The following is a 72,089-nucleotide window of genomic DNA, read 5'->3' on the forward strand; positions in this document are numbered from 1 at the left end:
GGACGAGAAAACTATTTGACTTTCCACGTACCATCACAAAAGTTGATGCTAAAGTATCAAATTGGGACAAAGTGTCTTAAAGGGGAATAGAAACGGGTTGTCTTTTTTTTTCCGAGAGAAAGTTGTGTTGCCCTGTACATTTCATGCAATTTGATCATATTTTGGTTCTCAATAAACGGAAAAACGCAGAGCAAAATGTATCGCTTTAAAATATAGAGTATAGATCACCATAATAACCAAATGCAGTTCACTAAAGTGGTGGGATTAAGATTTCTCAAATTACCCAAATCAAAGGCTAATTTAGTCACTTCATTTTGCGCCCTGTCGTCCCTCGCAGTCCTCCCCGTTCCTCAGCGGGTCCCCTCTTCCTCTCAGCAGACCAGACAGAGGCTGCGTTTACTTTCGTTTTCCAGAAAGCGAGCCTTAAGGTTCAGATGATCGTTTAAAACCTCTCTGCCGGCTCCGGGACGGGCAGAGGAGGAAGATCTGCGGACCTGTCCCACACAAGGCGACAATTACCCGGAAATGTGAGTCAGCAAATGGTTATTACTTTTGATTTTGGACTTTGATATATGAGGTCATTTAGTTTTTATTCATGTGAGGTGGAATCAGACTAACTTATTGCTATTTCACTGAATAACTATAGCCTATACACCACTGATGATGTCTGCAGTTTACAGTAGAAGTATGCAGGAAGTGTGCTGTAAGTATCTGTTGTACTGAGCTTACAGCTTTCTTTCTTTCTTTCTTTCTTTCTTTCTTTCTTTCTTTCTTTCTTTCTTTCTTTCTTTCTTTCTTTCTTTCTTTCTTTCTTTCTTTCTTTCTTTCTTTCTTTCTTTCTTTCTTTCTTTCTTTCTTTCTTTCTTTCTTTCTTTCTTTCTTTCTTTCTTTCTTTCTTTCTTTCTTTCTTCAAATTAAATATTAAAGCCACACCGCGTAGAATTTTACCCAATAACTAAAATTGAAATACTAGCATTTATTTTATGACACATTTTTGGCTCACCCCTCCTAAAATATGACTGTTAACTTTACCGGGAGTGGGTGCGTCTCCAGCTCGTTTCCATGGAGATGTTAATCCAAAGCCATTTTTTTTTTTTTATTAAACATTGCAGTAACAGCATTTTCTGTGTTCGAGCTGGTCATTAGGGGCATGTTTTGTTTAGCCTGTAACAGTATAGTTCAAAAGGTTGCACAGTGTACCTTTAATTCGAGTATTTACCCAGAGGTCTTGTTTCAATCACTGATCTTAATGCTCTTTGGCATCAACAACAAAAAAAGGTTCATAGATTATTTACAAAGTTCTAGAACTCTCTTGAAAGGGCCCGCTTTTGGTTCCCAAGCCACCCAGTGCACAAAAGTTCGATGAATAAACAAGTATTTAGTGACGCAACTGGATGAGCCATATTAGACACTCAGTTATAACGTGTGTTCAGTTTCCGTGTGGTCTCTCTTTCACTGTTTATGAATAATTCTTGACTTTGCACTTTCTTGTGTGCAGAAGTATGGCAGAGCTGGAGCTGTACTCGTACCAGGAGGAGGTGGTTCAGAGAGCTCTTCAGGGAGAAAACATCATCGTCTGGTTACCGACTGGAGGAGGCAAAACCAGGGCAGCAGTCTATGTGGCACAAAGACACCTGCAGACAAAACCCAGGGCTAAAGTGGTCGTTCTCGTCAACATGGTAAGCATATATTACACTAATACAACTTTTACAAATGGATCTGTAATGGTGAAACTCAATACTTCTGCATGTATGTTTTGCAGGTTTTTAATATAATAATTTGTGTGTTTTTAGGTGCACCTGGTGGAGCAGCACTGCACTAAGGAGTTCGGCCGGTTCCTGGGGCAACAGTACACGGTGCTGCCGGTCACTGGAGACTCGGCGGAGAAGGACTTCTTTGGGAAAGTGTTGAGGGAGTCTGATGTCATCATCTGCACGGCTCAGATTCTCTACAACTCCATGATCAATGATGAGGAGGACAGACATGTGGAGCTGTCTGGTGAGCTGTCCATTTTATTTTATTTATTGATTTATTTATTTGACAGGGATATTGCAAGTCAACATAGTACAAAACAAGCTTGTTACTGATGTGATGCAAAAAGAGTTTATAGCTAGTGCTAATTTTCAACTCCAGTCCCTGGTTGGGCCTTTCTACACAAAATTAACATTTTCAATTTTATCTTAAAAACTTACCTATATACTCTGTATAAATCATTTACACACACAAACTCAGTGCTATTTACAAATTTACAAATGGGTACAATTCTGTTTCGATTTCAGCCAAGACTGAGCTCGTGGAGCTCTTCTTCCTCTGCATTTTTAACATTGCACTGGTGTGGCGATGTCGGCAGTTACATTTATTTCATATTGTTTTGAGCCTAATTTAAAATATGTTTTTTTAATTCATGAAACCCATAACTGTTAAATAAAATGATTTTAACGAAAGGCATAATTAGTGCATGAACTGAAACACAATTGTTAGATCAAATTTGATTGTCCCTTGCAGGAAATTTGTCTTGCCTCCTGATTTTAACAAACACACAGTACAGCACAAAACTTTATCTTACTGACCTGCCATGTAACGTGGCTGACAAGGCATTGCATATCATTTGTAAAAGTACAGAACCTCGGCTGCACACACTTGTTCAAACGGCTCACAGATGAAGGGAAGTGGTTACTCCTGTATTTAAGAGCCCCTAAAACGCCTGCCTGAGGGAAACCTCATATTCCCCATTCTGTAAATGTTTTTAACTATTTCTCTTTCATTATGTTTTTCATGAAATGAAAGTGAAGTATTTGAGTTGGACAGTGTTTTACATAAGATTAAATGATTTGCCTCCTCCTTTGTGTAATCATGACATATTGTTCACAGGCTGTTCTTCATTTAAATGCTTTGTGGCGTGTATTTGTTTATTGGGTTGGGCAAAGCTAAACAATAACATTACATGAAAGCACAACACATGCAGATACTGTAGGTGACTATTTTTTTAAAACTCTGGTGCAACTCGAGTAGGTACAGTATGTAATACAATAATACATACATAACACAACTCTATTATCTTTATACAAGATTGATACAGATACACGGTTGACCTAGTAGGAAAATTGTTCTTTGCTATACACAGTGCAGCGCCTCTGGGCAGAGTGTCAGCAACAAAACAACATTGAAATACTAATGGTCTAAATGAAATAATAGGGTTTGCATCCTAATTTAGCTACTTTTACTGTGTTTGTTCCAGACATCACTTTGCTGATCATCGATGAGTGTCACCACACGCACAAGGACTCAGTGTACAGTAAGATCATGAGCTGTTATGTGGAGAAGAAGATGAAGAACCAGGGTCCACTGCCACAGATCCTGGGCCTCACAGCCTCTCCTGGGACGGGCGGCAAGAGGACCCTAGATACCGCTGTGGAGCACGTTCTCACGGTTAGATTTATATACTGCAGTTTATGTCTGAAACAACATTATGTGGAAGAGTTAGCTCTTCTGTCTCATTCAATTATCTATTTTTATATAAATTACATAAATTACATATGATAAATGAGAAATTATTGTATTAATTTAACATTCTATTATTGTATTATTGCTTATAAAACATCACCTTACAATGCATAATAAAGCATTTATTATTTTGTAATTACATTATTTTCATCATGCTGTAGTGGGAAGATATGAGTGTAATAATTATGATAGAGCCAGACAAAACAAAAATCAAGTGCTAGTGATTAATGAGGTGCAAAATAAAGGTTGTAGCTATGGTAGAAATTTTGTTACAAAAAGTGCAAGAAATGTAGATGTTCATTTCATGCTTGTTGTCAAAAGTCTGCAAGTTTTCAATATTAGTTTTGGACCAGCATTTGACTCTAATAATATGTTATTCTTTAAATAACAGTGTTGTTTTTTATTAAATAGCATTGCACATTTAAAACATTTGAATAATATAGACCCCAAAGAAGAACTCACTGCTCAGCACTGATGAAATGCAATGTTCGGAGAAACCAGCAGGGGGCAGCACATGATAGTTATTTTTCTGTCACTCACTAAATGCCTACCCTTCTAGATTTGCGCCAACATGGATTCCGCCATAGTCTCCACTCAGAACTACCTCCCAGAGCTGAAGCAGAAAGTGCCCAGGCCTCGCAAAGAGTTTGAAATCACTGAAAAGAGACCTGTGGTACAGTCATTCTCATTCATTCGTTTCAAATAAATATTAATCTAATTAAGCTCCATTCTTCATAATTTTACTTATGTTCATTTTCCTCTAACTTATTGCTTAGGACCCTCTGGGAGATCACATAAAGTGGATGATGCGTCAAATCCATGAGTTTATGGACCTGCCGCGGGGCCTCCGGCTGAGGGAGTGCGGGACACAGGAGTATGAGCAGGATGTGGTCGAACTCGAAAAAAGGGGTAAGAAGAAGAATGTGGCATTGATAGGGCGACCGACGGATCAAAACCAGAACTAAACAATGACCAACCCAACAAGGGGAGGCTTGTTAGCGGGGCAACATCTTTAAATCCTCTTTTCTTCCAGGAGTGAGTGAGGACAACAGAGTGATGGCCCGGTGCGCTCTTCATCTGAGGCAGTATAACGACGCCCTCCTCATCAACGACACGCTCCGAATGATCGACGCTTACAACTCCCTCAGAGCCTTCTACGCCAAAACCACGGCCATAGACGGCACTGACTTCTTTTTGGTGGGATTATTTGAAGGTAAATAATAATCAAAGAAGCATTTGCTTGCATTTGGTTATTGTCTTCCATATATTAGAATAATAAGAAAATGTATGTTTCAAATATTATTTATAAGAAATATTTAGTTTTGCTTTGTTAATTGTTATGGCGCATCCCAATTTTGCCTCACTTGAGACCCATGTAACGATCAGTTTTCTTTGCCCGTCTCTCACAGAGAATCAGGTGGAGCTGAGCACGTTGGCGATTGATCCCAGCTGCGAGAATCCCAAAATGGGTAAACTGGAGAGCACTCTTCTGGAGCAGTTTGTGCCCAAAAAGGACTCGAGAGGCATTCTCTTCACTAAGACTCGTAAGAGTGCGTACTGTCTGTACGAGTGGATCCTGGAGAACACGGCGCTGCAGGGAGCTGGCATCAAAGCGGCCAAACTGATCGGAGCCGGAAACGGCAACATGACGCAGGTACTGGGCATTTGAGAATAGATTACAATCATTTTATTGTCTATTAAATCTACTTCCTAAATATATGATCATTTACTCGCGGTCATACATAACTGTAGCTTAGTTTATCAGGTGTGAGTATGTGTGTATTCTTACCAGAGAAGTCTGGTCTGCGAGCCACTTACCGGCTTCTCCACACAAGTCTGATAAAACGCTGCCATGAACAAGCTGCTCTGCGGAGGAGATAAAGCACAGTTAATTTCACTCCATGAAATGAACATGACTTCTAAAAGTCTGTGTGGAAAAAAAAGCACCAAATTAGGTTCAGTAGTAGAGAAATGAGACTGATGGACAGAGGGCTGAAGGAGCACGGAGCAGGCGCTTCGCTGTGAAGTTAGACCCGCAGAGTGAGAGGCAGCCGGGGTGTCAGACACAGCAGCCCCTGTGGAAGATCTGGACGTCACAATGCACAAATAGTCACAGTGGTGAACTGATTTTGTTTGATTTTGCGTTAGTATTGCGAAATACTGTCCTTTTCTCTTTACCTGCACCCCTTGCGGTCGACTTGGGATCAGTTTGCAGTCTACCATTACCATTAGACTGCAATCGACTGGTGGGGCACTCCTGCGACCGCAGTGGTGCGCCCCGGGACCCATCTCCAGAGGTGTAGCCAGGCTCTTGGGAATCACCTGGCTGGAGGATTAACCTAGTGCATGTTTACGGTTGTTATTGAAATCTATAATAACCTTCAAGTCTTCTTAAGTTTGGAAACGAGTCAGATCTTTTTGCTAGGCTGTTGCTGAATGATTTCATGTGTTGACTTGTGTTGCAGAACGAACAGGGAGAAACCATTCGTTACTTCCGCCGTGGCTCTCTTAACCTCCTCATCGCCACTTCCATCGCTGAAGAAGGCCTGGATATCCCAGAATGCAACTTTGTTGTGCGCTACGGTCTCCTGACCAATGACATCGCGCAGCTGCAGGCGAGTGGGCGGGCCCGCGCCGAGGGCAGCGTGTACTCAGTGGTGGCTCAGAGAGGGTCTCGGGAGCTACACAGAGAACGGATCAATGAGCATCTGGAGGAGCTGACCAAGAAGGCTGTGGCTAAAGTGCAGGAGATGAGCAACTATGACTTCAGACAAAAGGTTAGTGCATTTTCATATATCAGATCAATTAGGTTAAAGCATTGGCCTTGTGACTTGACTTTGCGCAAAGTCTGGGGTTTCAGAATATGTCTTCTTATGCTCTGCAGATAAGTCAGGTGCAAAGGGAGGAGGTGATTCGCCGCAGATTGGCCGTGCAAAGGAACGACGCGAGGAGGCACCGCTTTGCTGCAGCTGACGTTCAGCTGAAGTGTCGTAACTGCCTCAAGTGTGTGACCTTTGGGAGTGACATCCAACTGGTGGAAGGAGCGCACTATGTCAACATCAACCCTGACTTCAAGTAAGTTCTGAGATGGACCGGAGAATTTATTAAACAACATAATGATGTTTTTTTTTCCTTTTATAGAAGGGAGTACAAAGTGGGAGGAGTTATTGTTTTGCCAAGACAGTTTGAAGACTGGGAACCAGGCTGTAAGATTCTCTGCAACAATGGCAACTGCAACAAGGTACGTTTTTACTTTTAATTCTATCAAAGTTGTTTACAAAAAGTGCATTTATTGATTCAATACTGAATATTTAGAAATGCACAATATTAATGTTACTACCACTGACATGCAACATTAACAGTTTTGAGCCCTGTGACATAACTGGCTCCAACATTATCCAGGACGTACGTAGTTCCAACACCCATAGTTGAGGGGAAAAGCACCAGCCAAACTTTTAATTCAATCCACTTTACCATCAGATGTTCATCATGTAAAGCCCGTGCATAAAACAATCCTTTTGTGCACAAAGATATCAATATCAAATACATGTACACAATAAGGGGCAGCTGAGGGACAAGAAGTTCAGCTTTCCTGAAAGCTTGGTGGTTGAAGTTGTCCTTCAGCCAGTTGGACCTGTCCCTAATTGAGACTCCACAGTCTTCTCTCTGAGGCACAACTGAGGAGGCTGTGAAATGGATGTGGAGATCACCCTTTCTGCTCTGCTCCAGGAAAACCAATCAGGCCCGTCCAGATCATTGTTGAGCCAAAAACACAACAGTCTCAGACAGTCGACTGAGAACAGCCTCGTTCAGCTACGATGGTCTTTACAGTAGGGACAGGCGACTCTTCTGGAATAGCCTGGTCTGAAAGAGTTATTTTTAGCTTGTCATCGTTGCGTTATACTCATTAAAAAAAGGTTCGTCAACAAAATGATTATCTTCCTTGTCAAAAACAACACTGCCCTGAACATAAATGATATTGATGTGAACACTGTTGTAAAATTCCTCTCTTTTAGGACTGGGGGTTTGAGATGAAGTACAAGGGCGTTGCTGTTTTGGCGACGCTTAAAATCGACAACTTCGCTCTGCTGACTCCAGATGGACAGATCACGGTGAAGAAGTGGAAAGATGCTCCGTTTCCTGTTGAGGACTTTGACTTCATCACATATTGTGAAGACCACTTTCCCGACATCCTAGACCTAGACTGAAATATCCTCTGTAACAGGTTGTGTTCACATTTTTTTAATCCACAAAAGTTCTTATGTTGGCTCCTCTTGATGTGGAAGAGGAGCAGCGACTCTACTTTGAGCTCCCCCTGGATAAGTCATTCAATAATGTCTATTCTTTTTAATCATTATTAATTTACTGACAGCTGAGTCATTAGCTATGTACTAGTTTTTGTGTCATATAAAAAGACCAAGTTTACACCTACACCATTTATAAACCAGGTTTAGCAGATTCTATTATGGATTTCTCACCTTCATCTTAATTTTAAACTATAGGCTCCCATTTAAACACAGCCTATTAATGCTACAGCTTTCTCTCTACCTGCACTGGTCACTTTTGAGCAACTTTTTAAGCTTTGCCTTTGCTAAACCACTGTAAAAATAGGAATATTGTTATTGGTACTATTATGATCTATAGCCTTTGCACTTGCACTTTTTGTCAATGGGAAACAGGTTTTTACGTTGATGCTTAAACATGTGAAATCATGTATGAAATGAGTGGATGAGAATAACCTAAGAAATAGCACTTATTTATATCTAATGCAGGGTTTTCCAATGTGGTGCTTGGGACTAACAATAAGTATGTTTTGACCCTTTAACTGTGTACAAGCTCATTATGTTTTGTTGTGGTTGTCGGCAGTTGTTTGTGTTGATAATTTGAGGGTCGCGAAGTGAAACCTTGGGAACCCCTGCTCTAATATACTGTACTGGTGAACTTCTGCAGTTTGGACCTGAATTGGCGTAAAATGAACAGTGTCTTTGTTTCTTCTGTCTTCGGATTTTTAAGTCATTCCACACTATGAATTAACTTTTGATTTTAAATAAATCTTTTAAATGCTTTTGAGTCAAGTATTTCATGTTTTTTTTCTTTTTTCTTTCATGTTGTATATTTTTTGCCACTAGATGTCAGTGCTCCCATAATCTGCTCTGTGAGAGTTGGCCTTTTAGTTTGGTTGTTTCACAGGAGATTAGAGAAATAGATCTGTATGTAAAGCAGTGTCTCAATACACCATGTAGGCTTGGGCTGTGCTCATTATGTCACATCAGCAATTATTGTTGTACATGATGCATACATATCGTATCAAAGCACCTGTATCTTACTTGTTTGACAGAATTCACACACTAATCTGCAACATAAAGCTTGAATTGCTGATCATATTCAGTCTAATAATATCCATAACACAAGGGCACTCTTTATGTTGGACTAACATCAAAATTGCCATAACCTGTGGAGTCCCCCAGGGGTCAATCTTGGGACCCCTCTTATTCAACTTGTACATGCTTCCATTGGGTCAGCTAATAAACAGCAACAATGTGTCGTACCACAACTATGGTGCAGATGACACTCAGATGTACGTGTCACTGACGGCTGGTGAACATGGGCCTGTAGATTCACTCGGTCACTGCATCAAACAGACCTGTTTGTGGATGCAAAACAACTTTCTTCAACTAAACTCAGACAAAAAACTGAGCTGAGATCATTGTTTTTGGCCCCAGACACAAAGACAAAGTGTCATCAGTCACCTTGAGTCTCCCTCTCTCTTTCTCATAGTTGCTTTGTCCATAGGGCGTGCAATGCATCCTCAACTCAATCCACAGATATGCTGCATTTCTTTTAAAAGTCAGTAAGATTTAACTCCAAAAACACACGTTTTGGGCGAAACCTGTCTTTACTTGCAGTGTCATTTACTGTAATAATGTTCATGACAATAAAGTTGTTTTTGATATGATTTACAGTGATTGTAATCTTGGGTGCAATCAATGTACCGATGGGGCCCTGTGAGGGGGGATCCTGACGTCCTACTTAAAGGGACTACACGGAGTTTAAATATCTTAAAATTATGTAATTTCCTTCCCCAACATGTTCCAGCCATGTCCTAATGTGTAGAATGAGCTCAGACCTGTTCACCACAACTGCCTCTAAAATCCTGCATTGTCACTCAAAAAGGTGTTAATTCGGTCCGAAGTGCCGTCATGCACGAGCTTAATATAGGAGGTGCAGTTACACGTATGACCTGAGGTGGCAGTAGTGAGTACAAAATGGCCAACTTGCATCGAGTCTCTTTAAAGACATTAGACTTTGAACTTGAAAATGTGTGGTAAGAAGATAATGGACACTTAAGAGACTCCACCCTCTTTTCTGACCTGACTCCGTTATTTTAAGAGGGGAAAAGTCATTTATTATTCTCATAGTTTTCTAGTCCCATTTTGAAAACTATTTGACCTTCCAAGTACCACCAGGTCGTGTATCCCATTTGAAACCAAAACTACTTAACATTTTTCAAACTACTCAATCAAAGCATTGAATCAAAGGCTAATGTAGTGTCACTTCCGCTTGCGCACAGTCGTCCCTCGCAGTCCTCCCTGTCCCTTAGCGGCCCCCTCTTACAGCACACAGAGGCGTTTACTTTCGTTTTCCAGAAAGCCAGCCTCACGGCTCAGCTGAAAGTTTAATAACTCTCTGCCGGCTCCGGGACGGGCACAGGAGGGAGATCTGCGGACCTGTCCCACATAAGACGATAATTACCCGGAAATGTGAGTCAGCAAATGGTTATTACTATTGATTTTTACTATTTGACTTTTATTGCTATTTCCGTTCATTACTAGCATAAACTGCTGTTGATGCAGTTTACAGTAAAAGTATGCAGAAAGTATGCTGTGTTGTACTTGAGTATCTGTTGAACTGAGCCGACAGGTGGTTTCCATCCTTTGGTTCCCAAGCCACCCATAGACCCTCACTACAGTGCACAAAAGTTAGATTAATACTGAATAGACACATATTTAGTGATACAATTGGATGAGCCATATTAGATACTCAGTTATAACATGTTTTCATGACTTTCTGCCTGAAAGTTGTAAAACAAGTTTATCAACTCATCCCTGTGGGAAACTTTGATGCTATAAATGGCTTTTGATATTGGGAGTGAGTTTGTGCCACAACTAACAATTCAGTTTCCATGTGGTCTCTCTTTCACTGGCTATAAATAAATCTTGACTTTGCACTTTCTTGTGTGCAGAAGTATGGCAGAGCTGGAGCTGTACTCGTACCAGGAGGAGGTGGTTCAGAGAGCTCTTCAGGGAGAAAACATCATCATCTGGTTACCGACTGGAGGAGGCAAAACCAGGGCAGCGGTCTATGTGGCACAAAGACACCTGCAGACAAAACCCAGGGCTAAAGTGGTCGTTCTTGTCAACATGGTCAGCATATATTACACTAATACAACTTTTACAAATGGATCTGTAATGGTGAAACTCAATACTTATAACCTGCTGCATGCACAGTGGGAAGAAATAGTAAGTACACGATATTTTGAAGAAAAACCTGGGAAATTCACAACAGCGTGGAATAAGTGACCCCTGTATTATAAAGAGCTGGCTGACCCTTCTTTTGCAGCTGTAACTGCTTTTCTGTAGTTGCAGATTAGACGCTCACAATGATCAGGATGAATCTCGGACCATTCCTCTTTGCAAAACTGCTGCACTTCAGCGAGATTCAGGCGGTGTACTTACTTATTCCACGTTCTCCTGTGAATGTTTACATGAAATAGCCAAAATAAATATATATTAAAATTAAAATCAGACACTGTTTAATCATTCCTGTGATTTTGATGAAGATTAGACCACATTTAGTGACCAATTTAGGCAGAAATATGAGAAATTCCAAACTTACTTTTTCTTCACACTGTATGTTTGGCAGGTTTTTAATATAATAACGTGTGTGTTTTGTAGGTGCACCTGGTGGAGCAGCACTGCTCTAAGGAGTTCGGCCGGTTCCTGGGGAAACAGTACAAGGTGCTGCCGGTCACTGGGGACTCCAAAGAGAAGGACTTCTTTGGGAACGTGTTGAAGGAGTCTGACGTCATCATCTGCACGGCTCAGATTCTCTACAACTCCATGATCAATGATGAGGAGGACAAACACGTGGAGCTGTCCGGTGAGCCCTCAAAACGCACCTGCTGATGTCATGAGGTGGTGGAGCTCTTCTTCTATACGGGTGTGCTGTGAGCTGCGTCCTGATTTGAACTTATAGTACAATACAAAAAAAAGAACAGTCTATGCATCTTGGAGACCTGCCATGTAATGTGACTGACAAGGCATTGCCATTTTGTTCGTAAAAGTACAGTCAAACTTTCATTAGAGAAAGTTAAAGGTGACTTCCTCGGCTACACACAGTTTCTATCAAAAGTAGGATCAATGCCCAACTTATATTATTTGCCTCCTCCTTTGTGTAATGATTGTTCACATGCTGTTCTTCATTTAAATGCTTTGTGGCATGTACTGTATTTGTTTATTGGATGGGGCAAATCCAAACAAATACATTACATGAAAGCACAACACATACACATGCAGTAGGTAGCTTTTGAAAACTCTGGTGCAACTCAAGTGTTTACTATGTAATACAATATTGCACACATAATACAACTCTTTATACAAAGACAGACCCTGTAGGAAAATGGTCCTTTGCCAAACACCCTTCAGCGCCTCTGGGCAGAGTGTCACCAACAAAACAGCATTTAAGTACTAATGGTCTAAATCTGAAACAGGGTTTGCGTCCTAGTTTAGTTACTTTTACTGTGTTTGTTCCAGACATCACTTTGCTGATCATCGATGAGTGTCACCACACGCACAAGGACTCGGTGTACAGTAAGATCATGAGCTGTTACGTGGAGAAGAAGATGAAGAACCAGGGTCCACTGCCACAGATCCTGGGCCTCACAGCCTCTCCTGGGACGGGCGGCAAGAGGACCCCAGAAACCGCTGTGGAGCACGTTCTCACGGTTAGATCGTTTTATTCCGTTTTATAGTTTTGTCCTAAACAATGTTATGTAGCAGAGTAGTTGGCTCTTCTGTCTTTATTGGGCAGGTTCCAAATGTGCATTATCTATGAGGCCAAAGATAAAACAAAGAATGCGTCCTAGCCCGGCAGCAGTCGCCGGCCCGGTGGTTGGGGACCTCTGATATAGATACCAAAAAAGAACTCACTGCTCAGCACTAATGAAATGCAATCTGTGGTCAGACCAGCAGAGGGCAGCACAGGATGAATATGTTTCTATGTTTCTGCCACTCACTAAATGCTTACCCTTCTAGATTTGCGCCAACATGGATTCCGCCATAGTCTCCACGAAGAACTTCCTCCCAGAGCTGCAGCAGAAAGTGCCCAGGCCTCGCAAAGAGTTTAAAATCACTGAAAGGAGACCTGTGGTACAGTCATTCTCATTCATTAATTTCAAATAAATATGAACCTAACCTTCTTCATAATTTTACTTATATTTTTCCTGTAACTTATTGAGGCTTGACTGTTTGTTTGCTCAGGACCCTCTGGGAGATCACATAAAGGGGATGATGCTTAAAATCCATGAGTTTCTGGACTTGCCGCGGGACATCCAGCTAAGGGAGTGCGGGACACAGGAGTATGAGCAGGATGTGATCGAACTCGAAAAAAGGGGTGAGAAGAAGAATGTGGCATTGATAGGGCGACCAGATGTCCCAGTTTTCCAGTTCTGATCCCTCTGTACCATGTTCTGTAGATTTTCAACCTCTGCCCCAGGTGGCCCAGTTTTTTTAACCAGCACCTCTCACATGCCTTTTCAGAGACTTGTATTTCTGCAGAAGTTAGTAGGCATCCTTATGCAAAAAATATATATCACGGACAGATACAGAGCCTTGTCTACAGGTCCCACTCAGCTACAATTACAGAAACAGGATCCCTAGTTACACACACCTCTCTCTGCTTTTGGATGGACAATGACGCCTGTTCACTTCTCTTTCAACTCATTGACTGCCAATGACGTCTATAGACATCAATTGAAATCTGAACGTTGACTGCCAATGACGTCTATAGATGTCAATTAGGTTTTTCAATGGGAAAGGCTGAAGCAAAGCCTTGAGCATGTCTGGTGTTAAAATTTTAGTTGTGCTGCCTAATGCTGCCACCTAGTGACTCAATAAAAGAACTACAAGTTATTTTATTGAGTCACTAGGTGGCAGCATTGCTCTTTCGTTTTCTCAGCCTTTTGGTCAGAAAACAGCATTTTGGGTGATTTCACCTATTTTCTACGGACAATTACTAAAGAATGGAAACTTTTTTTTAGATGAAAAAAGAGAATCTAATCTTGTGGTGAGTTTCGTGTTGACATAGACCTAGACCTATATTTTCTGTAGGTCTTGAAAAAACAGTAAAAATCCTGAAAAACCTCTGGCAGTGGGGAGCTCTCTGATTTGAAAATTTAAGTATTTAAGTCTCGGTGAAAAGAAGTATAGAGTGTGGCAGATGGAACTAAACCAGAACCATAGGTGTTAAAAAGAATAGACAACTCCCCCTCACTCCTAAAATGGGCATAAGGGCAGGACCTTCGCTGTAGACTCGGGCCTCCAGGGGTGCATAGTTTGGTCGTATACGAAATTGTGAATGCCAGCCTGGTCCCTTTAATTCTAACTAACCCAGCGTTTTCACAGGAGCAATATCTAGCTGTAGAAAGTTTAGGAAAATTAAAAACCAGGCATTGAAGTTGTTTTTAATGTACCTAAAGTGCAGTGCTTTCCAATGGGGACCTTGCGGCTATACGGAGGTACTACAGCAATGGTGACCCTTAGTGTCGCCTGCAGCCATTGACCAGAACATAACAATGACCAGCCGATCTTTAAAACCTCTTTTCCTTCAGGAGTGAGTCAGGACAACAGAGTGATGGTCGTGTGCGCTCTTCATCTGAGGCAGTATAACGACGCTCTCCTCATTAACGACACGCTCCGAATGATCGATGCCTACAACTCCCTCAGAGACTTTTACGCGGACACCACGCCCATGGACGGAAACAGAACTGACCTCTTTTTGGTGGGATTATTTGAAGGTAAATAATAATCTAAGAACCATTTGCTTGAAGAGATTCTGCATTTGGCTATTTTCTTCCATATATTAGAAAAATAATAAAATGTATGTGTCAAATAATATTTAGTTTTGAATTGTTAATTGCTATGGAATTCATACCAATTTTTCATCACTTGAAACCTATTGAACTATCCTTAAGTCAGTTTTAATTTACCGTTTCTCTCACAGAGAATCAGGAGGAGCTGAGCAGGTTGGCAAATGATCTCAGCTGTGAGAACCCCAAAATGGGCAAACTGGAGAGCACTCTTCTGGAGCAGTTTGTGCCCAAAAAGGACTCGAGAGGCATTCTCTTCACTGAGATGCGTAAGAGTGTGCACTGTCTGTATGAGTGGATCCTGGAGAATGCAGCGCTGCAGGGAGCTGGCATCAAAGCGGCCAAACTGATCGGAGCCGGCAACATGACGCTGGTACTGGGCATTTGAGAATAGATTACAATAACTTAGTTGTCTAACATGCACAATGATGGCAGAAATGTGTCTTTGACTTGTACAGTAATAATCCTTTAACCTGCTACTTGCCGTCCCCTTTGATCAGGGGATTAGGGTTATGATTAGGGTTAGGAACAGCAAATGTCATGTAAGTTGCGGTTCACTCACACAGATCTTACACCCTAATGCCTAATGTGGCAGATGACAGGTTTGATTGTTAGGATTAGGTTTTGGGAGTTAAAGGAACAGGCCACCGTTTTTCCACACTCAGATATGTTCTTCCCTGAGAGGAGTTGACACGTACCTGTCTCGTCTTAGGAAGAGCTTGGTCGCTTCTAACTTCACCCCGTTTGGAGCCATAGGAATATGCTGGGACAGGTCAAATGCTAGCAACATCTTTGGTTGTTTTGTGTGACTGAGGGCGCGCACAAAAGACAGGTATGTATCAACTCGTCTAAGCTCAGGTAAGAACATATCTCAGTATGTAAAACTGTGGCCTGTTCCTTTAAGGATAGTAGTCGTGCATATCCAAATCTCGAGGCGTATTGGCAGAACTGACAGCTTTTAACACCTTGAGTGCTGTTTTGGGGATTTAGCTGTGTGCCAACCCTGACCATTTTTCATGATATTTGTAGCACCACAGCGTATTCTATGTTATAGCTATGGACACATGCTATGGCTTGTTTGAAAGGTGAGACTCTAAGCTCTCAGGGTGAAAATCGTTTAATTCTACATGTCTCGGTTCCGGAGAAATCCGGAAGCTTAGCAGAGGCTAGTCTTGATCAAAATCCCAGTTTTTTTTTAGATATCACGTGTTTTATGAAACGTGCGCCGTTTGAGCCTTTTACAGTTGGGTAAAGCCAAACTGGAGAAAATGTGCTGGGTTCAGGTGGGGCTTAAAGGCATAGGCCACCGTTTTTACTTACCTTAGCTTAGACGAGTTCATTTGTACCTGTCTGGTCTTCACCCGTGCCTTCAATCACGTAAACACAGCATTTAGCCTCTCCCCCTCTCCTCTATAGCTCCAAACGAGGTCAAGATAGAAGCTACCAAGGTCTTCCACGTTTTCCCTAGTTAAATATGGTTACATGAAGTGGTACACTGCAAAAGCATAATTACACAAAATTAAACAATGTGGATTTTCTAAGCGGATAAAAAGGGGAGCTATATTGTAATAATACCAGGGGTAGTTCGGCGTCCGCACAGTAAAGTGAAGATATTACTGCGCAAATTTACATTTACATATTTGTTTTCATTGTACAGCAATGGATTTGGGAAATATGAAAAGAACAAAAATAGGAGTTGTTTTTAAGTAGTGTCATCAGTTAAACAGATTTGTATCTTCTGTCTCCACTCAGTGGGGAAAAGTGGGCTGAACAGACAGGAACTGTAGTACAGCACTCAGAGACTACAGCGGCTGTAGCGCCTCTGAGTTCACACAAGTTTGATCAAACACTGCCCAGAACGAGCTGCTCTGCGGGAATGAGCTTCAGCTCCTGGTTCAGCAATGTGACTCCTAAAAGTCTCCTTGGAAAAGAAAGCACCTCACGAACCACCACATCACCAGAGAAAAGAAGCCATCTAAATGCACACACAGTTCATCAGATATAAGTCAAATAAGGTTCAGTAGCAGAAAGAGAGAAATGAGGCTGATGGACAGAGGGCTGAAGGAGGACAGAGCAGGCGCTCCGAACTGAAGTCAGATCCGGGGTTGAGTGAGAGGCCGGTGTTGATTCTGTGGCGCACCGCCACAAATTAGTAGATGAAATCAGATGAAATGTCCAGGGCAGGGCTGCCCAACCTTTTTTGACCCAAAACTTTTGTGTTGCAGAAGGAACAGGCAGAAACCATTCGTAATTTCCGCAGTGGCTCTCTTAACCTCCTCATCGCCACTTCCATCGCTGAAGAAGGCCTCGATATCACAGAATGCAATTTTGTGGTGCGCTACGGTCTGCTGACCAATGAAATTGCACAGCAGCAGGCGAGTGGGCGGGCCCGAGCGCCGGACAGTGTGTACTCACTGGTGGCTCAGAGAGGGGGCCGGGAGCTGGTTAGAGAACGGATCAATGAGTATCTGGAGGAGCTGACCAAGAAGGCTGTGGCTAAAGTGCAGGAGATGAACAACCATGACTTCAGACAAAAGGTTAGTACATATTAGAGTGTGGATCGAGACGATTTTTTCTGTACGAGACCGACAGAGCAGTGATCGAATCCGAACCAAGCCCGATAGGCATTCAAATAATTGCACAATTGCAGGGATAGGCAAGTTTGCGTCATGGTGGGCCGATTTTCATCATTGTCAAAACACCCATGGGCCGAACCTCAACAATGTAGCCTAAAGTTAAGGATTATTTTCTGCAAATGCCAATGTTTTAGATCAATGGTTCCCAAGTGGCAGGGCTTTGGGACCCACCATTAACCTCGGATGAAAGCCGAGGACCCAAATAAAGCTGTAATTTGTCATATATTGTATAAAATATCGTATTTTCCACACAAGTTATTGTTGAACAAGCAGTAGATCTACTGTACTATATCCCTTTAAGACTGCCAGTCAGAGGTTCTGTGCTGGAAAGCCGGATTTGGAATGAACGGAGAATTCATGCGCTTCCCGAGTCCGGCCAAGCCCGTCAGGTTCCAATGGGTCCTGTCGGACTTCGGTCGGGTTTCCACAATCTAGTATATGTCAACTAAGATAAAACTGACAAAACATTTGGACTTGTGACTTGACTTGACTGAGAATACGTTTGCACCTGTGCAGATAAGTCAGGTGCAAAGGCAGAAGACAGCTCTCCGCAAATTGGCCGAGCAAAAGAATGAGGACAGGAGGCACCGCTTTGATGCAGCTGACGTTCAGCTCAAATGTCGCAACTGCTTCAAGTGTGTGACCTCTGGGAGTGACATCCGACTGGTGGAGGGAATGCACCATGTCAACATCAACCCTGAGTTCATGTAAGTTCTGAGATGGACCGAAGAATTTATTAAACAACATAATAATGTTTTGTTTTTTGTTTTTTTCTTTGCAGAAATGAGTACAAAGTGGGAGAAGATATTGTTTTGCAAAAGCAATTTGAAGAATGGGAACCAGGCCGTAAGATTCTCTGCAACAATGGCAACTGCAACAAGGTACGTTTTGACTTAAAATTCTATCAAAGTTGTTTGCATGCATTTATAGATAAAATCATGAATTTTCAGTATGTTTATAAATGCGTTTTAATGTTCTTACCACTGACTTGTGACATTAATAGGTTTGAGCCCTGTGACTGACTCAACATTGTTCAGTGCAAACTTTGTTCAAACACCCATAGTTGAGGGGAAAAGCACCAGCCAAACTTTGAATTCAATCTGCTTTATTATCAATTGTTCTTCATGCCCATGTAGAGAAACAAAATAGTTTTCTCTCAATCCATTTGTGCACAAAGATAACAGAGCAATATCAAACACATGCACACAATAGGGGGCGGCAGAGGGACAAGAAGTTCAGCTTTCCTGAAAGCTTGGTAGTTGAAGTTGTCCTTCAGCCAGTTGCACCAGTCCCTACTTGAGACTCCACAGTCTTCTCTCTGAGGCACAACTGAGGAGGCTGTGAAATGGATGTGGAGATCACCCTTTCTGCTCTGCTCCAGGAAAACCAATCATGCCCGTCCAGATCATTGTTGAGCCAAAAACATAACAGTCTCACACAGTCGACTGAGAACAGCCTCGTTCAGCTACGATGGCCTCTACCGTAGGGACAGGCGACTCTTGTGGATTAGCCTGGTCTGAATGACTCTCCTCTGATTTCACTCCACGTGCAGTTGACATCAGCAGTAGATGACATCCCCATAGCTTTTCACTTATCACAACTTTCCTGCTGTGTCAGCTGAGAGGTTTTGAGGTCAATGACCACATCTTCAAAAAAAGAGTGGTGCGCACTGAATGGGTGCTGCTGCCGGATGCTCTCTCATCGAACGCAATTTCTCCATCTGTGAGATCAATAAAGTATCATCTTATCTTATCTTATCTTATCTTATCTTATCTTATCTTATCTTATCTTATCTTATCTTATCTTATCTTATCTTATCTTATCTTATCTTATCTTATCTTATCTTATCTTATCTTATCTTAACAAGGGTTATCAGTGCTTAATTGAGATTGTACTGATTTTTAACTTAGTCTCTTGGTTTGGCCATCTGACTGTCAAAAACAAAGCTAAACTTGGCAGAGTTGTTAAACAGGGCAGTAAAATCACAGGCCAACAACAAACAAATTACAGCAGAGCATCGTGTCTGTCATAAGATCACTGATGACGATAGCCATCCAATGTCCAATTTCTTTGAGCTCCTTCCATCACAACAGAGATACAGACTTCCTTGTGCAAAGAAAAATGTGTGCAGGAATTCTTTTGTGCCCTTTGCCATCAAGTTGTAACCGCTAATGTCATTCAGTCTGTACTGTTCCTTTTCTTTTGATGTAATGAATCAGCTGCTGCTGCATCTGCAATGAACTGATTTGATAATGGATTTTAATGTATTTTGTATTTTTTTTACATTGCTCGGCAAATGTATCGAATGTGTGAGCAAGCCAAAGGCAAATTTCTGCCGTCATTGTGCATGGTAGACAGTAAAGTTTTTCTATTCTATTCTATTGTAACAAACATAACCCCAAACATACATTTTATCGCAATCAACCCTGTTGTATAATTCCTCTGTTGTAGGACTGGGGGTTTGAGATGAAGTACAAGGGCGTTGCTCTTTTGGCGACGCTTAAAATCGCCAGCTTCGCTTTGCTGACTCCAGATGGACAGATCCCGGTGAAGAAGTGGAAAGATGCTCCGTTTCCTGTTAAGGACTTTGACTTCATCACGTATTGTGAAGACCACTTTCCCGACATCCTAGACCTAGACTAGACTTGATCATGAACTTTTGTTAAACTGAAATGTTATGGGTTTATAATGTCAGCTCTGCAATGTTTCAGGAGTTATCTAACAAACAGGATGCAGAAAGTGTTTTTTAATGGGTCATATTCTGATCTCAGGCCTGTGAACTGTGGAGTGCCTCAGGGCAGCTGTCTTGGACCATTGTTGTATACGATTTACACAAATGGTTTACCGACTGTACTCAATGCAGCAAGAATATCCATGTATGCAGATGACTTTACAGTGTACATGTCGGCTACAACAGCTGATGAACTATGTGCAAATTTAGACAAGGAGTTCACGGCAGTTGTCCAGTGGATAATTTCAAACAAATGAGTTCTAAATGTGAAGAAAACAAAAAGTGTGATATTTGGCTCAAAATCCCTAATAAAAACAAATCCAGTGTTAAATCTCACAGTAGGTGCTACTATGGTAGAGCAGGTCGAAGAGGCAAAACTTTTAGGTATCACTTTAGATGACACGTTATCCTGGAAGAAACATGTGGACAACATCATTACTAAAATGGGAAATGGTCTCTCCGTTACAAGAAGATGTACATGACTAATGCACATGACGAACACAAAAAGTAATTGTTTTACATGGAAAGCCACTAAACAAATAAGCCAAGCTCTGGTTCTGTCATATCTTGACTATTGCCCAATAGTGTGGTCAAACGCTTCAGCTGGGGTGTTAAAAGGGCTACAGACCGTACAAAACCGAGCAGCTCGACTGGTGTTACGCTGCGATTATACAACCAAACCAAAGTCATGCTGAATCGACTCAAGTGGTTGTCAGTAAAAGATAGATTATCGTATTCATTATTGTCTTTCTTCAAAAATATAATGGCATCAAAGCGGCCCAAAATTCTTTACGAGAGACTCTTATTTAGCAAAGATAAACACGACTATCCAACTAGACACGCCTTAGTGGGGAAATTTGTTTTACCAAAAGTACATTCAAACTCAGTGCTCAGAAAACATTTATGTACAGAGCAATGCATGCATGGAATATGCAACCTGAAAATCTAACCATGCTCTTAAACATAAAAACATTTAAATCGGCATTGAAAACAATGTTATCTACAACTGAACTGAACTGAAAATATACTAACTATGGCTTGAGATTTGATACATTATTGTTAAATTATGCCAAGAAAGTAGTGATCATGAATTGTGATACAGTAATATATTGTATACATTGTTGCGTGGCTTTTGTATCTTAATGTACTGTTCTTTTTCTTTAATGTATTTCTTTTTGTGTTTATATGTGGACCCCAGGAAGAATAGCGACAGCTTTTCTGTGCTAATGGGGATCCCATCAATAAAATAAAAATAGACTGAAATATCCTCTGTAACAGGTTGTGTTCACATTTTCTGACAAAATCTCTGATGGAGGGCATAAACATTTTGAGTTAGGAAAATCCTCAAAAGATCTTATGCTGGTGCCGCTCGATGTGGAGGAGGAGCAGCTCCCCCTGGATAACTCATTCAAAAGGTATATTTTTTGTAATCATTATTAATTTACTGACAGCGGAGTCGTTAGCTATGTACTAGTTTTTGTGTCATATAAAAAGACCAAGTTTACACCTACACCATTTATAAACCAGATTCAGCAGATTCTATTATGGATTTCTCACTTTCATCTTAATTTTAAACTATAGGCTCCCATTTAAACAGCCTATTACTGCTACAGCTTTCTCTCTACCTGCACTGGTCACTTTAGAGTTACTTTTTTTTAGCTTTGCCTTTGCTAAACCACTGTCAACATAGGAATATTGTTATTGGTACTATTATGATCTATAGCCTTTGCACTTGCACTTTTTGTCAATGGGAAACAGGTTTTTACGTTGATGCTTAAACATGTAAAATCACGTATGAAATGAGTGGATGAGAATAACCTAAGAAATAGCACTTATTTATATCTAATGCAGGGTTTTCCAATGTGGTGCTTGGGACTAACAATAGGTATGTTTTGACCCTTTAACTGTGTACAAGCTCATTATGTTTTGTTGTGGTTGTCGGCAGTTGTTTGTGTTGATAATTTGAGGGTTGTGAAGTGAAACCTTGGGAACCCCTGCTCTAATATACTGTACTGGTGAACTTCTGCAGTTTGGACCTGAAATGGCGTAAAATGAACAGTGTCTTTGTTTCTTCTGTCTTCGGATTTTTAAGTCTTTCCAAACTATGAATTAACTTTTGATTTTAAATAAATCTTTTAAATGCTTTTGAGTCAAGTATTCCATGTTTTTTTTTTCTTTTTTCTTTCATGTTGTATTTTTTTTGGCCACTAGATATCAGTGCTCTTTAGCAAACAAGAGGAGTCTCCCCATAATCTGCTCTGTGAGAGTTGGCCTTTTAGTTTGGTTGTTTCACAGGAGATTAGAGAAATAGATCTGTATGTAAATCAGTGTCTCAATACACCATGTAGGCTTGGGCTGTACTCAGTCACATCAGCAATTATTGTTGTGCATGATGCATACATATCGTATCAAAGCACCTGTATCTTGCTTGTTTGACAGAATTCACACACTAATCTGCAACATAAAGCTTGACTTGCTGATCATATTCAGTCTAATAATATCCATAACACAAGGGCACTCTTTATGTTGGACTAACATCAAAATTGCCATAACCTGTGGAGTCCCCCAGGGGTCAATCTTGGGACCCCATAGGGCGTGCAATGCATCCTCAACTCAATCCACAGATATGCTGCATTTCTTTTAAAAAACGGTCAGTAAGATTTAACTCCAAAAACACACTTTTTGGGGGAAACCTGTCTTTACTTGCAGTGTCATTTACTGTAATAATGTTCATGACAATAAAGTTGTTGATATGATTTACTATGATTGCTATCTTGGGTGCAATCAATGCACTGATGGGGCCCTGTGAGGGGGGATCCTGAAGTCCTACTTAAAGACTTTAGACTTTGAACTTGAAAATGTGTGGTAAGAAGATAATGGACACTTAAGAGACTCCACCCTCTTTTCTGACCTGACTCCATTATTTTAAGTGGGGAAAAGTCATTTATTATTTTCATAGTTTTCTAGTCCCACTTTGAAAACTATTTGACCTTCCAAGTACCACCAGGTCGTGTATCCCATTTGAAACCAAAACTACTAAAGATTTTTTAAATTACTCAATCAAAGCATTGAATCAAAGGCTAATGTAGTGTCACTTCCGCTTGCGCACAGTCGTCCCTTGCAGTCCTCCCTGTCCCTTAGCGGCCCCCTCTTACAGCACACAGAGGCGTTTACTTTCGTTTTCCAGAAAGCCAGCCTCACTGCTCAGCTGAAAGTTTAATAACTCTCTGCCGGCTCCGGGACAGGCAGAGGAGGGAGATCTGCGGACCTGTCCCACATAAGACGATAATTACCCGGAAATGTGAGTCAGCAAATGGTTATTACTATTGATTTTGGACTTTGTTATCATTTTGTTTTTATTTATGTGAGATGGAATCGGACTTTTATTGCTATTTCCGTTCATTACTAGCATAAACCGCTGTTGATGCAGTTTACAGTAAAAGTATGCAGAAAGTATGCTGTGTTGTACTTAAGTATCTGTTTAACTGAGCCGACAGGTGGTTTCCATCCTCTGGTTCCCAAGCCACCCATAGAGCCCCACTACAGTGCACAAAAGTTAGATGAATACTGAATAGACACATATTTAGTGATACAATTGGATGAGCCATATTAGATACTCAGTTATAACATGTTTTCATGACTTTCTGCCTGAAAGTTGTAAAACAAGTTTATCAACTCATCCCTGTGGGAAACTTTGATGCTATAAATGGCTTTTGATATTGGGAATGAGTTTGTGCCACAACTAACAATTCAGTTTCCATGTGGTCCCTCTTTCACTCTCTATAAATAAATCTTGACTTTGCACTTTCTTATATGCAGAAGTATGGCAGAGCTGGAGCTGTACTCGTACCAGGAGGAGGTCGTTCAGAGAGCTCTTCAGGGAGAAAACATCATCATCTGGTTACCGACTGGAGGAGGCAAAACCAGGGCAGCAGTCTATGTGGCACAAAGACACCTGCAGACAAAACCCAGGGCTAAAGTAGTCGTTCTTGTCAACATGGTACGCACATTTCACAATAATACAACTTTTACAAATGGATCTGTAATGGTGAATCTCAATAGTTATAACCTGCTGCATGCACAGTGGGAAGAAATAGTAAGTACACGATATTTTGAAGAAAAACCTGAGATATTCACAACAGCGTGGAATAAGTGACCCCTGTATTATAAAGAGCTGGCTGACCCTTCTTTTGCAGCTGTAACCAGGCCCGCCTTATCCAACGGGCTAGCAGGGGCTGGAGCCCAGGGGCCTACTATTGTCAAGGGCCTATCAGAATTAAAGAAAAAAGGAAAAAGAAAAGATGATTCGTCGATTTCTATGTCAATCACTTCACTTCACGCTGTGTACCTGGAGTAGGCCCGCCCTTCTTGGCCCAGAGGGCCTATCAGATATAATCGAATTCCATAATATTGTAATTTGTTTGTTTTACCTGTCAATCACATACTGCAGCGACAACTGACCAATTGGTTAGAATTTGTCATCGCATCGCATTGATACTATGACAAATTCTAACCAATCCAAGCGCATAGAAAGACGTAACTTATGTAGTAACGCATCTATTCACTTTCACACTTCTTGATGGCGACTCGTAGCGAGGGACAGAAATGTCAGGGAAGGAAAAGATTGAGAGCGGTGCACAGAAAAGAAAGACGCAAAAGGAGAAGGAGCGTCGTGATAAAGAGCTGATGAGCCATATGCCGAAGCTAACGGGCTTTTTAAAATCAACACCCAGAGGTGGAACCAGCGCCGCGGACGCAGGCTCCTCCACAAGCCTCGGCGAACTGGCACTGCAGCCGCTGCAGCCAGCGCCCCTGACACAGGAGGCGCAGGCCGCGCAGCTGACAGCGAGAGCGAAGAGGAGATTGTTGGCTCTCAATCCGGTGAGGAGGAGCTGCTAGAGGAGGTGCCACTGCCTTCCCCGTATAGCCAACCCAGCCTTCAACCAGTAGCTATGCAGCTGCCATTTCACCGCTACGCCCAGACGAGTCGGGGGGGGGGAGAGCGCGGACCAGTTAGGAGCAGAGAAGGAAAAAGGCGCCGCTGAAGCAGACCTCCTCCCGCAGCAGGAGGAGGAGTGGAAGAGGACTCGAACATTGTGGACCCTTTGAACTCAGACCCTGTTCGATGGCTGGGGTCCTTTTCAAAGCTTTCATTGGTAAAATCTCGCCTGAGGTCAGGGATGCACCAAGAGAGACTTAGCCATCTTTCACTGATGTCACTTGAAAATGACATCGTTCGTGACTTGGACTTTACGGACATAATTAAAGACTTCTCAGCCAGAAAGTCAAGAAAAAGACCTTTTTAAGATGTATAGCTATGCTCATTTTTATTATTTCTGCCATATTTTTGAAGCATGTTTTCTGTTTGCAAGAGACAGTCTGTTTTTGTTGAGTTGTAGTTTTTTTTTAAATTTGTATTAAAGATAGAGATTTTGATACACATTGCAAGATGTCATTTAACATTTATTTTTGACACATGTAGGAGTTGCAGGTTGGGTTTTTTATTGGATTTAGGGTTAGGGTTTGCGCTGAGGGGGGGCCTACAATTCTGTTCAAGCCCCGGGGCCTATGGGTAGGTTAAGGCGGGCCTGGCTGTAACTGCTTTTCTGTAGTTGCAGATTAGACGCTCACAATGATCAGGATGAATCTCGGACCATTCCTCTTTGCAAAACTGCTGCACTTCAGCGAGATTCAGGCAGTGTACTTACTTATTCCACGTTCTCCTGTGAATGTTTACATGAAATAGCCAAAATAAATATATAATAAAATTAAAATCAGACACTGTTTAATCATTCCTGTGATTTTGATGAAGATTAGACCACATTTAGTGACCAATTTAGGCAGAAATGTGAGAAATTCCAAACTTACTTTTTCTTCACACTGTATGTTTTGCAGAGTTTTAGTATAATAATTTGTGTGTTTTGTAGGTGCACCTGGTGGAGCAGCACTGCTCTAAGGAGTTCGGCCGGTTCCTGGGGAAACAGTACAAGGTGCTGCCGGTCACTGGGGACTCCAAAGAGAAGGACTTCTTTGGGAACGTGTTGAAGGAGTCTGACGTCATCATCTGCACGGCTCAGATTCTCTACAACTCCATGATCAACGATGAGGAGGATAAACACGTGGAGCTGTCCGGTGAGCCCTCAAAACGCACCTGCTGATGTCATGAGGTGGTGGAGCTCTTCTTCTATACTGGTGTGCTGTGAGCTGCGTCCTGATTTGAACTTATAGTACAATACAAAAAAAAGAACAGTCTATGCATCTTGGAGACCTGCCATGTAATGTGGCTGACAAGGCATTGCCATTTCATTCGTAAAAGTACAGTCAAACTTTCATTAGAGAAAGTTAAAGGTGACTTCCTCGGCTACACACAGTTTCTGTCAAAAGTAGGATCAATGCCCAACTAGTTCAAACGGCTCAGATGAAGGGACAAAAGAAAGTAACGTTTTTAACTTGGAGAGTGATTTGCATTAGATTATATTATTTGCCTCCTCCTTTGTGTAATGATATATTGTTCACATGCTGATCTTCATTTAAATGCTTTGTGGCATGTACTGTATTTGTTTATTGGGTGGGGCAAATCCAAACAAATACATTACATGAAAGCACAACACATGCACATGCAGTAGGTAACTTTGGAAAACTCTGGTGCAACTCAAGTGTTTACTATGTAATACAATATTGCACACATAATACAACTTAATAATTTATACAAAGACAGACCCTGCATGAAAATGGTCCTTTGCCAAACACCCTTCAGCGCCTCTGGGCAGAGTGTCACCAACAAAACGGCATTTAAGTACTAATAGTCTAAATCTGAAACAGGGTTTGCATCCTAATTTAGCTACTTTTACTGTGTTTGTTCCAGACATCACTTTGCTGATCATCGACGAGTGCCACCACACGCACAAGGACTCGGTGTACAGTAAGATCATGAGCTGTTATGTGAAGAAGAAGATGAAGAACCAGGGTCCACTGCCACAGATCCTGGGCCTCACAGCCTCTCCTGGTACGGGCGGCAAGAGGACCCCAGAAACCGCTGTGGAGCACGTTCTCACGGTTAGATTTATATAGTTTTGTCCTAAACTACATTATGTAGCAGAGTAGTTGGCTCTCCTGTCTTTATTGGGCAGGTTCCAAATGTGCATTATCTATGAGGCCAAAGATAAAACAAAGAAAATTCGTTTTTTAAATTATTACTGTTTTTCTGCGGCCCAATGGCAAATGTGTCCTGGCCCGGGAGCAGTCCCCGGCCCGGTGGTTGGGGACCTCTGATATAGATACCAAAAAAGAACTCACTTCTCAGCACTAATGAAATGCAATGTGGGATGAGACCAGCAGAGGGCAGCACATGATGAACATGTTTCTATGTTTCTGCCACTCACTAAATGCTTCTAGATTTGCGCCAACATGGATTCCGCCATAGTCTCCACGAAGAACTTCCTCCCAGAGCTGCAGCAGAAAGTGCCCAGGCCTCGCAAAGAGTTTAAAATCACTGAAAGGAGACCTGTGGTACAGTCATTCTCATTCATTAATTTCAAATAAATATTAACCTAACCTCCATTCTTCATAATTTTACTTATGTTCATTTTCCCTGTAACTTATTGAGGCTTGACTGTTTGTTTGCTCAGGACCCTCTGGGAGATCACATAAAGGGGATGATGCTTAAAATCCATGAGTTTCTGGACTTGCCGCGGGACGTCCAGCTAAGGGAGTGCGGGACACAGGAGTATGAGCAGGATGTGATCGAACTCGAAAAAAGGGGTAAGAAGAATGTGGCATTGATAGGGTGACCAGATGTCTGATCCCTCTGTACCATGTTCTGTAGATTTTCAACCTCTGCCCCAGGTGGCCCAGATTTTTTTTTAACCAGCACCTCTCACATGCCTTTTCAGAGACTTGTATTTCTGCAGAAGTTAGCAGGCCTCCTTATACAAAAATATACGTGTGAGTCATGACGGACAGATACAGAGCCTTGTCTATCCGTCCCACTCAGCTACAATTACAGAAACAGGATCCCTAGTTACACACACCTCTCTCTGCTTCTGGGTGGACACTGACACCTGTTCGCTTCTCTCTTAACTCATTGACTGCCAATGACGTCTATAGACGTCAATTGAAATCCGAACGTTGACTGCCAATGACGTCTATAGATGCCAATTAGGTTTTTCATTGAAACAGCTGCAGCAAAGCCTTGAGCATGTCTGGTGTTAAAATCTTTGTTGTGCTGCCTAATGCTGCCACCGAGTGACTTGAGTGACTAGGTGGCAGCATTGCTCTTTCGTTTTCTCAGCTTTTTGGTCAGAAAACAGCATTTTGGGTGATTTCACCTATTTTCTACGGACGATTACTACAGAATGGAAAGAGGTACAAACAAACTTTTTTGTAGGTGAAAGAAGAGAGTCTAATATTTCTTTTGGTGAGTTTCATGTTGACATAGACCCAGACCTACACTTTCTGTGGGTCTTAAAAAAAAGTCAAAATCCTGAAAAACCTCTTCCAGTGGGGAGCTCTCTGATTTGAAAATGGCTGGCAGTCAATGAGTTAATACACAACCGTTCACACGTATTTAAGTCTTGGGGAGAAGAAGTAGAGAGTTTGGCAGATGGAACTAAACCAGAACCATAGATGTTAAAAAGAATAGACAACTCCCCCTCACTCCTAAAGTGGGCATAAGGCGGGATCTTTACTGTAGACTCGGGCCTCCAGGGGTGCATAGTTTGGTTGTAGCCGCGCCCGCGCCATTAGCTCTAATGCTAGCAGCCTGTCAATCAAAGTCAGGCCTCATTAGTATACAAGTTTATGAAAACCTGCCTGGTCCCTTTATATCTAACTAACCCAGCGTTATCACAGGAGCAATATCTAGCTGTAGAAAGTTTAGGAAAATTAAAAACCAGCCATTGAAGTCATTTTTAACGTGTCTAAAGTGCAGTGCTTTCCAATGGGGGGCTTGCGCCTATACGGAGGTACAACAGCAACGGTGACCCCTAGTGTCGCCTGCAGCCATTGACCAGAACATAACAATGACCAGCCGATCTTTAAAACCTCTTTTCCTTCAGGAGTGAGTGAGGACAACAGAGTGATGGTCGTGTGCGCTCTTCATCTGAGGCAGTATAACGACGCTCTCCTCATTAACGACACGCTCCGAATGATCGATGCCTACAACTCCCTCAGAGACTTTTACGCGGACACCACGCCCATGGACGGAAACAGAACTGACCTCTTTTTGGTGGGATTATTTGAAGGTAAATAATAATCTAAGAAGCATTTGCTTGAAGAGAGAGGCTATTTTCTTCCATATATTAGAAAAATAATAAAATGTATGTGTCAGATAATATTTAGTTTTGAATTGTTAATTGCTATGGAATTCATACCAATTTTTCATCACTTGAGACCTATTGAACTATCCTTAAGTCAGTTTCAATGTACCGTTTCTCTCACAGAGAATCAGGAGGAGCTGAGCAGGTTGGCAAATGATCTCAGCTGTGAGAACCCCAAAATGGGTAAACTGGAGAGCACTCTTCTGGAGCAGTTTGTGTCCAAAAAGGACTCGAGAGGCATTCTCTTCACTGAGATGCGTAAGAGTGTGCACTGTCTGTATGAGTGGATCCTGGAGAATGCAGCGCTGCAGGGAGCTGGCATCAAAGCGGCCAAACTGATCGGAGCCGGCAACATGATGCAGGTACTGGGCATTTGAAAATAGATTGCAATAACTTAGTTGTCTAACATGCACAATGATGGCAGAAATGTGTCTTTGACTTGTACAGTAATAATCCTTTAACCTGCTACTTGCCGTCCCCTTTGATCAGGGAATTAGGGTTAGGAACAGCAAATGTCATGTAAGTTGTGTTTCACTCACACAGATCTTACACAACATGTGGCAGATGACAGGTTTTATTGTTAGGATTAGGTTTTGGGAGTTAAAACCGTTTAATTCTACGTGTCTCGATTCTGGAGAAATCCTAAGCTTAGCAGAGGCTAGTCTTGATCAAAATCCTAGGTTTTTTTTAGATATCGCGTATTTTATGAAACATGCGCCGTTTGAGCCTTTTACTTTTGGGTAAAGCCAAACTGGAGAAAAGGTGCTGGGTTCAGGTGGGGCTTAAAGGCATAGGCCACCGTTTTCACTTACCTTAGCTTAGACGAGTTCATTTGTACCTGTCTGGTCTTCACCTGTGCCTTCAATCACGTAAACACAGCATTTAGCCTCTCCTCCTCTCCTCTATAGCTCCAAACGAGGTCAAGATAGAGGCTACCAAGGTCTTCCACGTTTTCCCTAGTTAAATATGGTTACATGAAGTGGTACACTACAAAAGCATAATTACACAAAATTAAACAATGTGGATTTTCTAAGCGGATAAAAAGGGGAACTATATTGTAAGACGTAATAATACCAGGAGTAGTTGTAAAGTGAAGATATTACTGCACAAATTTACATTTACATATTTGTTTTCATTGTACAGCAATGGATTTGGGAAATATGAAAAGAACAAAAATAGGAGTTGTTTTAAGTAGTGTTATCAGTTAAACAGATTTGTATCTTCTGTCTCCACTCAGTGGGGAAAAGTGGGCTGAACAGACAGGAACTGTAGTACAGCACTCAGAGACTCTGCAGCGGCTGTAGCGCCTCTGAGTTCACACAAGTTTGATCAAACACTGCCCAGAACGAGCTGCTCTGCGGGAATGAGCTTCGGCTCCTGGTTCAGCAACGTGACTCCTAAAAGTCTCCTTGGAAAAGAAAGCACCTCACGAACCACCACATCACCAGAGAAAAGAAGCCATCTAAATGCACACACAGTTCATCAGATATAAGTCAAATAAGGTTCAGTAGCAGAAAGAGCGAAATGAGGCTGATAGACAGAGGGCTGAAGGAGGACAGAGCAGGCGCTCCGAACTGAAGTCAGATCTGGTGTTGAGTGAGAGGCCGGTGTATATTCTGTAGCGCCACAAATTATTAGATGAAATCAGATGAAATGTCCAGGGCAGGGCTGCCCAACCTTTTTTGACCCAAAACTTTTGTGTTGCAGAAGGAACAGGGAGAAACCATTCGTAATTTCCGCTGTGGCTCTCTTAACATCCTCATCGCCACTTCCATCGCTGAAGAAGGCCTCGATATCACAGAATGCAATTTTGTGGTGCGCTACGGTCTGCTGACCAATGAAATTGCTCAGCAGCAGGCGAGTGGGCGGGCCCGAGTGCCGGACAGTGTGTACTCACTGGTGGCTCAGAGAGGGGGCCGGGAGCTGGTTAGAGAACGGATCAATGAGTATCTGGAGGAGCTGACCAAGAAGGCTGTGGCTAAAGTGCAGGAGATGAACAACCATGACTTCAGACAAAAGGTTAGTACATATTAGAGTGTGGATCGAGCCGATTTTTTCTGTACGAGACCGACAGAGCAAATAATTGCACAATTGCAGGGATAGGCAAGTTTGCGTCATGGAGGGCCGATTTTCATCATTGTCAAAACACCCATGGGCCGAACCTCAACATTGTGGCCTAAAGCAAAGGACTATTTTCTGCAAATGTCAATGTTTTACATCAGTGGTTCCCAAGTGGCAGGGCTTTGGGACCCACCATTCACCTCGGATGACAAGCCGAGGACCCAAATAAAACTGTAATTTGTCATATATTGTATAGAATATTGTATTTTCCACACAAGTTATTGTTGAACAAGCAGTAGATCTACTGTACTATATCCCTTTAAGACTGAAATTATGATCAAAACAACCCAATAATATTCATTTTAACTTACACAGTTAGTGTTTCCATGTAGTTTCATATGGAAAACATTGAATCAAATTTCCCTATAGACTCGCAACCCACTGAAAATGGTTCCGTGACCCACTTTTGGGTCCTGACCCACCAGCAGAGAATCACTGTTTAACATTATATGACCAAGCGTGATGTTCTGACTGGACATTTTTGAAATACTGACACTATTTCTCGCATTTTTAGACTACTTTAACAGGTATTTGATCTTTTATTTGCATAATAATGTTTCTCAAAATCATCTTGGGGGCCAGAGGTTCTGTGCTGGAAAGCCGGATTGGGAATGAACAGAGACTTCATGCGCTTCCCGAGTCCGGCCAAGCCCGTCAGGTTCCAATGGGTCCTGTCGGACTTCGGTCGGGTTTCCACAATCTAGTACATGTCAACTAAGATAAAACTGACAAAACATTTGGACTTGTGACTTGACTTGACTGAGAATACGTTTGCACCTGTGCAGATAAGTCAGGTGCAAAGGCAGGAGACGGCTCTCCGCAAATTGGCCGAGCAAAAGAATGACGACAGGAGGCACCGCTTTGCTGCAGCTGACGTTCAGCTGAAGTGTCGCAACTGCTTCAAGTGTGTGGCCTCTGGGAGTGACATCCGACTGGTGGAGGGAATGCACCGTGTCAACATCAACCCTGAGTTCAAGTAAGTTCTGAGATGGACCGAAGAATTTATTAAACAACATAATAATGTTTTTTTTTTCCTTTACAGAAATGAGTACAAAGTGGGAGCAGATTTTGTTTTGCAAAAGCAATTTGAAGACTGGGAACCAGGCCGTAAGATTCTCTGCAACAATGGCAACTGCAACAAGGTACGTTTAGCATTTTTACTTTTATTCTATCAAATAGATTAAATCATAGATTAAATCATGAATGTTCAGTATGTTTATAAATGCATATTTTTAATGTTATTACCACCACCACATTAATAGGTTTGAGCCCTGTGACTGGCTCAACATTGTCCAGTGCATACTTTTTTCCAACACCCATAGTTGAGTTCTTCATGTAAAGCCTGTGCATTGAGTTGCCTTGTGTACGAAATGCGCGGTATAAATAAAGTTGCCTTGCCTTGCATTGCCAGAGAAACAAAGAGTTTTCTCTCAATCCATTTATGCAGACAACAGAGCATTATCAAATACATGTACAGTTGTACCCAGTAGGGGGCAGCAGAGGGACAAGAGGGTTCAGCTTTCCTGAAAGCTTGGTGGATGTTGTCTTTCAGCCAGTTGGACCAGTCTCTTATTGAGACTCCACAGTCTTCTCCCTGAGGCACAACTGAGGAGGCTGTGAAATGAATGTGGCATGTCCATCTGAGATCACCCTTTCTGCTCTGCTCCAGGAAAACCCATCAAACAGGCCCTGTCCAGATCATTGTTGAGCCAAAAACACAACAGTCTCACACAGTCGACTGAGACTTTAATTAGCAAAATTACATTTCACGTCACAAGAAAACAGAAACAAAAGAGAGACGTTTCTGCATGTGAGCATGCGACACCGTTGTAACAAACATAACCCAAAACATAAATGATATCACGGATATAATGTAAAATTCCTCTCTTTTAGGACTGGGGACATGAGATGAAGTACAAGGGCGTTGCTCTTTTGCCGAAGATTAAAATTTACAACTTCGCTCTGCTGACTCCAGATGGACAGATCACGGTGAAGAAGTGGAAAGATGCTCCGTTTCCTGTTGAGGACTTTGACTTCATCACGTATTGTGAAGACCAATTTCCCGACATCCTAGACCTAGACTGAAATATCCTCTGTAACAGGTTGTGTTCACATTTTACAAATGATTTCTGACAAAATCTCTGATGGGCATAAACATTTTGAGTCAGGAAAATCCACAAAAGATCTTATGATGGCTCCTCTTGATGTGGAGGAGGAGCAGTGACTCTACTTTGAGCTTCCCCCTAAATCTTGCATTTTTTTAATCATTATTATTTCACTGACAGCCGAGTCGTTTTTTTGTGCTAGTTTTTGTGTCATATGAAAAGACCATGTACTTACACCTACACCGTTCATAAACCAGGTTCAGATCTTCACATTTTGATTTAGTTCCTGCAAAATCTATTATAGATTTCTCACATTCTCTTCATGTCAATTTTAAACTCCCAAGTAAATCACTTTACTAGACAGGAGTTACTCTTTAAGCTTTGCTTTTTTGTACAATTATAATCTATAGCCTTTGCACTTGCACTTTATGCCAGTGGGAAACAGGTTTTTACATTGTTGCTAAAATATGTAAAATCCTGTATGAAATGAATAGATGAGAATAACCTAAAAAAGGAGGACGCATGATCAATAGGCTTATTCATATCTAAAGAATAAGTGCCAATTTGGTGATTTGGATAAACAATAAATATTACGCCACAACAAATCAAGATTTTATTCACAAGGTTATAGTGTGGAGTGAAACTGGGTGAGACTTTGGATGGGTGCTCCGTCTCAGATCCGTCTCCATCTCTTCGGGATCCCCCCTGGAATCAGAGGAATCAGTGCTGAAAATAAGGGAGGATGGGGGTCGACAGGTTCAGACAAACTGAGATGACAAGGCTTGCTTGGTATATATGGCTCATGGTGTATATGGCTCATGGTGTATATGGCTCATGGTGTATATGGCTCATGGTATATATGGCTCATGGTGTATATGGCTCATGGTGTATATGGCTCATGGTGTATATGGCTCATGTATATATGGTTCATGGTATATATGGCTCATGGTGTATATGGCTCATGGTGTATATGGCTCATGGTGTATATGGCTCATGGTGTATATGGCTCATGTATATATGGTTCATGGTATATATGGCTCATGGTGTATATGGCTCATGGTGTATATGGCTCATGGTGTATATGGCTCATGGTGTATATGGCTCATGGTGTATATGGCTCATGTATATATGGTTCATGGTATATATGGCTCATGGTGTATATGGCTCATGGTATATATGGCTCATGGTGTATATGGCTCATGGTATATATGGCTCGTGGTGTATATGGCTCATGGTGTATATGGCTCATGTATATATGGCTCATGGCGTATATGGCTCATGGTGTATATGGCTCATGGTATATATGGCTCATGGTGTATATGGCTCATGGTGTATATGGCTCATGGTATATATGGCTCATGGTATATATGGCTCATGTTGTATATGGCTCATGGTGTATATGGCTCATGGTATATATGGCTCATGGTGTATATGGTTCATGGTATATATGGCTAATGGTATATATGGCTCATGGTGTATATGGCTAATGGTGTATATGGCTCATGGTATATATGGCTCATGGTGTATATAGCTCATGGTATATATGGCTCATGGTGTATATGGCTCATGGTGTATATGGCTCATGGTATATATGGCTCATGGTGTATATGGCTCATGGTATATATGGCTCATGGTATATATGTCTCATGGTGTATATGGCTCATGGTATATATGGCTCATGGTATATATGGCTCATGGTATATATGGCTCATGGTGTATATGGCTCATAAGTGTGATAGGTTGAAGCATCGTCCTGCTCCTCCTCTTGTGGTTGTCATCAGTTGTTTGTGTTGATAGTTTGAGGGTAGCATGTGAAAACCTTGTGAACCCCTGCTCTAAGACAGTGGTTCCCAAAGTGGGGGTCGCGAGGCCTTGAGGGGGGTCCCCAGATGATTTCAAGATGAAATAAAAATGAAAAATGCTACGTTTTTTAGTAAAAAATTTTAAATGTAAAACAGCATATCATTTGTGAAATCCAGTCAAATATTTAAAACAAACTGTTTAAATACATGTCAAATTGATCTTAAACTGTTTTTCTGACTTAAAGTAGCATAAGATGCAATAACTTTATGCAATGGGAGTCCCAAGTTGTTTACGTGTCAGTTTTTGGGGTCCCAGCCAAAAATGTTTGGGAACCCCGGCTCTAAGATACTGGAGAACTTTGCATACAGTGCATATAAAAGGTCTAGCACTAACATGATAAACGATTTAGTTTTATGTGGTGAAAATGTAAACATTTTAGAAGTAAAATCACCACAAAGACTTTTTCTCGTGCACTTCTTGTCTTTGTCACGTTTTTAAGTCTTTCTAAAGTATGAATGAACTTTCTGATTAATTTAAATAAATCTTTTAAATGCTTTTGAGTCAAGTATTTCATGTTTTTTTCATGCTGTATTTTTTTGGCCACTAGATGTCAGTGCTCTTTAGCAAACAAGAGAAGGCTCCCCTTAACCTGCTCTGTCTGTGATACCTGCAAAGGCCTTTTAGTTTGGTTATTTCACAGGAGATTCGAGAAATAGATCTGTATGTAAATCAGTGTCTCAATACACCATGTAGGCTCGAGCTGTACTCAGTCACATCAGCAATTATTGTAGTACATGATGCATACATATCGTATCAAAGCACCTGTATCTTGCTTATTTGACAGAATTCAGAATGTGTCACAACACACACACTAATCTGCAACATAAAGCGTGACTTGCTGATCATATTCAGCCTAATAAAAACCTTAATAAAGACACTCTGCGTAAAATGTTGGACTAAACTGTTGCCAGTAATACACACAGTCCTAAATCTTAATGACCAGCTAGACACAGGAAATGCAGTGAGTATTCAAGTATGGATCTGGATGAGGACCTAATCTATTTAAGGATCATTTTTGGCTGACTTTAGACACCGTCTCCGTGGAGACGAGCCCGAGACCTGGAGACCTGCTCTAGTAAAATTATAGTCTGGTTTTAGGAGAGGTGAGCCTTGTTTGTTAAGTTTTTAGATATTACTTTAGTATGGGATAATTTATTATAAGTTTAGTCCTGTCTAGACCTGGTTTGGTTCCTATAGTAGTAGCTTTAGTCTTTGTTTAGTCCATTAGACCCAAGTGTAATCCTATTGAGACTTTATCTGGCTGCATTTCTACTGTGATATTTTGTGTATGTCAACTGAGTTTGTTGACTTTACGAACCATTGTCTTTTTAATGATCACTCAAACTTTATTATAATAATACAGGTGCTCATCATATAATTAGAATATAATGAAAAAGTGCATTATTTGTGTAATTCAACTTAAAATGTGAAAGTATTTATGATATAGACTCATTACATACAAAGTGACATATGTCAAGCCTTTCTTTGTTATAATTTTGATGATTATGGTTTAAAGTCCATTTTCAAATTATTCTAATTATATGAGATGAGATTTTTAATTTGGGGTTTTTACAAGCTGAGCCATAATAATCAAAATGATAGCAAATAAAGGCTACATATGTCACTTTGCATTTAATGAGTCTATCATATATTAGTTTCACAGTTGTGAATGCACATTTTCATGATGTTCTAATTACATGACGAGCACCTGTATTATTATTATACTGAATAGATTTAATCTGAGGGTTAGACTTAGGTTTAGGGTCAGATTTAGGGTTAGCAATTATCCAGATCCAAATCTCAAAGTGACTGGAGAATTTGCAGCCTATATGCCAGTGTGATTCCTCATTTGAAACTCAAGACCTTCTAGTTTCTAAAAATCTGTGTGAGTGAAACACAACTTACATGACATTTGCCGTCCCTAACCCTAATCATAGCCAAGTAACAGGTTAAAGGTTAAATTAAATTAAAATTAAATACAAGTTTTGTATTGTATTGCCTTGTATTAAAGCTTACCTGTTTGGTAAAGTGATTTATTTTATCCTGCCCCAAACAGGATTGTTCATTTGTCCTTATTGAAAAGTGCCCTTGAGTATTTGTACAGTTGTTTTGTAACAGCACTCAGGGTAAAGCACTTTGGGCTGTCCTTGTACATGAAAGGTGCTCTATAAAAAGCTTAGGGTTAGGGTTTTAAAAAAAATATATTCATTTTAGAGTACAATGGGACCTTTAGTCTTACATGTGAAGTGTTTCTTGCTCTCTCAGTAACCCTGCGGCGTCATGGCCGTCAGTCCTGGTTTTGTGCTTTTGCCGCTTTCAGCTCAACACTGGGTTAATTGCAATTAGCCGCTTTTGTGAAAGTAGAGCGGCGCTGCTGTGACAGAGAACTGGTGCATGATGGGTGTAGGAGCAGAGCAGCTTTTATTGTTTTGAATCTAGGGCACAAACCTTTTCTTATAATAAATACAACATAAATGCTGCATGAAGCAGGTCCAGATGATCTCATGTACAACAACAACACAGAAGATATTTCAAAGTGATTATTACTAAAATGCAAATCCCTAAGTGGCACAGCGGCAATTTCACCCTCCGACAATAAGGTCCTGGGTTCAAGTCAAGTTCAAGACTTTTACTCAGGTCTGCTCAGTCACATCTGTGGGTGAAGAAAATACATGATTCGTCACAAATTGCAACACAATAAATTGATTAAACTTCAGCAGAAGCCCTTTGTTGCTTTGTGCAATAGAGAAATAATGATGTGTTCAGTAAATGCCATTTTGCAGCTAGATGTTTTTCTTTCTTTTTTTTTTGTCAAATGAACATGTTTTTACGTCCAGGATAAACAAACATATTTTTGACGTGGCCCAGAGGTAATGCTTTTTCACTTTATCTTTCCAATTAATCTGCTTTCTGTGAGTTCATTTGTCTTTGGAGGAAGAGAAATAAATAATTAAACAAGTACTTCCCCCCTTCCTTATCGGTGTCTTGAAAAAAAAAAGCTTAACAAGACTCAAAGGCAAAATTAATTAGCAGGAGTGACAGGATTCACAGGGAAAAACTTACAATCCATGCACTTTTGAGTCCCGATTGAGAACCAGTTCTTTCGACGACCCGTTGTCTGTTCTTATAATATGCAATCTTACATTTGCGTCGTCTTGGGATCGGAAGGTCGTGGGTTCGAATCCCAGCTCCTGCAGATACACATTGTCATTGTGTCCTTGAGCAAGACATTTCTCTCACTTTTCCTCCAGTGTCTGCGTACATTGGTGTATGAATGAGAGTGTGAGTGGGTGACTGGTTCCTTGCTGTAAAGCGCTTTGGGCCTGATGAAGGTTGAAAAGTGCTTTATAAGTTGAGTCCATTTACCATTTTTAAATTATTCTATTTATTATAATAAAGTCTTATACTTAAGTAGTCACCATATACCCTTTGGGGTTGACTGGCGGAAGTGAGGCTGCCAACTTACAACATGCGACCGCCACCAACCACTCACTCATACACTCCCATTCATCCTGACCTATTGTACATGTTTTTCGTGGGAGGGGAAGCCGGAGTACCCTGAGGAAACCTACACAGGACCTTCTGTGAAGCACAAGCACTAACCGCTGCGCCACTGTCCTTCTCCTTACATCACAGGTTATTTTAGTACACGGTTAAATCAACGGCATAATCGTTAGGACGTCTTTTGTGTTGCGTTTTGTTTCACTTAGTTTGGTTTATATTTCATTTTTCATCTTAATGAAGCTTTGGTGCAAATTCAACCTGGAAGACCTACCTGAAGCATTCATTCAGTGCCTCCTCAGTGGCAGCTCTTCACCAAATCACCACAGCAGCTCATTCCTGCTTCAGCCACTCATCGTCCAGGATCCCCTTCTTAAAGGAACAGACCACCGTTTTTCCATACTGAGATATGTTCTTACCAAGACGAGTTGATGCGTACCTGTCTGGTCTTTGTGCGTGCCCGAGGAAGAGTGTGGTAGCTTTCAACTTCACCCCAGTTTGGAGCTATAGGAATATGCTGGGGGAGGCCAAATGCTAGCAACATCTTTGATCGTTTTGCGTGACTGAGGGCACGCACAAAGACCAGACAGGTACGTATTAACTCATCAAAAAAGGGACGGGTAAGAACATATCTCAGTATGGAAAAACGGTGGCCTGTTCCTTTAAGCTTCCTCGTCCATCACTCGGCCGTTTCCCAGCTGTGCTGCGCCCCTCCTCCGCCCCTCCTCCTCCGCCTGGCTCTCCTCGGCTCTGCTCGTCGTTGTCAACTGGCCGCCCCGGGTCTGATCCTCTACCACCACCAGCGTCCAGACTGCATGTAAATCTTCCGTCGGGATCTGAACCCCAATCACGATTCATGTCCAATTGAAAACTTTCCTGAAGCTACTCTGTTTCTGTGAGTCTAAGGTTGAATTTATGTTGTGTTATTATTTGCAAATATTAATTTTTCATTATTTTAACAATCTCCAGTGTTTCCTCTGAGGGAGCGCTCTGTCTTTGTCTGAAAAGCTCTCTAAATAAAGTTTTCATTGATTGATTGTTTTCATTCTTGCCTGTTTTCATTCTGGCCAGTCTTACTATTTTGCCCAAAACATTGGCCACCTATTTGCCGATATCAATATGTGTTTTCAAAGTCCTGACTTCAATGGTCAGAACAAGCTTCATCCGGCTTGTGCTGACCATTCTAGTGCTCAAATTGTCTCAAACTGTTGTAACTTCATATCTTTATGTTTATACTTGCAGGACAGTAATGCAAAGGGAGTGACGACGGTATTTGTTGATGTTGATCCATAATCTTCTCTCTCCAAACCACAGTTACAAGATGAAATACCTTTGGAAGTAAGTGTGAGTAATTATAAGAGCAAGGGCACAAACCTTTATTGAGCTTATAACTGCGTGCACACAGAGGCTTTGGACTCTACTGGAATCTGTAACAATACATCTGAAAAATCACCAAATACACCAGACTGTGCTGAGATCGGTGTGAAGACATTATGAAAAATGTGGAAATCCCAAAAGAAATGTGTCATAGCCTTTGTGATGAAAGAAGAGACAGATTTATAGCTCATTCCAGCGCGCTCATGACTGTCGTAACTTGCCGATCTGTGTGAGAGGTTTTATGGACGGTGATAACTGCAGACACTCAGCCAAGAGCGTTAGACATGTCGGTCTGAGGCCATCGATTTCACCGCGAAACCACACCACTGGAGTTTAGAGACTCGTATGGCACAAGGACTGCACGGAGGGAGAGTGGAGGAGAGTATCCGAGCAGAATATAGCTGTATGCCTCTCCTTTCACTTTGTCCTGCAAAGGCCAAAACATCTGGGAACAAATATATCTTGATTAGTTTGACAAGTGTAGGTTATTAACATATACCTTACTTTGTTCTGATGTGGGGTCTGGCAAAAATGATGTGCCCAAAGCATGAGATCAGCTGACAACCTGAACATCCTGAATGTCCATCTTATTTCGTCAATGGGTTACTTCTTCCCTGATGGCACGGGCATATTCCAAGATGACAATGCCAGGATTTATCAGGCTCACATTGCGAAAGAGTGGTTCAGGGAGCATGAGAAATCATTTTCGCACATGGACCTCATTAAGAGTCTTTGGGATGTGCTGGAGGAGGCTTTGTGCAGTGGTCACACTCCCCCATCATCAATACAAGATGTTGGTGAAATATAAATGCAACACTGGTTCTTTTGACATTACAGAGGCTTATTGAAACAATGCCACAGCAAATGTGTGCTGTAATCAAAGAGGTCCAACAAAATATTGTGTGACTTCTTGACTTGGTTAGGCATAGAGCTCACAAAGGTATAATACATGTCTGGTTTTTAATACACTGAAGGACACAGTTAATGTTACTCCAGTAAAAAAAAAAAAAAAAGTAAAATTTATTTTACTAAGATTCTAAAATAAGCTTTTGTGCTTAGCTGATCTCACTATTCCAATGAATGCCATGTCAACCTGAAAAGACAGAAATTGAGTGGCATTAGGGGAGTTTTATTGGACATGAATCAAAGTTAGCGCTCAGACCCCGGTGGAAGATTGAATTAACGATACGAAATACAGTATATGATAAATGATTGACACAATCTTCCCCCGGAGCCTGGACACTGGTGGTGGTGGAGGATGAGACCCGGGCGGCCATTTGACAACGACGAGGAGAGCCGAGGAGAGGCCAGGTGGAGGAGGGGTGGAGGAGGGTCGCAGCACAGCTGGGAAACGGCCGAGTGATGGACGAGGAAGCTTAAAGGAACAGGCCACCATTTTTGCATACTGAGATATGTTCTTGCCTGAGCTTAGACGAGTTGATGTGTACCTGTCTGGTCTTTGTGTGTGCCCTCAGTCAAGAAAAACGACCAAAAATGTTGTGTTGTTAGCATTTGGCCTCTCCCAGTATATTCCTATAGCTCCAAACGGGGGGGAAGTTGGAAGCTACCACACTCTTCCACGGGCACAAAGACCAGACTGGTACTTATCAACTCGTCTAAGCTCAGGCACGAACATATCTCAGTATGTAAAAACGGTGGCCTGTTCCTTTAAGAAGAGGATCCTGGGCGATGATTGGCTGTTGCGAAGGTGCGGCTTGAGATGGGACTGTGATTGGATGACTGGTGATGAGGCAATGAATGACACCTGCAGGAGGTCTTCCAGGTTAAATTTGCGCTGCAGCTTAATTTCCTTCTTTATTCCTTTTATGTCATAAGGCCAAAGTCTTAAACATCTGAGGCCACAGCACAAACAAAACTGAAAACAATTGTCAAGTAGAAAGAAAAGCCTACTGTGCAACTGAAAACTTTCTAAACATGTTTTAACTTTAAAATCATAGGGAACCCCATGCTCGACGGCAGGCTGGGTTTTGTTGGATTGTCCCTAAATCCAACTTCATTAAACTTTCTGTCAGAAATAAACAGCAACAACAACAACAACCGGTGCTTCATATTCCTGACAGACAGTGCAGGCATCACGGTCTCTATCAGCCTCAACAAAAGCAAAGTCACCTCAAACTCCCCATCCATCAAACGGAGAGGTGCGGGTCACGGCAGCGTTTCCATAATGGAGGCACTACATTAAAACGGAGCAGAGTTTTGACACATCCAATTATAATGAGCCATGACGCTGCCACTGCTCTGCCCTCCCCGGGGTGCCCCTGCTCTCCCCTGTACCTGCTGTACGGGGCTATATCATTTCGCCATTATTATGTGGTAAATATGATGTATCAGCTGTTTGGTGGCACTTTTTGTGTGGGTGGGTACTTGAAACATCGGATATCAAGCAGGATTACGTTCTTCTCAGAGGACTGTGTTGGTTGTTTTTGTTGTTTATGGAGACATGGCTCGACAACAATGATATGGACGGTTCCCTATTGTATATAACTCCTGACATGTCATGAAAAGAGTGAAGTTGTTTTTTGATTTGGCAGAAGATCTCTCTTTGCTGTATTTTCATCTTTGTTTTCGTCGCTGTTTTGACACTTTGTTCAAGAAGCTTTTGGATTTGGGTAAAGCCGAACTGGAGACGATGTGCTCGGTTCAGGTGGGGGTTAAGAGGTTAAAATAACTGTGCAATTTGAATGAAAAGGAGTAGAAAAGATGGTCACTCATGTGCCTCTTGTTACTACACAATCACTTTTTATAGTTAAGTTATTTACCATATTAATGGACAATTTCTCATTGTTAAAGGGACTATACAGAGTTTAAAAATGTTAAAATGAAGTATTTTCCTCCCCCTACATGTTCCAACAATGTCCTAATGTGTAGAATGAGCCCAGACTTTTTCACCACATCTGCCTCTAAAATCCTGCACTGTCACTCAAAAAGGTGTGAAGTGCCGTCATGCACGAGCTTAATATAGAAGCTGCAGTTACACGTGTGACCTGAGGTGGCAGTAGTGAGTATAAAATGGCCAAATTGCATCTAGCCCCTTTATTGTCCAACCCTCAAAATATTTACAGTTTTACATATATTTTTGTGCATTTTATGTCTTTACAATAATGTTGGACAGACCATGCGTTCCTCTGATTGGTTTATACATGTTATTCATGCTACGCTGGGTCCCTTGTAAAGGAGAGGAAAAGTATATAGTCTGGCTGGCAGGCTGGACAGGGTCTCTTTAGAGTGGTCCTCCTCCTTCTCACCGTATCTTTATTCTTTAGGTCCAAACTGACTGACAGAGCTTTATCCTCTTCTGCCTCAGTGAGTTTTCTCCAAATCTTGAGCCAGAATCATGTTTTGGAGGAACGAACAAGCTGTGAGAAAACTTTCTCCGGCTTAACCAGGACAAAACTGAAATGTTCATCAACGGCCCTGAGAGAGAAACTTTTACCCAAACTACAGTCACTGTCTATTAATCCTTCCTCACAGGTGAAAAACCTGGGCGTGATTTTTGACTCTGAGCTGGCGTTTATTCGACACATTAAGAATATCACAAAGATAGGTTTTTACCATCTAAAGAACATAGCCAGAGTCCGCCCCATTCTCTCTCGGGCCAACACGGAGACGCTAATGCATGCTTTTATCACCAGTCACATCGACCACTGTAATGCCCTGCTTTCTGGTCTTCCAAAAAAGACGATCTCAGGTTTACAACTTACAAAATTCAGCAGCTCGTGTCCTAACGAAGACCAGGAGGCGGGACCACATTACACCGGTTTTAGAATCGCTGCATTGGCTCCCCGTGTATTTCAGGATCGATTTTAAAGTTCTTTTAATGGTTTTTAAATGTCTTAATGGTCTTGGTCCTTCTTATCTTTCAGAACTGCTTTTACCTTACAAACCTTCACGGCCCCTTCGCTCCTCCGGCAGGGGTCTCCTAGTTATTCCTAAAGTCAACAAAAAGACTCATCGTGAGGCGTCTTTCCAATATTACGGCCCTCAACTCTGGAACGACCTGAGGAGGAGCTCAGGGCTGCAGAGAACGTTCATGTTTTTAAGAGCAGGCTCAAGACCCACCTTTTTAGTTAGCTTTTAACTGACTAATCTGTTTATTTAATCCTAATATATAAAATATATATGGGAGGTTGTGCCAGGCGTATCGTTTTAAATGTTGTAATCTGTAAAGCATTTTGTGATACCTTTCGGTATGAAAAGCGCTTTATAAATAAAGTTTGCTTGATTGATTGACTGTGGGTCAATTAACCTCTTAACCCCCACCTGAACCGAGCACATTTTTCTCCAGTTTGGCTTTACCCTAATCTAAAAGCTTCTTGAAAAAAGCTTAAAAAAACAAAAAAGTGGCAAAAAGTGAGAAAAAAGTGTCAATAAAGTGACAAAAAAGCGGCAAAAAAAAGTAACAAAAAAGAAGCAAAAAAGTGACCAAAAAGTGACAAAAGAGCAGCAGAAAAGTTACACAAAAGTGACAAAAAAGTAAAAAAAAAAAAAAAAAGCGACAAAAAAGTGAAGCAAAAGTGCAATGGAGAAAAAAACATCAAAAGTGACGTCAACGCGGCAACAAAGCGTTCCGTTTCGATCAGTTTTGTAGGTCTTTAGATTTGGGTAATGCCGAACTGGAGAACAAGCGCTCGGTTAAGGTGGGGGTTAAGAGGTTACCTACTGTGTATGTTTTATGTTGTGTGTGGAAACTCACATATTTAGTGATGAAACCATGAACCATTTTGCTGTGAGTCATGACTATAGGCCATCGAACACTATAAGAATGTTGCATCTTTTTTTGCAATTTTTTTTCCCCGCCAAAAAACTATAAACTATACACTTTACTCTACACTTTATAACCAAAACATTCCTTCTCATTTTTCTCAAAATTATGTGTTGAGATTGCTCAAAAAGACATTTGAAATGAGATTGTAAGTCCATGTTTTGTGGGCTCATTTAGATGGAAAGGAATACATTAACCGCATAATTAGTTCATTCATATTCTTCAGCTGCATGCCAGTTTATGACACTATTTATGGCACAAAAGGGCACAGCCGCTGTTCCACTGAAAAAGATCACCATGTACAGTCTCATGTTGCATGTAGCAGAGGACATTTCCAGAAAACATGTTTTGAGCCGTAACCACAAGTTCATCTATTCCTGTCTTTGGTGAAGCTGCTCTGCGCTGTGCGTCGCCCAAATCATAGGGTTGGCCTGGGGAAAACAACTTTAAATTTCTGTGACAGACTAGAATACAAATTAAAACAATAAATACATAAAAGAGAGACACAAAGTACATTTGGTACATTTTCAGATATTGGCCTAGTTTGTTCCTGCAATCTAAACTTTCACACAGTAACCAATAATTACCTTATTCTCTCCATAATGTTTCACCATGATTTTTTCTGGGAAATTGTAGCTCCAAACCCATCCATCCATCCATCCATCCATCCACCCATCCATCCATCCATCATGTCCTGGGCCTTCTACGAGGCCTCCTCCCAAAAGGACATGCCTGGAGCACCTCCCGAGGGAGGCGGCCAGGAGTCATCCGGAGCAGATGCCCTAGCCACCTCAGCTGGCTCCTTTCGACGTGAAGGAGCAGCAACTCTACTCCAAGCTCCTCCCGGGTGACTGAGCTTCTCACCCGATCTTGAAGGGTGCGCCCAGCCACCCTGCGAAGGAAACTCATTTTGGCCGCTTGTATCCGCGATCTTGTCCTTTCGGTCATTACCCAAATCTCATGACCATAGGTGAGGGTGGGAACGTAGATCGATCGGTAAATCGAGAGCTTTGCCCCCGACTCAGCTCCCTCTTCACCACAACAGTCCGATACAGCGACCGCATCACTGCCTTCGCACGTGGATGAGGTCATCAAGGCACTCGCCTTCGACTGCCACACGGTCCTCTCTGCACCCGACCCTTACGGTCCCTCTGCGGGTGGCGGGTCCACAGGAGGGCGGGCCCACGTCGTCCTTTCAGGCTGAGCCCGGGCCCTGTGGACAAAGGCCCGAGCACCAGGCCTGGCTCCAAACCCATTTTCTTAAAATGTATTTTTCTCATATTGTGACAACGTCACTGGAATAGCACTGACAGACACCACGTCTCGTACTTTTTCAGGACTTTAATCTAATTTTTATCCTAATCCTAACCACCCAAAAAGGCAAACATTTACATTTTTTTCTTTTTTAAGTAATAAATAGTTTCTTAACAAAACAAGATGTAAAAAAAAAAACAGTAATCAAAGCAAAAGGCAGCTTATTTTGAAGAAATTATTTCAACTTTTTTGTTTAAAATACATTCCCGTTCAGACATAAAAATGAGATTGTATATTCTCTGAGAATCTATCATGTAAATGGTCTTGAAATAAAACTTGAATGACTTTTACATGAAAACATCAAATGAATATAAACTTTCTATAATCTTTTCTTATATTTATGCCAGTTAACATTTTTAATTTGATATCTCTTAAAGTGTATTTTTTCCCATATTTAATTGCAGTGCCTCACTTTAATAATATAACAACATCTTCTTTTACATTTACAAATTACTGTATTTTGCTAAGTTTGCGCCATACTACAAAGCTACAGCTGTGATTTGGTCCAAATCAGTTGATGACACAAATCGTTCTGGCTCCAAATTGAACAAAAATGACACACCTTTAACTTTCTTTTTATTCAATTATTCTACACTTGCTCCAAAAATGACTGTTTTATAACACTGTAAGCTTCCACACTGTCAACTGTACAACAAGAAAGAGTTCACAATGTGCAAATGAACTGCCATCCCGCTCTACCTTTCCCTCTCCCAGTATTCAAATGCTTCCAGTGCCGTTTCCTTTGTGGAATGAAGAGAATCTGTCGAGACGATGAGGCGTCGAAATCATATCTTGCATGAACCTCTTTTTTTTTTTTCCGCTGAGGGCTTTGTTGTAGCTTGGTATTGTCTTGAGGAGCTAAGCAGGAAATTGAAAGGCGGACTTGGTGCAGAGGAGGTGAGGAGGACCAAGGGGGTGACGTGAACGGACTGGGGATTTTCCGGGACACGGTTTTCACGGAAATGAACTGGCCCCGTGTGACCCGACGCGGCGCTTCGAGGTGAGGAAAAGGACAGAAGAACAATTTGATCACTGACTTGACTGGGAATATGGATTTTAGTGTAAAAGTTGGTGCATTTGCTAAATATTAGACGCTGGTGGATGATGTTCTGGGCCTGGAGGGTGGAAGGAAGAGGACGAGATGGGAAGGTTGAGGTGGTTTTGCTGCTGCGGCACAAAGACGAGGCAAACGCAGAAGTGGCCAGAGTTGGTTAGTGCTTTTGAACACTTTGAATATTTTCTACTGCAAATACTCAACCTGTTACCTGGATAGCAATGGGGTAACACCTCATTTGAAAGCTAACACCTATATAACAGATCATATACTTTTTTTTGTCACGTTGTCGGTGCGTTTGTGCAATAATAGAAAGCTGCAGGCCCAGAGCCGAGGCAGATCCACGGACGGTGATTCGCGGATTCGTGATAGAGCGCCCTCTGCTGGTCGGGGCATATGCACGACGGTAGTGACTCTGTGTGTAACTTCAAATCATAACAACGCAGCCCCAAAAAGTGACTTCCTGTTTCGATCCAGCACACCAAAAATAAAAGTACCATCTTATTCATTAGCTGAGCAGTTCATTAGTTCAAGACAAAACCAGATAAAACACTTAAAATGTGTGTATTTAATTATATTCTTGTAATGTTGCCTGCTGAACTAATCAATGAGGCAAACTGTGTGCTTTTATTTTGGTGTGCTGGATCGAAACAGGAAGTCAGGAAGTTCTTGGCCGGCGTTTTATTGTGCGTAGTATTTATAGGGTTTGTTTAGGGTCATTGGGGTTGAGTTTAGGGTAGATTTAGGTTAGGATTAGGTCATGGTCATTAGGGTTAGGGTCGTTTAGAGACAATAACAACAAGCAATTCCTAAGCTGTTAGAAGTTATGTTATCCTTATGTCACACTTTCCAAATTTGTTCATAAGATTGTTGTTTTGTTTTGATGAAAACATGTAAATAACTAAGTTACTGACTACTCACGTGTGGTCAGTAGATCAACATATCAACATCAACCTTCCTAGATCTGTTTTATCCAGCAGAGGGCGCACTGTCACGGTGGATTCACTTCATGGTAGATCTGTCTGGCTCTGGGTCTACAGCTTTCCCCTACTCCGTTTTTGCCCTTTTTTTGCGATGTTATTGGCACGTTTTGTTGCATTTTCATCCTTGTTTCTTGTCGCTTTTTTCTTTATCTTTTTTCTTTTTTGTGCTTTTACTTTTGGGTAAAGCCAAACTGGAGAAAATGCTCAGTTCAGACCCGAGCTTCTCGACTGGAGCTTACAGTTTGTAGGCCAGTGTAAGGCTTGAAAGCTATTTCAAATTTTCCTCGCGTATATAATTTTGCCGCTTCTAAGCCATGTTTTTGTCGCCTGTTTTGTTGCTTTGTCATCATTTTTATCGTCTGTTTTGTTGCGTTTTTGTCAATGTTTTAATGCTTTTTTTTGCTGTGTTTTCCTCCTCATTTCCATCACTATGTCGACACCTTTTCCAAGAAGCTTTTAGATTTGTGTAAAGCCGAAATGGAGAAAACATTTGTGGCTCGATACAAAAAAGCATAATGTATTTACCCCATTTGATTACTTTGAAAATTGCTATTGAAAGTAGGTTCCATATCCCCATGATAGCCACAGGAGCACTGGTCTGGTCTCATATTTTGGTGCTCAGACACGTGTAGCCGTTGTCCAGAGGGGCGTGTGGCAGCGTTGGACATGAAGTGGCAGCGTGGCAGGTCATGCAGGTGAAGAAGAAAGAAAAAAAAAAGAAGAAAGTGGGTTTGCTCTGGCGGGAAATGGCTATTTACAAAACCGCAAATGGCCCGAGTCTTTTTGACATGTTCATAGCCCTGCAGGCAGGAGTAACCTTCTGTAGAGGTGGGCAGGGGAGGGGAGCGGAGGGAGGGGTGAAGGACTAAATTTAGAGAGGTAATAGGAAAAGTGGTTTGGGCAAGGAAAACGGAAATGGGAGTGAAAATGTCGTCTGCTTGTGTTCAAAATATCATCACAGTCCGAAAAGGCAGGACAGTCATGTTTTGATGGTGGTGGTTTGCCTTCACAGGGGTCACTGATATTCTTTGGCCACTCCCAAGCCTGGCTAACAAGACTGGATTGCATCTGAAAGGCCTATACACCATACATCACTTTTTGTTTGTTTAAACACTTGATTTATTGGTTTGCTCCCCATGCTTGCTTTATATGAAGCCATTCTATAGCTGATTAAGGTTTAGGGCTTGATCTTGCGTTTCTAAACATGGACCAAAGCGTAACTCTTTACGCTTAGTAGGTGCTCACTTTGAGATCTTGCAGCTTCAGGACAGACTCCCGATGCCAATGGCACTATTATGTAGAAAACAGTCTCTGAGAGGAAGGGAGGGGGTGGTGAGGGAGTGGAGGGAGTACATGTGCTTTTGTTTGGGTCACGTTAACGCTATTACGGCTGAGCGAGCGCCCACACAGCGGGACCGGCCGTACACCGGACAGTGTTTAACTCAATATTTAGTTTGACCGACAGAGATTTTGAAAGCTCTTAATGCTAAAGGAAGAACATGAAACAGCGCGATGTAAACAAGGAAAAGAATGTGAGGAAAAGCAGCGCTCTGTTCTGCTTGTAAACCACACAGTCGACCTGTTTTATATGTGTATATATAGCGTTCAAAACTTTGGGGTCACTTAAAAAATCCTTAATTTTGAAAGAAAAGCACCGCTTTTTTCAATGAGAAAAAAATCGAATTAATCAAAAATACAGTCTAGACATTGTTAATGTTGTCAATGCTCTAGCTGTAAACAGGTGATTTTTAATTAAAAACCTTCATGTGCAGAGGCACATTTCTAGCAACCATTGCTCCAGTGTTCCAATGGTACGTCGTGTTAGCTAATTGTGTTAGAGCGTAATTGATGATTAGAAAACCCTCATGCAATTACTGCTGAAAACTGTTGTCCTTGCGCCAGCACAAGATCTGGCCCTTGGTGTTCTTTCCTCTCTTAGAGATAAGTTTGTTTGTGTGTTGAGTTTAGCTCCCTCTTATATTGTATAGTTTATTTTGTCGGCCTCTTTTCACCAGTGTAAAACATCAAAATGAAAGTGTTAGCACAAACAAAAAAGCCAAACAGTTATGTCTCCTGACTCTTTGTCTCATATGGTTGTTTCAACAACATAACAACATCAGGGGCTCATCTGGGATATTTTTTCACATTCATTTTCAGTGGCTGACATGCTTCTATTAGTAATGATCTTGTTTAAACTTCTTTTTAAAAAATTGCCAAAAACAGCCAACCAAAATATCCCACTTTTTATTGTTTTCAGAGTTGACTGTCTTCAAAAAGCATGAACACGACTGTATTTGTCAACTTTTTTTTTGTTCCCTGGGGGACTTTATCTTTTGACACATCCTTCAGCCAGTGCCTCGGGGCGACCTGTCAGGAGCAGTGGGCGATCACAGCGGCATCACCCGGGGACTCATCTCTGAATATTAAGCCAGAATCAGGAGTGACATCGGTGGAAGATTCACCGAGTAGTTAAAATACAGTATCTGAACTCTTCATTGAACAAAAAAAAATAATTAATAATAACCTTTTCCACTGGGAGTAAATCTTTTAAGCAATTTCATTTCATAGATTTGTGTTTTGTGTGGGATTTTCCTGACAGGTTGCCCCAGTGGAATTGAAGGATGGTTAAAGTGGATTAATTCTCTGTGAAGTACGACTCAATCTAAACACTGAAGTCCTGCAGATCATACACTCCATTTCTCCTGCTTGTTTTCAGGAATATGCTCACTTTGCACAACCTGCCGCATCTCCCACTAAACTGACATTGCTTCTGCTACACCTGTGGGAATAAGCATTTCCCCCCTCATTAATATGTATGGCTTCCCTTCGCTGGCGGTCCCATCGCGGTAGCCGCCTGCTTGTGTGTGTTTGGGGAAAGTGTCCTGTCTGTGAGAAATGCTGCAAAGGTCGTCGGCAGCGCGACGCGGAGGTTAATTGTGCCGTTATAAATCAAAGAAGACAAGTCCGTCTGTGGGCGCTGCTGCTGTGACGCTCAGGGGGGGAAAGAAAGAGACTGCACAGTCGTAGACTTAGGGCATAAAAAGGTACTCCTGGTGAAGCCAAGGCTGATGTTTTATTTACCGTTTCACACTACAGTCCCAAATTAAATATACTTTTTGTTGCTAACTTATAAATTTATAGGAATCGAATACTTAAGCAGTGGGGAGACTACTTTGAAATTTTATTTACTTACAAAATACGGATTATTTGCCTAAAATGTATTATTGTAATGTATTCCGTTACTTTGTCCAGTCAGAGTATTGTATTCTGAATACTTGGAATACTTTCACGTTGATTTGCTTTATATTTATGTATAAAAATGTCCTATGATTACAAACCTGGTGGCTACGTTTGTTATAAACATATTTATCATTAATTAGGAACTCAAAAGTGCTCTTGGTAAATGCAAAGGAGATCACATGACGCACATGTGTTGTTTGTATGAACTGCGGCATAAGGAGTTTTAAATCTTTTTGTTATTCTAGGAAGAAAAACGGGTCATCATTAAAGGTTTTTTCTCAACCTCTTACCCCCCGCCTTAACCGAGCCCATTTTCTCCAGTTTGGCTTTACCCAAAACTAAAAGCTTCTCGACTGGAGCTCAACAGTATAATGGCTCATTTGAAAGCTAAGGCCTACAAAACTGATGGTAAGTTTTTTCACCGGGGTTTTGTCGTGGGTTTTATTCATGCTTTTTTAATGTTTTTGTCAGTTTTTGTTGCTCTTTTTGATCACTTTTTCTGTCATGTTTTCGTGATGTTTTTGTTGCTCTTGTCACTCTTTTCTCACTTTTTTGTTGTGTTATTGAAATATTCTGGGACGCTTTTGGCACCCTGTTGTTGCTTCTTTGTGGCTTTTTCTTCACTTTTTTCGTTGCTTTTCTGCTACGTTTCTGTCACTTTTTTGTTGCCTTATCATCCTTGTTTTTTTCACTCTTTTTTCCAGAAGCTTTTAGATTTGCGTAATGCCAGATGTCCTCGGTTCAGGTGGGGGTTAATAGGTTAATAATGTTGTGCAAAATGGAGCTAAAATGTATAGAGGTATTCCAAATAATAATGTAGCTGTTTAGTCTAGTTTATTACTTTATTTGGTAGGGACAATGCATGTTATTGACCAAGCCCCACACTCTCATTCACCCTGGCCTATTGTACATGTTTTTTGTGGTAGGGGAAACCGGAGTACCTGTAGGAAACCTAAACAGACACGGGGAGAACATGCAACCTCCACACAGAAAAAGCCTGTGCAGGTGGGAATCGAACCCGGACCTTCTAGCTGTGAAGCACGAGTGCGAACCACTGCACTACCACGGCACGTACACAGTTTTTTACTCATTAATTCTTGTAAGTTAGAGAGAATTAGGCCATGTGTCATGAACTGTATAACGCTTTGTTCCTTGAATGTACGAGCAGAATATGTGCCAAGGACAGACTATCTCACTCCACCACCAAGACCTCAAGATTTATTTATTGCATGTTTCTCTTACACGCCATAGTATATAAATACAATCTGTGGACTTTGTAAAGAAGAGGACATGGGAGTTGATAAATGTACATTACAATGCCTCTACTGACTGCCTCTGAATGCCTGTTCTGGTTACCATCCATCCATCCATCCATCCTTCCATCCTTCCATCCTTCCATCCATCCATCCATCCATCCATCCATCCATCCATCCATCCATCCATCCATCCATCCTTCCATCCATCCATCCATCCATCCATCCATCCATCCATCCATCCATCCATCCATCCATCCATCCTTCCATCCTTCCATCCATCCATCCATCCATCCATCCATCCATCCATCCATCCATCCATCCATCCATCCATCCATCCATCCATCCATCCATCCATCCTCTTCCACTTGTCCGTTGCTGCACCAGCCCGTTATGGCTCCTCCTGCAGGTGGTGGGTCCACAGGAGGACGGCCTCACGATTAACCGGGCCTGTTGGTCTCTCATAAGGGGCTTCTTAACTGCTCTGTCTGACCCGTCACTTGGGACCTGTTTGCCATGGCAGACCCTACCAGGGGCACGAAGTTCCCAACAACAGAGCTCCTAGGATCATTGGGTGCTCAAACCCCTCCACCACGGTAAGGTAGCGGTTCCAGGAGGGGTGTTTTGGTTACTGTCATCAATAAATCTGGCTTTAGACCGATCACAGCTGCCCCTCAACTTCGACACTACCCAAGAGCTAGAGCGCTGTGCTTCTGTGCCATCGGAAATGTACTCAGTCTCTTCTTTGATGGAAAATCCCTGGACCACTGAGAGCCCATGCACACAAACATGTTCTTTTGACTATCTGTTTAAAAGCATGTCTTCGTAATTTGATATGCTTATTACCCTACAATTAAACAGTCCAACATTTCATTCCTTTTTCTTTCCTGTTTTTCATTTGCACTTTCATTAACATCAATCAGCCACAAGTCACATGACCGGCCTCCTTCTGTTTCCACTTCTCCTCTCTCCTCCAAACTCCGCACTTAGAGAGCTTTTATTTAATTTAACTTTTTTCATTAATTTCAAGTTCTCTGCAGACCTGGCGCTGCTTGTCGCTGCTGTTACTATGGAAACCGTCTCACCACTTCAAATCTGTCCGTGAAGAACAGGTTTTCGAAGAGAGCGGAGCGAGTGGGCGTCTGAATGGTCCACAAGGAGTTAGACAGGTGGGTTTTCTGATATATGGAGAGGATAATGGATGGGACTATTGCCGTCATATTCGAATGCATTAGATCCAGCTTTATTGAAATGGCCGGTCTTCTCTCCCCATGGGCATCATCTGTGGCTGATGGAACGCCTCGTAAAAACTCACTTCAATCTTTACATTTGTTCATTAGAGCTACTTCCATCATTGAGGACGGAAAGACAAAGTATTCACATTGCCTGATGTGGACAAACTGGTGACACAATGAAGAAACAATATGTGCTAAAACAAAATTAAAAGCTGTTCATGAGCCTAAAACTATGATTATAATGTCCATATATTTTCGTTGACTAAAATATGACAAAAAAAAGAGACTAAAATCATCAAAAGGACATTTTGAAAGAGCCTCATATCATTTAAATGCAGTGCCAAAGGAACAACCCTGTGCTTTGTCCGTGAAGCAGGCGACCTTGATTAAATGATTATACTAAATATTGTAAATGCAAAGTTGACTTCATCTAGATTTAGTCGACTAAATTTATGTAAACTTTAAACTAGTCTAAAATTGAAGAGAATTACTTGACCTGCCATACACTTCCCCTGCCAGTGGTCATAATGTTTTGTATGTCATTTTTATTTGAAACGCATCCATTTACTCAATGGAGATAATTTTTTTGCTAGCCTGCAGTTAGCTTTGCCCGTTAGCCTGCTAGCTTCTTCTTCGTGATTCTATTAGTGTGTATTGCGCCTCTGACCCGGAGCCAGCGAAGTTGCAAGGGTGGTTTTCTGGCCAGAGACACCAGGGGGAGATGAAAGACCCCCCAATCATCCCATTAACACTCTTATTATCCCCACACGGACTATGAAAAGGATTTATTCAGGCAAAAAAGTTAGTACTTCTTTATGGTGCCAGTGCAGAACGATCCAAGTTACACGTTGCTATACGTCAATGAAAACGGTTGTAAAACTCATGCCAGTATCACCAAACATGCTCCAAATGATCATGCACACGAAGCAGGAGGTTATTATAATAAAAAGTTTGTAAGTGATCCTCATGTATAGGGCTGAAACAACGAATCGATTAATCGACTCTTTTAGGTCCACTCTTTTTGTTGCCTGATCTTATCGTTTAAACCTGTTTGCTTTAAACTTAAAAGGACTCTCTTTCACTTCCTCAGTCCTAGCTCCTTGTCCTGATAAAGTCAGTGCCAGTGCAGCCTCCAGTTGTTGCAGGAATGGCCTGTCCACAGAAACTTGTGCTTGTGTGCCTGTGCCTCCCACAACCATTTCCTTTAAGTTTACTCCATCGACATTTCCTCAAACTGTGCCACTGTAGCTTAATGCGGGAAAAACAGTAACATTTTATCTTTCACGGTTTATTTTTGAGGTATTCTTTCACCAATAAAAACACCTGTAAGGAAACAAAGTCTTGCATTTGACTCTATGCGTTGGCTTTAACGTGACGTAGAGTGGTTTTGAAATGAACTAGTGTCATGAAGGGCAAGACCAAACCATTGCCATGACGAAGGTGGATGGCCCCACTTACCTCGGTGCTAATCAGCCCTGTCAGCGCTGAAAGGCTGAGCCGCAGCTCCTCTGACGGCCTCTGCCTGGATCTTGGACATCGACCAATCAGAGGCCTCCTGGGAATTCGAGTTTGACGTAGCGGTAATGTAATATGGTTTGTCGGGGAGCCAAAAATTGTCCTCACGTCAATTTTCCTCATGAGGAGTACGATAACCTGCAGATCTTAATTCAGAGTCTGAGCCAGGGAGAGCATACAAAGTGCAGTCACAAAGCCCCCTGCTGTCAACATGCTATGAGTCAAATGCAAGCACAATTACTCAAGAAGCATCTTAAAGGCCCTATACCTGATTCTTTTTTTTTTATCTCTTGTTCTATTTGACCCATAAAAGTATGTTGTGAAAGTAGTCATTTGTGAAAAAATAATCCTGATGGGTGACGTTTGCATTATATTGTGATTCCTTGATTCCAAAATAGTTACGTAGGTTTTGCAGGTCTTAGCTTTCAAAGAGGTTAAAATAAAAGCAGTTTAAAGGGATATCTGACATAGGGCCTCAGTTATCCAGAGTGCTGTTGATTTCTGGGGATTTTTTTAGTTTTTAACTCATGCAGTCCTTATGTTTGAAGAGTTAAATGGTGCTAGGCTAGCGCATGTCTATGGTAACTAGTAGCCTGCATTAAAAAAACAGTCTGACCCAAGCACAGTGCACCTGAGGCAAATCACTTATGACACCAGACTACCAATAAATGTCTGTGTTGACTGAATATTTGTTTTAATATAACCATTTTGCATTAAAGAGAACTTATATTTCCTGGTTGTAAGCTACGCAGCGGCGGAGTGATCTGCTCGGTTACCGGATCTACAGTAGTTTGTTTACCTGCGGCCGGCATTACTACACGTGGAATTCACAAAGGAGCTTTCTACTTTTTTCTAGTTTCTACTTTTCTAATCAGATATGGCAACATTTGGAGGACAACCCCATGATTTTGAAGAGATTTTTAATCCAGGCTACTAGCTACCATAGACATGCATTAGCCTAGCACTAGTCTAGCACCACTAAACTCTTCAAATATACAGACTGCAAGAATTAAAAAAAAAAAAAAAATCTCCAGAAATCAACAACATTCTGGATAACTAAATGAGGGCCTATGTCAAGAATCTTGAAATTTCCCTTTATGGTCCTTTTTTTGGTCCTTTAAAGGAATAGGACACCGTTTTTACATACTGAAATATCGTACTTTTGCTTTGACGAGTTCTTTAGGACCCGTCTGGCACAGTAAAGTGAAGATATTACTGCACGGATTTCAAACTACTCCTGGTATTATTACGCCTTACAATATAGTCCGCCCTTTTATCCGCTTAGAAAATCCACATTGTTTAATTTTGTGTAATTATACTTTGTAGTGCAACACGCCATCTGTGCTGTGTTTACGTGACTGAAGGCACGGGTGAAGATCAGACAGGTCCTAAAGAACTCGTCAAAGCTAAGGTAAGAACATATCTCAGTATGTAAAAACGGTGGCCTATTCCTTTAAGGGAAATTTGTCCTGCGTTGGATCCATCCTTGAATGTCGATGAAGAACGAGGAGTGCCCTAGCCTGGCATCCAGAATGATACCCCTCTGTGTATTTTTTTTTATCAGCCTGGGCAGGACACCCTCGCTTGCCGCTGCTCACATATGTTTCTTTCCGATCACGTGATGTTCGCGAGCAGCGTCACTCTCAATAACAATCTACAGGCGCGAACAGGCGAATGAGAGCTTCTTTCCAATCTGTGGTAAATAACCAAAAACACATCCTGTTCGAATATTAATGCAGAACACAAAACGCTCTTCGTTGATTGGTTCATTCCGCTTCCTGTTTGCTCGCATATGTTCCGCTCTGGAAATGTAATTGATGTCAACTCTAACCAGACTCAGTCACTGGACCATCTCCTATATTGTGCATCTTTTGGGTTGATGGGAGACACCAGAGCACTCGGAGAAAACCCAGACACGGTTACTACATTTAACTCCACAGAAAATAACATATCCCTTTTCCCTTTTCGCAGTGAGGAGCCGCCACCAATAAATCTCCCTCTTGTTAAGGCCGCTCTGATCTGGGCTCATGTGACCTGGATAACATGGCGGTGTTGCATTACTCTTCACAGGGGTCTATTTTTATTTTTGTCACTTTCTGTATCTGTGTGGACTAAAAGAAGAAGCGTCCGTTCAGCTCCTGGTGACAGCTCGTTCCCCGTGTTTGAGATAGAGACGCGCTGCTGCAGCTAAAGGCCAAGCTTTTCCCGAACACAAACTGCACAAGGTCGGATTAAAGATGACGAGGGAGCTGGCCCGCTGCACGCAAGAACACTCAAAACAAGATCATGTCTAGATAAAAGACACAAGAAACATGGGAAAAATGGGTCAGAGGTTGGACAAAAATGTATGTCGGTCAAATGGAAAAGGTTTAATTTGTGGTCCTCGTGTAGGGAAATTTGTCCTCTGCATTTGAACAATCTGTTCTGATCTGGGGTTACAGCAGTTGGTCAGGTATAGGTTCAGCAACACTACGTGCCCAAAGAATGAGATCAGCTAAACATCCTGAATGATTAGGTTACTTCATTAATGGATTTCTTCCTCCCTAATGGCACGGCCGTATTCCAAGAGGACAAGGCCAAGATTTCTGGCCCCATGCTGTGAAAGAGTGGTTCTCAACAAGCCGGGCACGAGCCAGACTGATCCTCCATGTTAAGAGATACATGGGGATACTGTCTGGTATTGTGCGATTTGAATTTCGCTGGCTCCTGCAAAACTAAGCAGAGCCAATCATTGCACGGGCGGCGTCATCTTCATTTCCCATAAAACACACCAGTGCTCCTCCCGTAAACGAAAACACTGAAGATGGCGACCGCGACGCAGCGATCTTTCACCAGTGCCCTTTCCTCTGTTTTAAATGAGCTGGACTTTCACCGGAACATTTACTCGACTGCATTCCATGATTGTTTGTGGACTACAAACAATCATGGCGGAGGACGTAAGAGCAAAGTGTAGGCAGCTTTGTGTTTGATTGGTTCTTTCTCGTTGAACTCTCGAGTCTAGATTTGGAAATCGTGTCCTGTTACCACAATTCCAGACTATATATGTGTTTATAAATACAGAAATTAAGTCAGTCTGGCTTTATACCAGGCTAAATCTCAAAACCAGCCTGGGAACTGAACCTTTACCTTCTAGCTCACATGTGTCAAGGTCAAGGCCCGTGGGTCTAATGCAGCCCATGCGATGATTTAATGTGGCCTTCTGAGGAGCATGAATTCCTGAGCATGTAAAAAAAAAAAAGGAAGTCTCTAGCCCAGGGATCGCCAACCAGTAGCTCGGGATCTACCAGTAGCTCGCCAGGCCTATCTAGGTAGCTCGCCAAAGACTTTCTGCAGCTCTACACGCCTGAAACTCAAATTTCAGATGCATTTTCTGTTTGTTCTGAACTTGCTGAACACAATCTGCAAACATCCATCCATCCATCCATTTTCTTCCGCTTTATCCGGGGCCGGGTCGCGGGGGCAGCAGTCTCAGCAGAGATGCCCAAACTTCCCAATCCACACACACCTCCTCCAGCTGTTCTGAGGGGACCCCGAGGCGACACCAGGCCAGCTCGGAGACATAGTCCCACCACCGTGTCCTGGGTCTTCCACGAGGCCTTGTCCCACTAGGACATGCCTGGAACACCTCCCGCGGGAGGCGACCAGGAGGCATCCGAAACAGATGCCCGAGCCACCTCAGCTGGCTCCTTTCGACGTGAAGGAGCAGCAACTCTACTGAGCTCCTCACCCGATCTCAGAGGGTGCGCCCAGCCACCCTGCGAAGGAAACTCATTTCGGCCGCTTGTACTCGCGATCTTGTCCTTTCGGTCATGACCCAAATCTCATGACCATAGGTGAGAGTGGGAACGTAGATCGATCGGTAAATCGAGAGCTTTGCCTCCCGACTCAGCTCCCTCTTCACCACGACAGACCGATACAGCGACCGCATCACTGCTGACGCCGCACCGATCCGTCTGTCGATCTCACGCTCCATCCGTCCCTCACTCGTGAACAAGACCCCGAGATACTTGAACTCCTCCACTTGAGGTAAGGACTCCCCACCGACCTGAAGACCTGCAAACAGTTTGGTCAATTTTGTAAAGTATAAGGACTAAACTAGAGTCATTCTCTTTAAAAAAAAAAAAAAAAAATCTCCAGGGTGAAGTCCACATTTTTGAAGAGTAAGTAGCTCTCTGACGTTCTTGTTGTGTAATAGCTCGCCAGGTAAAAAGGTTTGGAGACCCCCGCCCTAGCCCATTCCTGTGCGGAGTTATGGATTTTTAAAGAAATAACCAGTTTGCTCACTCCGGCCACTAGGGGGCAGCTTGAATTTAAAAAAGGAAAGAATTCCACAAGTGTCCAGCAGGGGGCACTGACATAAGGGATCAGGATATAAACAGTATATTATTGCCACGTGGTAAATAGTCAGTCTGCCCCGGGCGGGTGTGGCTACAACAATAGCTTACTGCCATCAAGTTTGAAGTGAATGAATAATGGCTTCATGTAGCACTTTGAGAAACATACAATATGTGTAAGCCGTTATTTATGAGGCCACAGTCCTTTCCAATTTATGCAGCCCTTGACCCAAGTACATGGGGGCTGAATTTTAGCCCTCGACCCAAACGACTTCGACACCCCTGTTCTAGCTGTACAGATCGACAGTGTTGCCTAATGATGAACAATAAGTTAAACCTTTTATAGGATTCTCTAATCTACACATTACATAAACTGCTTTGAGGTCGATGTGTGAGGGATGAATGCTTGGGGTCAAAACAGTGGTGCAAATCCTCCTACCTTACGGATAACAATGACACTTGCAAGTATGAGCATCACTGACCAAGAGAACAATTTACCTTTTTGTCTTCCTGGTTTTCTTTACATTAAACCTATGCGTCTATGTGTCCGGACCAACCTGCTCGAGCTGCGCCCATAGGTGCCATTAGCCGGTGTCTTGTTTAGTATCGAGCTGATAGATGACTCCTGTGTCCAAACAAGTTCTTCCATTCCAAGAAAGTCTTTACAAGATACTCACTGCTACCAACTTAAAGCATAAACACATGATTAGTTAGTCTAGTAGCTGTTTACAAGTGCTATAAACCACAGAGCTCATTACCAAATTGGACGGGTGCTTGTTTTGCCTGGCTGCCTCCTTTATGTTTATCATTCATTCAGTCTCTATTCCAGTGAGGGAGAAACCATAAATCTGCTGGCACCTCGCTCCACGGCAGGTATTTATATGCACTGTACATCTGTGGCTGTCTGCCGCTTGACATTGTTCGAAAAGATTTTGATCAGTCAGCGCTGTATTGTTGGTTAATCTTTGGGAAACACGTTTTTCCACTATTTGTTCTTGGCATCACGCAGAGGCTTAGTGTCAGTCTGCATTGCCTGTTTGTTGTTAAGATCAAGGTAAAATGTGTTGCATGGTCGGCAGTCAGAAGTTGTCTTCATACTGTTTTATGTTTTGCTCTAACAGTTTTGTTTTTTGTGAATGGGAGTCAATGCAGGCCATAGAGAAAACAGTTACCCTTTCACAATAAGAGCACACAGCAGACTCTGCACATGTATTTTCTCTCCTTTTTGGATGGGCTTATTTGATCCATAAACAACAACAAAAATCACAGCACATACCACATATCCCACATTTTTAGACATTATTATGGGTAAGAAAAATATCAATTGTAAATAAATTGCAAGAAGTGTTATGTAGATGTGACCCGAGTGCATTTTCTCCAGCTCGGCTTTACCCAAATCTAAAAGCTTCTCAACTGAAGAGGAATAGTGTATTGCCTTATTTGAAAACTAAGACCTACAAAAGTGATCCTAACTTTTTTGTCACGATGCTGCGTTTTTGTCACATTGTGAAGCGTTTTTGTCGTGTTTTCGTTGCTTTTTTTGCTGCTTTTTTGTCATGTTTTTGTTGTTTCTTTGTTGCTTTTTTCGTAGCTTTTTTGTCATGTTTTCGAGTTTGTGTCACGCTTTCGTCACTTTTTGTGGCTTTTCCAACACATTTTTTGTCACTCTTTTGTCGCGTTTTTAAATTGTGTTTTCGCCACTTTTTTGTTTCTGTCGCTTTTCCATCACTTTTTTCCCCATTGCTTTTCATTGCGTTTTCATCCTCGTCTTCGTCGCTACTTACCCTATTTGGGTAAAGCCAAACTGGAGAAAATGCTCTCAGTTCATGCAGGGGTTAAGTTGTTAATATAAAAGTCCTAAGAATCACACTTTCCTGAAGCACTCACTGATCACGCACCTCTGTTTGGCGGTGAAAGGGCGCTTCCGGTCCGGCGTCTTCGCTGCGCGTGGCTTCACAGCTCCGCTCCGCGCGCTCTACTCCTCTCCTCATGCGGCGCGTGCCTCTCTGCTGCTACGATCTGGTTCACTGTCGCTGGACACGGAGCTGCAACGGGAGTCAACTCAACTGAGCGGTAAGAACACGCGCCTTTTCCTCGTCTCCACCGCAAACATGACCGTTTGCAAAGTTTGCGTTTTGTGCGTCGGGAACTTCATTGAAGCTGTGGACCGTGATGCTGTGGAGTAAACGTGATGCTTCGTAAACTTTTGTGTCGCTTCTTTTCTTTTGTGGAGTAGTTCGGTTCTGTGCGTAATATGGAGATTGTGCGTAATTGAGCGTCAGACGTGGATGCAGATGCTTGTTTCAAGGGTTTGTTCCCCGGGAAGTGTTCAGGTGACAGTGTAAGGACACATAAGCATCAATGCAATCCTGAAGTTTCTGTTCTCTGTTTTGATCCTGGTAGCCCCAAACTTTTCTTTTCTTTCTTTCTTTACAGTTGGTCAAATCAGAAGACGAACCATAACAAGCACGTTTAGCTACTATGGCTGCTGCGTTCCCATTATTTTCATCTTACATTAAAGTTTTCTCTCAACATCAGAAATAATAGTGACCATACATCAATGCAGTGGTTCTCAAATCGTAGTAATGGGCTTCTTCAGGCTTCACTCAGGGTCATCTGCGATTTTTGACATTCATTTGTTTTAATTCGGCTAATTTATGCTTCAGTATTGCATTTAAGTTAGGAGTTTTAGACATGGCTTAAACTTTACACCCAGTTTAGATATAACTAGGTTCATTTAGTGCTGTCTTTTTAGATACGGCCAGTTAAGTCCTGATTTAATCTTGATCCGGGCCTGGTGATACTTGCAAGGTCAAATATTTTATAAAGTGCAGTGAACTATTTTCCTCCGCTTTGTCTTCACTTCAAAAGAAAGCAGGCTTACAACAGCATTTGACTTTTGACATTTGTTTCATAATCCGTGATACATCGCTGAGTAATAGTTTTAGTGGCATTCCGAGTTACGCACATAACAATCCATTATTTACATTATATACGCACGGTGTCCCTTGCGTTTCATGCCAGCGCCTCTGTGATGGATGTTGTTTTCTGTTGTGTTTTTATGACAAATTGGACAGTGCATTTCTCAGAGTTATCTCAGATCGTCTGTGGGGCCCGGGCTGTTTGTCATTGGGCTAATCTGTGAGTTGGAAAAGGTTGGAATGGCAAAGCTGCAGACAGTAGCCTACATCGTTGTGTCTTCAAGGTGAAACTGTTCGCATTTGTAACTGGCATTAAAGGGACTATACGGACTTTAAGCATGTTCAAATTAAGTATTTTCCTCCCCCTACGTGTCCCAGCCATGTTCTAATGTGTAGAATGAGCCCAGATCTATTCACCACAACTGCCTCTAAAATCCTGCACTGTCACTCAAAATTGTAATACTTCGGGTCCGAAGTGCCGTCATGCTTAGAGGGATATTTCAGGATTTTTGACATCATTTACTAGTTTTCGAGAGTGTCATGCAGTTCTTATATTTGAAGAGCTTAGTGGCGCTAGGCTAGTGCATGTCTATGGTATCAGCTAGCCTGCATTAAAAACAGTCTGACCCGCTCCACAGTGCACCTGAGGCAAATCACTTATAACACCAGACTAACCATATAAATGTCTGTGTCGATAGAATAATTTTTAAAATATAACTGACCTTGTAGCACATGAATTACCGCATTTTGAGGGATTATTTTCTAGCAGATCACTCCGCCGCTGCATAGCTTATACAACCACGAATCTGATGCTGCTCAAATATAAATGCAAAACAGTTATAATGGTATTAACACAGGCATTTATATGGTTAGTCTGGTGTTATAAGGGATTTGCCTCAGGTGCACTGTGGAGTGTGTCAGACTGTTTTTAATGCAGGCTAGCTGATACCATAGAAATGCACTAGCCTAGCGCCACTAAGCTCCTCAAATAAAAGAACTGCATGAATTTAAGAAAAAAATATCTCTAGAAATCAACAACACTCTGACTAACGAGGAAATGAGGCCAACATGATGTCAAAAATCCTGAAATATCCCTTTAATATAGAAGATGCAGTTACACATATGACCTGAGGTGGCAGTAGTGAGTATAAAATGGCCAACTTTACAGTGATAACTCTTTGCATGTACCGACTGACTCAGCTGGAACTACTTTTTCAATACAAATCCAAGTTTTTGCCTCCTTGTTTTAAATTGACGTTGCAGTTGGGGGGAAAAGGAAAGCTTGACCCTCTTTGCTTGGACTGTGAGGGAATAATGGATAAATGTAGTGAGCAGAAAACGGGAACAAAAACTGAAGACTATTAGCTGTAGGAACATGCCATGGGGTGCGCACCTGCGATGTCACTGACTGATCAAATACTGGAGGTCAATATTAGCTTACCTTATTAGCAATTCGAGACCTCTACTAATTACTTTTTAATTGGATGTGAAAAAACATGGGCCTATTCATGCGGTAATGTAAACATCGCTCATTTCTAGCCTCCTGTACGGCAATTACTTCAGCACTGCCATTCTAACTATCAAATATAGGTACTGGATGGTTTATTTTCGTTCCTGCTCTCATTATGAACTCTGAATCACGTGGAAAAAGGACGAGGCTCCAGATGCAAGGGGACGAAATGAGTTTCCTTAGAGAAAGTGCGAGCAGTTTGGTCACTGGAGAGGAGCTTGTTTTAGATTCAAGAGGAGCCAGCTGAGGAGCCCGGGCACATGTTCCACTGAGACGAGGGACCGGGAAAGACCTATAGGATGCGTTGGAGGGACTAGGTCTCTCTCTGGCCTGGGGAATCTGGAGTAGTGGAGTTGAACGAAGTCTGGGAGAACAAGGGCTGTCACGATAATTACTACATCGACTTATCGTTCAACAAATAACAGATAAACGATATATTTTTGGGCTCGATATTTATCGTCTTTACATTTATTAGTATTTCCCCCCTATTTATTCTTGCAAAACTTTGATTTCTAACAGAAGCAAATAGAGTTACATTATATATCAAGTTTATTGCAGCTTGTGTGGTATTTTAGGATTTGATGATGCACTTTTAGAACAAAGGTTTACTGTAATTTTTATGCCTGAGAGTTGACAGTGTCCAGTATCGTTAGAGTCAATAATATCATTTATCGCGATACTTTCCTGACTCAATATATCGAACTTCAAATTTGTTGTCGTGACATGCCTATGGAGAACGTGCTTTTGACTGTTGCCCCAGATTAACAGATGGAGATAGATGGATATATACGCTGCCCGACCAAATAAAGTTGCCGACTCTATTTAAAGGGACTAGGTGCAAGTTAATCATTTTATACTCACTACTGCCACCTCAGGTCATACGCGTAACTACAATCTCTATATTAAGCTCGTGCATGACAATTTTTTTGAGTGACAGGATTTTAGCAGCAGTTGTGGTGAACAGGTCTGGGCTCATTCTACACATTAGGACATTGCTGGAACATGTAGGGGAGGAAAATACTTAATTTAAAGATATTTAAAGGGGCTAGATGCATATTAGCCATTTTGTACTCACTACTGCCACCTCAGGTCTTAAGTGTAACTGCAGCTTCTATATTAAGCTTGTGCATGACGGCACTTCGGAGCCCGAGTTAACACCTTTTTGAGTGACAGTGCAGGATTTTAGAGGCAGTTGTGGTGAACAGGTCTGGGCTCATTCTACACACTAGGACATTGCTGGAACATGTAGGGGGAGGAAAATACTTAATTTTAACATTTTTAAACTCTGTATAGTCCCTTTAACTTGCTGTTTTGATCTGGAGTTTAACCAGTTGGTCAGTTCTAGGCTCAGCAACATCATGTGCCCAAAGAATGAGATCAGCTGAACATACTGAATGACCTGGGTTATGCCATCAAGAGACTTCTTCTTCCCTGATGTTATTCCAAGATGACAATGCCAGGTTTCTGAGGGGTCACATTGTAAATGGTAAATGGACTCAACTTATATAGCGCTTTTCCACCTTTATCAGGCCGAAAGCGCTTTACAGCAAGGAACCAGTCACCCATTCACTCTCTCATTCATACACCAATGTACGCAGACACTGGAGGCAAGTAGGGTGAAGTGTCTTGCCCAAGGACACAACGACAGTGTGCATTAGCGGGAGCTGGGATTCAAACCCACGATCGATCGCGAGACCTGTGTGAAAGAGGACGCATGGATTGACCGCCACAGAGTCCAGATTTTAACCCCATAGGGAGTCTTTGAGATGTGCTGGAGAATGCAAGCTGTAATCAAAGATAAAGGCGGTCCAACAAAATATAAGAGTGTGTGAACTTTTTTTTGGTGCTGACTTTATTTTGCGGCAGTGTACTGTATATAGGCCAATTGATCTTTTTCTACCTGAAAGTTTTTTACACAGGCCAGTGGTTGCCAACAGGTAGTTGTGTTTCGGTTTGGTTTTGATGGGCAGAAAGATGATCAATGCGTGTGAGGAAAGATTATATTTGAATATTGCTTTCTATACCTGCAAATCGTTTTCACATGTTTATTATTTCATGATACATTGAAGCTACAACAGTTGAGAGCAGCTGCTTTGGGCGAATTTTGCGGCCGCGTCATAATCGTTTCTGTGGTTTCGAATTTTACTTTTATGCGCCTTTTGATTTTCACTACCCAATCATATTTTGCGTGACTGTCAAAATGTTGGCAAGCCATCTTGGCGAACGGGAGAAAAACAACAGATAACACTCTGGCGCTGCACAATTATCTGTAATCACTGCTTCCTGCGGCTAAACAACACCTCTGCCTTTACAAATGGATGGGAGAGATTTGTATCTGTCAATGCATTTATCAATCATCGTGTCAGATAGTAGGAACATCCCATTGACGCACATGTTATTTGTCAGACAGATTTCTATCCCGTATTTTTTTTAGTCTGAATTTAGAGTGACAGGAGGTCTGGTCTCTGTCAGCACATGATGGTTTGATGGATGTTGAGAAAAAAACCCTGATGTGTTTCAAGTGCCGGGTTAGAGACAGTTATAGCAGCTCAGTCACTGTCAGAAAGCCTTTTTATTAGCGGGAAAGGGTTCACCTCTGGGTCGCTCCTCTCTGGGATTGGGGCGGATTAGAAGCTGGGCTTTCCTCGTGTCTGTCAGGAAAACCTCACTGTGATCATCGCTACTGGAGCCATTGGAGTTTCAGACTGACAGTTGTGTTATAATACAACTATAAGGACTGGGGGAGAGAGACTGTTTACTTCCTATTTTCCAATGAAAACAACTAGATTGGTTATAAATTATACAGCAGCATAAATAAAATGTATTTTGCATCTTCTCCCACAGAATCTAACTCCATGTCTTTCCCTGTTTTCATAAACCGTTCTTCTTCTTGACCTCGTTCTGACAGCTCTATTTTATTTGATTTTTTGTTTGGAACAGTTCATATTGGATATTATGGAAAACCTCCTTTTTAGAGCTTTTTATTTACCATGTTACGATGTCTCAACAAAAACTTACTTGGAGTTGTATATTTTGAGGCACTTGTGCATCACTGAGTATTATTTGAGTCTTCCCCGGCGGTTATCTTTAGGACAGCGGCAACAGCTTCCAAAAAGCTTCTCCTGTTTATTTGTGCCGGACAGTGCATGTTGATGAACACACACAGGATTCATGCATAAAGAATACTAAAATAAATAAGATAAAAAATTAAAAGTGAAATATGGTAAGATGACAACAATATCCCACTGTAGTTCTATGTCAAATTGTTGTCGTCTTGTCATATTTTACTTATTTAATATTCTTTATGCATGCCCCTATAGCCTTTAAGTTTATAGTTATATAGCTTATTTTTGTCTAGGTTCTGTGTATATGTTTATGTTGCACGTCTGCACCGAGAAAAAATTCTAGTTTGGGAACCTGTTCTCAAACAATGGCATTAAAACCTATTCTAATATTCAAAACAAACTCTCACTCAACCTCGCCTATTATACATGTTTTTGTGGTACCACCCACTCTATTACTGTATTTTCCGGACTATATGTCGCTCTGGAGTATAAGACGCACCAGCCAAAAAATGCCTAATGAAGAAACAACAGGTTGAATAGGCGTACGATATGCTAACGTAACACATTGATGGTTCGATATACGAAGCATAAACAACGAACTAAATATGTGTCTGGTATGTTAATATCACATTAACAGTTCCGATTACTATTGCATAAAGAACATACCAAACTGTCGATCTCACTCCAAATCACTAAATCCATTGAAATCTTCATCCTCTGTGTCACTTCTGAACAATCACCATGGCAACTACCTGGTCATGGAGGCGTAACTGCACGGTTGACAAGCCTCTCCCGGCAGCACGTTGTTCAAGCTCTCATTTGTGAACTCGTTCCTCTAGCTTTTAGCCCGTGATTAGCTTTGTTTTGTTTTCTTCTCTAAGAGTAACCTCCGCTTCTCCCTCACTCCAAGCTTTCTTTCTGCTGCTCGATTAGCCTGCAGCGCCCTCTAGTGGCATGTGAGATTATATATTTGAATTTAAAAAAAGGGAAAAAAATCACATATTAGTCGTTTGGAGTATAAGACGCACCCTCTGCAAAACTATGAAAAAAAAGTGCGACTTATAGTCCGTAAAATACAGTACTTTTTCTTTTTCATTGAAACAGCTGCGCAGCAAAGGGGAGCAACAGGAGGGTGGAGCTTTGAGTTGGTTCACTCGAATAACCAGGAACTGAAACTACTGAGCATTTTGTTTTAGCTGTTTTAGATCAATATAGCGTTTTCTAGCCAGCAAAGTGTAAAATAGCGATAAAGATGTGTTTGAGATCCGAACCAGGGGGTTAACTTCGGCAAAAACCCTTGCTGTCCTCCACAAGTCGTCCAAATGTGGAGGGATTTTATTGTGTGTATTTGTTGAATAGTTAGAGGGGTTGGTGGTGGCGTAGATACGACATAACTCTCATTTCAAATCCCACTTTCCCGGCTTGTAACAGCTGCTGCTTCTTCCACCACTGTATAATATATTTCTTTCTCTTAGACATATCTTGATCCTTCTTTTCGCAGTCCAATGATCCGCTGAGCTCAAGGTGACCAGTCTGGAGACCCATAAAACAGCACCCTTTACCCTTCTACACCTCACTCGGTGCCCGGCTGCTGTCCTTGATGCCAACAAGTGTAGCTTAGTCATAATAACCTGCAAATTCTTGTAAAGTTATGCCGAAGGTTGAATTCCTTTTTCCGTTTATAAGTTTCAAGGCATTTTAACCAGACTTAAACAGACACAGACGAATGAGTGAAGTGAGATGGACATGACATGGACAAGAAAAACGCATCCCCTTTGAGTCTGGACATGTGGGATTGACATTTCATCCAAGTGGGCTGGTTTAACAGAGATTAAGGCTGGGTAATGTTAAATGATCAGTATGTAATACGGTATCGAAGACAATTTGGTGCACCTTGATGATTTTTGCAGCCTTATAGTTATAATTAGTTTAATGAGTCTTCTCTCCAATGCATATGCTCTTGGATATGTGTGAAATATGCACTGTTTGAACTGCATCGTGATTTTCCAACATTGCAAATCCGATCACAGGTGTTAGAAACATTGCTATTCAGTATGCTTTACGAAATCATCTGCTCTAATTAGTCACTTTACATATTATCTTTATTTATCAGGTTTTGCATCTGTCTCGAGGTCATGATGTTTGCAAAACTCCCAAAATATACACAAATCTCATGGTCTTTGGTCCCATAACATCAACCCTTAAAGTGCATATGGCAGGTTTTCATGCTTTTGGAAATTATTTAGATGGATAACATCTGTTGTTAATCATAATCATCATTTTATATCATTGAAGCAGCAATTTTGATCAGGAAAAGTTGGGCAGAAAAGTTGTTTTTATTAGATTTTTTAAGGCGCTGACAGGAAGTGACATAGATAGAGGTAAAGTTTCATAGCAGTATGACTCATAGAAATAAAAAGGAGAAGCGTTGTTCGATCCTTACGCATGCGGACAGCCGGGTAGACTTTTCGGATTCCATTAACTTGCTTAATGTATTTTCCCTATAGCCATTAGCATTAGCCACAAAACATCTAAAATGATGAACGATTCAGATGTTGTCAACCTATCAACCACATGTAGTGGAGGCCTAAGCCTAGTTAGAAATAATGAATAAATGTACAGACCTCTGGATAATTTACATTAGATACAAATTAGATACAAATACACATCTAATGGACATTAAACATCATCTTATGATATGAACATGATAAAGAAAACTGTCACTTCCATATTGACTTGTTTGATACCAGGTCGACGGCGCTGTATGGCTCAAACAGGAAAACAGAAATTGCCTTTCATTACCTCTGACTTCACAAGGCTAAAAGCATCAAAACATGCACATTGGTCAAACTTTAAGACATCAAAGAGTGAACATGATTTACATGCTTTTAGAAAATCCAGAAATGCCCTGCGTGCTGAGATAACTCGTGTTAAACAACAGTATTATACACAACAAGCTCAGAAACTAGCAACGAGTTATTCACCAAAACACTATTGGGGTTTGCTTTCTGAGCTGTACAAATTTTCAGACTGTCATGAAAAAATACCTGAGTTATCACATGAAAATCAGACATATGCGAGTGATGCTGCAAAAGCTGATATTTTGAATCATATATATACCTCCAGTGTGTATGAGGATCAACAAGTGTATGACTGTCCATTACCTGAAATGAAGCATGGCTTACTGACTGAGGTGCATGTATCTTCAGAGAGTGTGTACCGTAAATTGTGTAAACTTGATGTAACAAAAGCCAGTGGCCCTGATGGCATACCAAATGTATTTCTGAGAAATTGTGCCCTTGAACTTACACCTGTGCTGACTTATCTGTTTAAACTGTCCATCAGCAATTCTAAAATCCCTCAGATATGGAAATCTGCCTATGTAACACCGGTTTATAAGCACAAAGGAGATCGGGCAGATCCAGCAAGCTACAGACCAATATCACTAACATCTTGTGTTGGGAAAATTCTTGAGAGTATTGTAAATGACAGGCTGATGACATTTTTGTTGGAAAATTCATTGATTTCTAAAAATCAGTTTGGATTTATACCCAAACATTCTACACTAGATCAACTGGCACTGGACTACCATACCTGGGTAAAGGCTGTAGAACTTAAGGAAACATGTGTAGCAGCATTCTTGGACTTCAGCAATGCATTTACAGCAGTACCGCATAATGCCATTTTGCAAAAACTCCCGGCATTTGGCATCCATGGTAAAATGCTGGCCTGGATTCGTGATTATCTAAGTAATCGTCTCCAGCAGACAAGAATAGGACATTCCTTTTCTTCACCGTTACCAGTGCAATCCGGAGTACCCCAGGGAAGCGTGATTGCTCCAACCCTGTTTATATTATTTTTAAATGACCTACTGACTGTTTTGGAAGACTGCTCTGTGTTATTGCCCCAAAGTGTTAATGTCATTCCAGCAGCATATGCAGACGACACAATAGTCACAGTTTCCAGTGCATATCCAGCTTTAGCTATTGCTGGTCTGAATTATGCACTGGCTACTGCTAGCCGTTGGGCCAAAACCTGGGGCATGAAGTTTAATGCCTCCAAGACGGTGTGTCTGTGCTTCACAAAGCAATATGCCAGCCAACTTAACAACCAGGTTGTGTTTGAGGGTCACACCATTCCTTTCTCAAATGAGACTAAACATCTGGGGGTTATCCTTACGAGTGACCTCAAATTTAAGCGTCACATCGAGGAGACTTGCAAAGCAGCTCGTAAGGAAATTTTTGTTCTGAGACTTCTTAAGACAAAGCTGCCACCAAGAAGTACTGAACTACTGCTGCGCATATACAAGGCCTACATCAGATCTCGATTGGAGTACTGCTCAGTGCTGCTATGTGGCATTGGAAAAACATTGGTGAACTGTCTAGAAAGCCTACAGCGGAGATGTATGCGCATCATTCTCCAGCTGCCATATCGCGCAGAAATAGCACCTGAGCATTACAGACGGCTGGGTCTGATCACACTGCAAACAAGACGCAACTTTGCACTGTCGTGTTTTGCATATAAAATGTGTCATGGACTTTCACCCAAAGCATTGGACCAATACTGTCCCACACAAAAGGT

The 72,089-nt window shown here is 41.7% G+C and overlaps 3 protein-coding genes across 5 annotated transcripts in view; all 3 read left to right on the forward strand.

Annotated features, from left to right (window-relative positions):
* Positions 1-412: 412 nt before the first annotated feature.
* On the forward strand, positions 413-19,929 carry LOC306969127 (uncharacterized protein; the record flags this gene model as incomplete). The annotated part of the gene is made up of 23 exons (XM_079564728.1): positions 413-527; positions 1,499-1,679; positions 1,794-1,998; positions 3,239-3,429; positions 4,064-4,177; positions 4,281-4,413; positions 4,538-4,717; positions 4,914-5,158; positions 5,970-6,281; positions 6,389-6,579; positions 6,646-6,745; positions 7,521-7,711; positions 10,751-10,928; positions 11,460-11,664; positions 12,318-12,508; positions 12,819-12,932; positions 13,044-13,176; positions 14,393-14,578; positions 14,785-15,023; positions 16,876-17,187; positions 17,803-17,993; positions 18,068-18,167; positions 19,738-19,929. The coding sequence occupies exons 2-23, from the start codon at positions 1,503-1,505 to the stop codon at positions 19,927-19,929; spliced, it is 4,080 nt and encodes a 1,359-aa protein (XP_079420854.1). The 5' UTR covers positions 413-527; positions 1,499-1,502.
* A 3,273-nt stretch (positions 19,930-23,202) lies between these two features.
* On the forward strand, positions 23,203-33,628 carry LOC306968872 (ATP-dependent RNA helicase DHX58-like). 3 transcript variants are annotated; one of them, XM_079564434.1, is made up of 13 exons: positions 23,300-23,318; positions 23,837-23,863; positions 23,950-24,017; positions 25,945-26,149; positions 26,883-27,073; positions 27,413-27,526; positions 27,646-27,778; positions 29,074-29,259; positions 29,458-29,696; positions 31,042-31,353; positions 32,241-32,431; positions 32,498-32,597; positions 33,349-33,625. In XM_079564434.1, exons 3-13 carry the CDS (start codon positions 24,015-24,017, stop codon positions 33,538-33,540), a joined length of 1,866 nt encoding a protein of 621 aa, XP_079420560.1. In that variant the 5' UTR covers positions 23,300-23,318; positions 23,837-23,863; positions 23,950-24,014; the 3' UTR covers positions 33,541-33,625. The 3 variants fall into 3 exon arrangements, with proteins under 3 accessions (XP_079420558.1, XP_079420559.1, XP_079420560.1); XM_079564432.1 differs by having other exon boundaries at positions 23,203-23,318; positions 23,837-24,017; positions 33,349-33,627; XM_079564433.1 differs by having other exon boundaries at positions 23,243-23,318; positions 23,840-24,017; positions 33,349-33,628.
* Positions 33,629-62,041: 28,413 nt separating this feature from the next.
* The window catches only part of znf385c (zinc finger protein 385C), a 288,504-nt gene continuing 278,456 nt past the window's right edge, over positions 62,042-72,089 (forward strand). Inside the window, exon 1 of the mRNA XM_079564655.1 lies at positions 62,042-62,085. The gene's annotated coding sequence lies outside the window, so the exon portion shown is untranslated. The remainder of the gene's footprint in view (positions 62,086-72,089) is intronic.

This window comes from Gobius niger (genome assembly GCF_951799975.1).
Source record: "Gobius niger genome assembly, chromosome: 10".
In the NCBI taxonomy this organism is placed as follows: Eukaryota; Metazoa; Chordata; class Actinopteri; order Gobiiformes; family Gobiidae; genus Gobius; species Gobius niger.

What these genes read in the sequence shown, in the direction of transcription:
- LOC306968872 (XM_079564432.1), top strand. Translation starts at nt 23,841, where the DNA reads ATGGCAGAGCTGGAGCTGTACTCGTACCAGGAGGAGGTCGTTCAGAGA. An exon ending in TAGTCGTTCTTGTCAACATG is followed by an intron (nt 24,018 to 25,944) that starts GTACGCACATTT and finishes TGTGTTTTGTAG; the next exon opens with GTGCACCTGGTGGAGCAGCA. An exon ending in CTGTGGAGCACGTTCTCACG is followed by an intron (nt 27,074 to 27,412) that starts GTTAGATTTATA and finishes AAATGCTTCTAG; the next exon opens with ATTTGCGCCAACATGGATTC.